The sequence below is a fragment of the Papaver somniferum genome, chromosome 1 (assembly GCF_003573695.1).
Source record: "Papaver somniferum cultivar HN1 chromosome 1, ASM357369v1, whole genome shotgun sequence".
NCBI lineage: Eukaryota > Viridiplantae > Streptophyta > Magnoliopsida > Ranunculales > Papaveraceae > Papaver > Papaver somniferum.
In genome coordinates, this window is record NC_039358.1 from 223,158,371 (window position 1) to 223,230,459 (window position 72,089).

The 72,089-nt window shown below is 38.1% G+C and overlaps 2 protein-coding genes and 2 long non-coding RNA genes across 4 annotated transcripts; 2 read left to right on the forward strand and 2 right to left on the reverse strand.

The window, feature by feature from the left end:
• Window positions 1-6,970: 6,970 nt before the first annotated feature.
• On the reverse strand, window positions 6,971-11,911 carry LOC113361144 (extensin-1-like). Its single transcript, XM_026604488.1, has 2 exons — window positions 11,208-11,911; window positions 6,971-7,067 (listed from the first exon to the last, which is right to left on the reverse strand). The coding sequence occupies exons 1-2, from the start codon at window positions 11,909-11,911 to the stop codon at window positions 6,971-6,973; spliced, it is 801 nt and encodes a 266-aa protein (XP_026460273.1).
• A 3,210-nt stretch (window positions 11,912-15,121) lies between these two features.
• On the forward strand, window positions 15,122-16,182 carry LOC113361155 (tyrosine-protein phosphatase DSP3-like). The gene is made up of 2 exons (XM_026604496.1): window positions 15,122-15,236; window positions 15,809-16,182. The coding sequence occupies exons 1-2, from the start codon at window positions 15,122-15,124 to the stop codon at window positions 16,180-16,182; spliced, it is 489 nt and encodes a 162-aa protein (XP_026460281.1).
• Window positions 16,183-47,922: 31,740 nt separating this feature from the next.
• On the reverse strand, window positions 47,923-50,452 carry LOC113337444. The gene is made up of 7 exons (XR_003354256.1): window positions 50,189-50,452; window positions 50,048-50,075; window positions 49,720-49,815; window positions 48,824-48,901; window positions 48,597-48,733; window positions 48,430-48,506; window positions 47,923-48,238 (listed from the first exon to the last, which is right to left on the reverse strand). It is a non-coding gene; the product is annotated as an uncharacterized LOC113337444 (long non-coding RNA).
• Window positions 50,453-53,626: 3,174 nt separating this feature from the next.
• LOC113337447 lies at window positions 53,627-55,507 on the forward strand. Its single transcript, XR_003354257.1, has 3 exons — window positions 53,627-53,964; window positions 55,165-55,222; window positions 55,424-55,507. It is a non-coding gene; the product is annotated as an uncharacterized LOC113337447 (long non-coding RNA).
• The last annotated feature ends 16,582 nt before the right edge of the window (window positions 55,508-72,089 follow it).

The following is a 72,089-nucleotide window of genomic DNA, read 5'->3' on the forward strand; positions in this document are numbered from 1 at the left end:
AACTGTACCCATGTTCCACCCACACACTCTAGCTGATGCTTTTGCATTAGCTAGACTCCAAGAGCAGAAACTTCAATTAACTAATGCAGCCTCAAGGCCATTTACCAAATCCTTCAATACCCATTACAACTCACAAAAACCTTACACTCCTAATCCCTTACCTCCTAAACCAATTATCACTTCACCCAAATCTATCCCTTTCACCCCAAAATCTTTTTCACACCTACACCGAAGTCCACCTCTAGACCTCATATCATTAAAAGACTCTCTCAAGAGGACATGGACAAGAGAAGAGCTCAAGGGCTTTGTTATAATTGTGATGCAGTATACAAGCCTGGCCACTTTTGTAAGGGTAAACAAAAGTTATACATATTACACATGGACTCTACTGAATCACAGGACACTGAGGAGGAAGAGGAAGTGTTTTTTGAGGCACCTGAATCTCGAGTTCAATCTGAAGTTGAAGTATCTCTTCATGCTCTCACTGGCTCTGCCACTGGTGATACAATCAGGATTCCTGGCCTCATCAACAAGAAGACTGTGTCTATCCTTATTGACACAGGTAGCACCACTAGTTTCATTGACAGTGCATTGGTTACTTCCGTCAAGTACTCTATCACACCAACTTCACCTATGTTGGTCACTGTTGCCAATGGAGAGCAAACAACAAGTTCAGGCATTTGCTCTAAACTCCAATGGAGCATGCAAGGGCACCATTTTATGGAAAACTTGAGAGTATTACCACTTGGGGGGTGTGACATAGTACTTGGAGCAGATTGGTTGAAGAAATTAGGTGATGTGACTTTCAATTTTGCAAAACTTAGCGTTTCCTTTCTATACAAGACCAAACTTATTACATTGCAAGGCATTACTCCAAAACATTCATTCTTGATGATGAGTGGAGAGGCAGTCAAAAAGTTCTTTCTAAAACATTCACACGAGGTAGTGGCTCAACTATTCTCCATCCATACAACTTCAACACCCCCTACCACTCCATCCATTTTACTGCCACTCTTGCAAGAATATACTGATATATTTCAAGAACCTTCCACTCTTCCACCTGAAAGAAGTTTGGACCATAAAATTCCCTTACAACCGAACTCCTCACCTGTCAACCAAAGGGCTTATAAGTGTTCTTATGTGCAGAAAGGAGTAGTTGAACAATTGGTTAAGGAAATGCTTCAAACTGGGATTATTCAGCCTAGCCACAGTCCATTTTTCTCTCCCATTCTTCTTATGAGAAAGAAAGATAATTCATGGAGATTCTGTGTGGATTATAGGAAGCTCAACAACATCACTATTAAAAGATAAGTTTCCTATCCCTATTGTGGATGAATTGCTAGATGAACTACATGGTGCCATCATCTTTTCAAAGATAGATTTGAGGGCAGGATATCATCAAATAAGAGTTCATGATCTTGACATCCACAAGACAACTTTTAGAACTCATCAAGGCCATTATGAGTTTAAGGTCATGCCATTTGGCCTCACCAATGCCCCTGCCACCTTTCAAGCTCTAATGAATGATATTTTTCAGCCATTCTTAAGAATGTTTGTGTTAGTCTTCTTTGGTGACATACTTATTTATAGTAAAAGCATGAGTGAACATTTGGAGCATCTCAGATTGGTCTTTATACTGCTCAGACAACACCAACAATTTGCCAACTTGTCCAAATGTTGCTTTGGCCAACCTTCTTTGGAGTATTTGGGTCATATAGCCACAACAGAGGGTGTGTGTGTTGATCCCAATAAAATTGCTTGTATGCAATCTTGGCCAATCCCAAGGAACATTAAGGAGCTGAGAGGTTTTCTGGGCCTTACAGGTTACTACAGAAAGTTTGTGCAGCATCATGTAGTTATAAGCAAGCCACTAACTAATCTCCTCAAGAAAAACTCATTCCAGTGGAGCTCAGCTGCTACAACTGCCTTTGAGAGACTCAAACAGGCATTGAGCTCTACACGGCTTTACCTGATTTTTCTAAGCCCTTTGTAGTGGAAAGTGATGCTAGTGACATGTGCATTGCAGCTGTCCTATTGAAAGACAAGAAACCAATTGCTTACTTCAGCAAGCCACTAGGACCTAGAGCTGCAGGACTCTCTACTTATGACAAGGAATTTCTGGCTATTGTTATTGCAGTTCAAAGGTGGAAGCATTATCTCCAAGGTACCAAGTTCATCATAAAAACTGATCATCAAAGCCTGAAGTACTTATTGGAACAAAAGGTTACCACTGCATTCCAACAAAAATGGCTCATCAAATTATTGGGGTTTGACTATGAAATTCAGTACAAGAAGGGACTTAGAAGGCTCTTCTAACGAAGGAACTAGGGCATACTTAGAAACTGGTAGTGGTTCGAACTTAGGTTTCCATCTGTTACTAGTGTCTAGCAAAGGGGTTGAATCTAACAAATAATTCACCTCATTAATCACATTATCATCATCGAAATCAATCCCAAAGTGAGCTAGGCATTTCTCTAACGGATCTTCTAACAAAGTGTTTGGTAATGACTCCTCGACTAATGTTCCTATCATGTTTACCTCTTATATATATGCTCGAGTCATCTAGTTCAGAGGGTATCTTACTAATATGAAAGACGTTCAGCTCAATAGTCATATTACCAAAAGAGAAGTTCATAATACCAGTTCGACAATTAATGATCGCATTGGATGTTGCTAAAAATGGGGGACCTAAAATCACTGGTATCTGGTTCTCTGGGTCAGGGACAGGTTGGGTATCTAGGATAACAAAATCCACTGGATAAATAAACTTGTCGACCTCAATAAGAACATCCTCGATCACACCACGAGGAATTTTAACGGACCTATCAGCTAATGAAGTGTCATCTTGGTCGGTTCATATCACCAAGTCCTAGCTTGAGGTACACATGGTATGGAAGTAAATTCACACTTGCTCCTAAGTCAAGCAAAGCTTTCTCAACACGTATTACCTATTGTGCAAGAAATGGTAGGGGACCCTGGGTCTTTATACTTAGGAGTAGTGGTATTCTGAATAATGGAACTCACGTGACTAGCTAGGAAGGCTTTCTTTTGGACACTAAGCTTACGCTTTCGTATACACAAGTCCTTAAGAAACTTAGCATAAGCGGGAATCTGCTTAATCGCATCCAACAATGGTAGGTTGATAGTAACCTGCTTAAAAACCTCCAATATATCATTAAAGTTCGACTCGCTCTTAGTTGGAACTAGCAGCTGGGGAAACGGGGCTCTGGGAACAAAGCCGGCTCAGCAGGACCCTCATTGGTCTCTTTAGAGACTCTATCAGTCTCCTCATTTTCTGGCTCAAAAGGGTGAACTACAACATGTTTACTTTCAGGCATGGCGACCTTGTTGTCAACTTTCTTTCCACTCCTAAGGGTAGTAACAAATTCACATGATTGTACGATTTCTCTCCTTTTGGATTAGGATCAGTATGACTAGGGAACCTTCCATCCTCTCTCTCAGTAAGGTACTTAGCTATTTGGCCGACTTGAAGTTCTAATTTAGCAAGAGACTGGGAATTATTCTTAAAATTTGATTGGTTTCCTCTTGAAAATTAACCTGGCTCCTTATAGCATTTGCTGGCTTTGTGATAGCATATCCTGTCTTTTTTTATACTAAGAGATTCCTCTAAGCTAGTCATTTTATTCTCAGAAGGGTTCTGGAACTGGGCTTGTCCTGAAGAGCTCTTAGCATAACCAAAACCTGGGGGAGCTGAGAATTACTAGACTGACCTTGATTCTGGCCCTTAGACCAAGAAAAATTAGGATGGTTTCTCCAACCAGGATTGTAGGTCTCTGAGTATGGGTCAACTTCTGACGTTCTCAAACCTAGCATTGTTATAGACAGCATGGGCTTGCTCTTCACTAACCTGACCTTCCCAAATGAGTTATCGGGCTCTATTCCACAACTAGAGACTTGAGAGGCTCTATTAGGTTCATCAAGGGATCTATTTTTAGACTGACCCCCATTTCCAGAGCTTCTAACCTTCTAGACAACAACAAACTTAGCATCTGACCCGGAGCTTGTATCTACCATATTGGTGCTACTTCTATTGACCAAGAGTCTTTTAGGGGGTTCAACACAAGACTCCCACTGTGGGATTTTTCAGCGATAACTCCTAAGAAGGTAAAAGCATCATCAGTATTTTTACTAGTGAACTCACCAGCGCACATAGACTCGACCATGACTTTGGTCGAATAGTCTAAACCATTATAAATAATCTCTACAAGTTTCATCTTATCAAATCCATGGTGAGGACACTGGGATAGAAGATCATTGAATCTCTCTAAAAACCTATAAAGAAACTCTCCCTCTTGTTGCACACTAGCACTAATTTTCTGTCTAACAGCTGCAGTTTTATGCTTAGGGTAGAATTTCATATAGAAAGCAGCAACAAGTTCCTACCATGTTTCAATGGATTCAGATAGGTTGTTCAGCCAGGTCTTGGTTTATCTCTCAAGGAAAAGGGAAACATCTTAAGTTTCAAGACTTCATCAGTAAGGTCTTTTATTCTAATTGTCCCACAAATTTCCTCAAAGTCCCTAATATGAAAATAAGGGTTCTCATCATCTTTCCCTAAGAATATAGGGATCATCTGAAGAATATAGGTTTTATCTCGAAATTAGCCGTAGTGGCTGGCAATTTAATGCAAGAGGCTCGGGTAGACCTAGTAGGGAACATGTAATCTTTCAAAGTTACCATCGCTGGCACAACAGAAGTACTAGGGGTACTTTCCTCACGAAGAGACAGATTTCAAAACTAAAGTTTCCAAAAACAGGGCTCTCAAAAGAAGAGTCTTCGAGCTCCCCGCTTTCACAAGAAGAACTTTAGGCTCGTCACTAATCAAACGGCCAAAAGTATTTCTTTTCCAAGCCCTTTCGGGCATACACTAAAAAAAAAAAGTCCTAAAAGGAAGGGAAGTTCTATGCAAACACAAACAAGGCTGACTCCACCACAGCAAACCTACTGATTTCTAGCAAACAAAAAGCATGATGGCTCCACTTAGATTGTTTCTAGACCAACTTCTAATCCTTCGAATGGGAATTCGTTACAATTTGAGCAAACCCCTCTGGAATTATCCGAGTCAAACTAAGTTGAATAGAGGCGAGGGAAGCTGCATAGAGCTTTGATACCCAAGGCCTCACCGCATTCCAAGGCGGCGCAGTCACGCATTCAACTCACAGGAACCATCATGAACTTCGAAGTATGCTCAAAAGAGTAACCAATATTTTTCGAATGACTTTCCTATTAAGCTCGTTACCCTATAGGTATCGTTCTATTCAAAATTTTAGGTTTAGGTTCGCTTTTGGTTTTGTTTCCCTAAGGCGGGTAAGAAGAGAACGGTGATGAAATCCGAACCCTTATCTTGTATGGCCAGTCCTTGCCCTTTACTAGGAAATTAAAGCAGTCGTTTTCAAGTCCTCAGCATATATGCAAACGAAGGAATACAGTAACTCGCTGACAGGGGATTCACGAGTGTTTCGACAAACTTACCTCCCGTTCCAGACGGGGGATGAACCGCTGAAGTCGACTCGGGCCACAACTCCAATGTCGTGTACGAACCGAGGGGCCGAGGTGATATCGTAATCACGTCCTTCTCTGCAAACAGTTTAATATTTAATACTACCCTTCCGTAGGGTTTAAAAATAAAAGAATGTCCAAATGTCCAAGTCCAAAGTCCAAATAAAGTGCAAAAGAAAAGAAATAAAAAAATAATAATTACAAAAAATGGAAGGTCTCTAAAAAAAAATTCTCTCTTTTTTTTAATTTTTTCTTTCACTCTTTTTTTTGCTTTGTCTTTTTCCTTCTCTTTTGACTTTAAGCTTTGATTCCAAGTCTTTAGTATCTAACTTCAAACCTGTAATACAAAGACACACCCAAAGAAACGTAAAAAGAACAAATGAAATAAAAAAATAAAACTAAAATTCTACCTAAGCACAAATCCGCGTAGGGGCGCCAAAAATTTGATGTGTTTTCAAGGTTGTTGTAGATAGTATAAAAGGTTGTTTTAAGACTTGTGAAGGCAATGAATTTTAGATTAATAAAATTTAAAAACAAAGAAAACTTATTACAAAATTGACTTCAAGATATTAGAAAACAACCAAGACACTGATTTCACTATTACACATGAATAAATTATGGTAGACAATCCAAAACTCTAATTATCTTTTAAGACTCTTATTTCTTAATTCACAAATAATCTGGAAAATTCTCAAAAATTAATTGTATCCCTAAGCATAGATTATCTAAACAAAGCATAACCTATCTAATTGAATCACAACTAATGAAGAATTTTTTTGCAAACAATTAAAAACTCTGCAAAAGCAGTGATTGAGTGAATTATAAATTATAAATTAGAGAGAATAAATAATTACCAATTATTCATGCGTAAATAGCTTCCTCGTTGTCTTGGTTGTGAGAGAATTAGCCGCTCATCATGTTGGAAAACCTCTCAAAGAATTTCATTGATGCTCAAAAATGGTTTACAAATGATGAGAATATGAGAAATACAATAAAACCGGGTTTGTAACAGTTATAAGTGTTACAAACCAGAGAACTACGACCCACAGTATGTGTCACTGATACTGTTGCTCTAAGACCCACGTTAAGCGTCGGTGTCACCGTTGGAAAACGACTGTCTTTGGCAGTCCGTTCTTCGTGTTCTTAAGAAATGCAGTAGCAGAAAATGGCAGCTCTGCAACTTTGGTGTTTAAGCTCTGTGGTGCTCTAAAACTCTCCCCAAACTCTCCGTCCCCTTCTACAACATTCCACAGACTATTTATACATACTAACAACAAAATATCTCGTCTTGATTGCAAAATATTCTTCATTATTCTCCATGCAGGGTACAAATTTTCTTTCTCTGATTTTGATTTTCACACGCTCTGCAGCTGTAAATATCCATATTTATCTTATACATACTCCAAATGGTTGCTTAACTCTGTCGTACATGTTTAAAACTCACTACAGCTCATATTGTCTCACTTTGTACACGTACTCTCTGTTTTCTTCTCTCCGATGATGCACCCAAATTCACCGGTTCTGATGGACTTAGCAGACCTGTTAACCTGAAACAGGCCCAATCCAACCAATTGTAGCGTTGTAATCTCCCTAAAAGTCGTCCAAAACCAAAACAACCATTAACGGGTTTATAAAATACGTAACCTGAATTACGTAATCTGAGTTTCCGGCCAATTCTAACCCAAAACATTGATCGTACCATGCTGTTAAGATCAATCAAGTCGAACCATGAAGTTTCAGCCATTGAGTCTACTTCTAGCACGCCCAAAAATCAAGCCCTAATTTGTTCTTCAATTGCAACAGTTTCCTGCCAATTTCAATTTTCAAAAATGAAGAAGAAGGGTTGCCCCCTATCCGGTCCTGGGGTGCGGTTAGCAGATGCCTAGAAATGGGGTTCCCCTTAGTAATAGGTTACCCCTTATCCAAAGTGAGGGTCCGTATAGCAAATGTCCTCGGGGTGCTCCGAGCAACTTTTCGAGCCGAATTTTCCAACAATATTTATTTCCTAAAAATACATAAAAACAATATTAGTACAAAAATCGAATTCCAACAAAACAGACATTGAGGACAATTTAGACACAAAAATGTGTCTATCAGATATGCAAGACACGACTCTTGGTCATTGCCTAAAGAACTATTGCGAAAATACAGTCTTCTTGGAAACCAGTATAAAAAGATTGCCCTTGGCAGGACAAAATCAATATTCCAATACAATTATTTCTCTACAGATTGTTCGGCTTCCATATTAGATCACTAGACTCACTGTAGTTGTTTTCTGATGGCTCATCCAAGTAGATCTAAAGGCTATAAAACTACTAACATTCAAGATTCGAAGATAAACAAGATGTAAAGAACATGAAAAGTAAAGATTGACACAAGCATATAATGTGGTTCGGCCATGAAGACCTACGTCCACGGGAAAAAGATGTTTTCTTTATTGATTATAAGGTCTTACCCTTGAAGGAGATACAAATATTACTTAGATGTCTCACTCTCACCTTATATAGATCTCTCAGGTATTCTCTGTAGAAAGACCATCTATGATTACATAACGTGTCCATTTTCTTCTACATGGACTGGTGTTTATAGGCGATATTAGACTCGTGAGGTCTGGTCTCGCCGAGCTGGTGGAGCTATCGTACATCTTCTCATTACTTCGGACGAATTCTATACTATCCCTCGTGATGGCCTGCTTGATTCCCTTTCTCGTCATGTTCGTCATTGTGCTGCTCTTCTTTGAGGGAACCTTGTGCTGCATCATCCTTGGGTTATAGTGTAGATCGCCCGAGCCTACTGGTACGATGTAGATTCGTCCACACCTATTCTGATCCTTCATTAAATGTAGTCCTTCTTTTTAGACTTGACCGTCTGAGTTGATTAGACCACTCCTTACACGCGTCATTCATGTAACATTGTAGCAGATGTCTCGATTCAGATGAACTCACCTTTATAGAGTATGATTCGATGCTTCATCTCATCATCTTATCATGAAACCATCCCTTGAGATGTTGACGCGTGGACATCGGGTAATTTACCCTCACATTTTGCTCCTTTTCTTTGCAACTTTCCAAGGACATGATGGGCAGAAAACTTCGTAACCGTCCCGTCTTTATCTCCATGTCCAGATTTTTCGCCATGTCTGCACCTTTAGTGCGTTTTTACTTGTTGGACTTGACGCGCCGGTTGGTTGCCTACTGGTTTTTTAAGATAAAGAATGTCTTTCACTTTCTTTTATGGTGGTCTTTCGGGATTCCCGTCATTTTGTTTATTGCGTTTTGACCTTCCTTGGTTTGGAAACGATGGCCAGATTTCCAAGGATTTTATTCCTATAAAAGTCCTCTTAGGGCGGAGAATCAGATTTCATTCTCTTCTTTTCTCTTCTTCCCTTCTGAAGTTCAGAGTTCTTTTAAAAGGTTTTTTTATGCCTGGTGAACATTTTCCTCCCCGTCCTTCGTGGTGGCAAGGCGTTTGTTCATGTATTTTTGAACATGATGGTATGTCCTCTCATTTGCTTGATTCTTCGGTTTTTCTTGATCTAATCTCTAGATCATTGCCGATGTTTTCTCGGAAACACCTATCTGTTCGCATATCGTCTTTACCTCATTGGAGGTTTAAGAGAAATGATTTGTCTGCTAGTGGATTGGTCTTTTTGCTGGAAGATTTCCATTCTCCGTTGCATCTCTTTACACTGTTTAGCTTGGAAACACTTCATATACTGTGGTTCGGTTCTACACGTTGTTTAACTTAGAAAAACTTTCTGCTGCTGTGTGGATTGGCAGTCGACAACATACATGAGCTCTTGTGTTTTAAGCAGGTGGATATTGAATCGATCACACCCAAAAAAATATGTGATGAATAAGGTAGTTGTAGAAGTGATGCGAAACGAGACAAGTTAGAACGCAAGTTATATTATGCAGGAAAATATTTATTACAATGAAGACCCAATAAAAGTACAATCCCGTATGTTAGATTTGTATTACATTATGATGCAAAAACAACAAAACAAAAAGAGAATGGTACTAAACATATTTCTGCAACTTACATAAACTTTAAATTCTAGCTTTGAATTTTGAAATAAACATATATAAAACTCATAATAAAATCAAATAACAGCTTGGTGAATGTGGGGATGCCTGGTACATGCGTTTCAAACGATGTAATCTGAATGAATGTGGTAAGCTAGGAAAATGGTGATTTTAGTGGGGATAGTAGAAACATCTTTGACATATGCACTAAGATTTAGTAATAAGGAGCGACGTAAGCTGGCGATTTAGGAGTGTATTTTGGTGCTTCGTACTTGGGTGTGACGTAAGTTGGGGGTGGTGGAGATGCATATACGTATTTGGGAGTATATTTGGTGCTTCTACTTGGGCGACGTAAGCAGGTGGTGGTGGGATGCGTAGACGTATTTGGGAGTATACTTTGGTGCTTCGTATTTAGGGGCGACGTAAGCTGGTGGTGGTGGGGATGCGTAGACGTACTTGGGAGTGTACTTTGGTGCTTCGTACTTGGGGGCGACGTAAGCTGGTGGTGGTGGGGATCGTAGACGTACTTGGGAGTGTACTTTGGTGCTTCGTACTTGGGGGCGACGTAAGCTGGTGGTGGGGGGATGCGTAGACGTACTTGGGAGTGTACTTTGGTGCTTCGTACTTGGGGGCGACGTAAGGTGGTGGTGGGGATGCGTAGACGTATTTGGGAGTGTATTTGGTGCTTCGTACTTGGGGGCGACGTAGTGGTGGTGGTGGGACGCGTAGACGTACTTGGGAGTGTATTTGTGCTTCGTACTTGGGGGCGACGTAGGCTGGTGGTGGTGGGAGCGTAGACGTACTTGGGAGTGTACTTGGGTGCTTCGTACTTGGGGGCGACGTAGGCTGTGGTGGTGGGGAGGCGTAGACGTACTTAGGAGTGTACTTGGTGCTTCGTACTTGGGGGCGACGTAGGATGGTGGTGGTGGAGACGCGTAGACGTACTTAGGAGTGTACTTTGGAGCTTCGTACTTGGGGGCGACGTAGGGTGGTGGTGGTGGAGACGCGTAGACGTAGGAGTGTACTTTGGTGCTTCGTACTTGGGGGCGACGTAGGCTGGTGGGGTGGAGACGCGTAGACGTACTTAGGAGTGTACTTTGGTGCTTCGTACTTGGGGCGACGTAGGCGGTGGTGGTGGAGATGCGTAGACGTACTTAGGAGTGTACTTTGGTGCTTCGTACTTGGGGGCGACGTAGGCCGGTGGTGGTGGGGAGGCGTAGACGTACTTGGGAGTGTACTTGGGTGCTTCGTACTTGGGGCGACGTAAGCCGGTGGTGGTGGAGATGCGTAGACGTACTTGAGGAGTGTACTTTGGTGCTTCGTACTTGGGGGAGAGGTAAGCCGGTGGTGGTGGAGATGCGTAGACGTATTGGGAGTGTACTTGGTGCTTCGTACTTGGGGGCGACGTAGGCTGGTGGTGGTGGAGATGCGTAGACGTACTTAGGAGTGTACTTTGGTGCTTCATACTTAGGGGCGATGTAAGCTGGTGGTGGTGGAGATGTAGACGTACTTAGGAGTGTACTTTGGTGCTTCGTATTTGGGAGCGACGTAATTAGGAGTGTATTTTGGTGCTTCGTACTTGGGCGCGACGTATTTAGGAGTGTACTTTGGTGCTTCGTACTTGGGAGCGCGTATTTAGGTGTGTATTTTGGTGCTTCGTACTTGGGAGCGACGTAATTAGGAGTGTATTTTGGTGCTTCGTACTTGGGAGCGACGTATTTAGGAGTGTACTTTGGTCCCTCGTATTTGGGTGCGACATATTTAGGAGTGTATTTTGGTGCTTCGTATTTGGGTGCGACGTATTTAGGAGTGTACTTTGGTGCTTCGTACTTGGGAGCGACGTAATTAGGTGTGTACTCTGGTGCTTCGTACTTGGGGGCGACGTAAGCTGATGATGATGGAGATGGGTAAACAACAGGAGCGACGTAAGCAGGAGGTGGTGGTGACGGCGATGGGTACACTACAGGAGCTACATAAGCTGGAGGTGGTGTTGATGGAGATGGATACACTACGGGAGCGACGTAAGCTGGTGGTGGTGGTGATGGAGATGGATACACTACGGGAGCAACGTAAGCTGGTGGTGGTGGTGATGGCGATGGATAAACTACGGGTGCGACGTAGGCTGGTGGTGGTGGTGATGGAGATGGGTAAACTACGGGAGCGACGTAAGCTGGAGGAGGTGGTGATGGAGATGGATAAACAACAGGAGCCACGTAAGCAGGTGGTGGCGGTGATGGGTAAACTTTGGGAAGATTTATGTCGGCATAACCTCCAAACTGGTTTCTTGTAGGGAGTTCTTTGTAGTTGGGTTGTATATGGTTCGTACTCAGTAGCACCACATGATCAGAACGAAAAGGTAAAAGCATGATGAACCAGACAAGCTGAGAGCCTCGCCATATTGAATAGTGGAGCCAACGGAGAAAGAAAGAATATCTGTTAAGTTGTGGTGTTGAAGAAAGAGGCTTCTACACCCATTTATAAGAGCAACGCGTGATTACTTTTTCTTCCTTGCCAAGTACAATATATTGAATAATACACACTTGGTAGGTGATGTTTCGTGGTGAACCACGAACTTCATGAATAATACGAGTTGATGCTTGCACGATCTTTGGGTAATCGATGACTGGAAGGACACGTTCGTCTACGTGTTGGGATGTTAATTTGTCAACTATAACTATAGAACATACAGATTTGCCAACATGGTAAGATGTAAGTTAAAGGGTTTCTGTACTGGGTTGGGTCATTCAATTTGATGGAACTAAAGGGATTTGCAAGTGTCTTAAACTTCTAAGTCGATTGTAACAATTCACACATTAAAAAAGAAAAAAAAAAGAAAATAAAATTGTTTTCTCCTTCTAAGATGGTGGTAGAAGGATTTGTTTTTTTTTTCTTTGAGGGGTCATATTCAAATTCATGCAACAAAGGGATTTGCAAGCGTCGGAGGAAGCTACACAATGTCTTAAACTTTGCAGAGTCCGATGCATCTAAACTTGTAACAATTCATACATAAAAAAAAAAAAAAAAAATTCTGTAAGAGAACTTTTAAACTGGTGGACGGTTATCAAACCACCCCATCACAAGCTCTTGTCGGCGCCACCACTGTGATTAAGCATCAGGGATACCCACACAAAATCGTACAAAGTCTACTTGGACTTATTGTCAATGTAAAATTCTATTGGAAAAGCTCATGTCAAGCTCTCTTTCAGTTAACTGCACCAAGAAATTAGGAACCCCCCAGAATACATAGTCTGAACCATCACACCAAAAATGAATACATGGTCTGCAACACTTGGGTTTCCCAAAGAATTAGCACTGCTGAATGATACAAGTAGTCTCACCCATCCAAGCTGAAAATAGCAGCGACAAACGACCGTACAGAAATTCCAAAGAATAAAAAAGCCAAATTATCATTGAAGTTGCATTCTGAAAGCTTCTGCATCAGGGATCAGATCTACAAATACAGAAAATGCATGGATTATAATGCACCTCTGACGTCTTTCAAATCATTCTTCTTCATGCTTTGTCGTCCATCCCTGATATTTTCTCAATTACGTCCAAAAAAAAAAGCACTTGGGAGGTTAAGCTTTCCAATAAACTTTCTACATTCTTAGTTGGGAAAATTATTGTATCCTCCAATATGCCGGACGTTCTTTAATGGTTTACAGTAGGATGTAATTCTAAAGGCGCACTTGTATACATACCATTTGCGCAATTGCAGTTTTTACATACCATTTAAGCAATTGCAGTTTGGAGAAGCATTTCATAAAAGTTTTACAAACTCAAGCATATCATTAGTTCCCCCGAAACCACAAAGTCTGAAGTTTAACTTCTAAAACCAGTATAAGGACCATCCAAAACCAAAGATCTTCTGGTTGTTGATCTTCTGTAAACCGAAATAAATAATATAAAATACCTCTACAATGACAATCAAATTTGGAGTTAATACGAGAGCAAAGAATATGTTATTTGCTATTTTGCTTATCTATATGAATTGGGATTTCAAGAGTAACAACAACAACTCTTTTTTACTTTGATTACCTAATGTGAAACATAAACGATAAGGAATTCCAAACTAGCAAAATCATAATGCAAATATGCAACGAATGGAAAATGCTCACTCTATCAACCTAATGTCATAGTCACGGAATGCAGTAGCTCCAAGAAAGTATCAAAATGTTCAATCCTTCATTTACAATGAATAACAACATTTCGATGCATTAAGAATACATTCTAAGACAACCAGAAAATTTGATTTACAGTAATACATTCACATAAAATTTCTATGGATCTGAACTATGGAATCTCACGACAACCAGAAACTCAGGCAATTACTTTAGCTGCTCAATCTAAGACCTCATCCGAACCTGTCGACAGTCAATCAATACATTAAACTCCTTCCTTCTAGATTCAATATTCCTGTTTAACACCAACCAGAACCAGTTTCTAATAAACAAGTTGTAGCCCTTAACAAATACCGGAAAAAAAACAAAGGCTCGCCGTAACGGTAACTGTTTGCTTTTCTCTTTCCCCTAGTAACCATTTCAAGATTACTAGAGTTATGACAAGCATAAGACTTGGATCAAAATCCAAGACTCTCATTTTGTTGTATCACTAATTTTAAACTTCAAAAGATATTTTCTCATTCTGAAGCTCTGATAAAGTGAGCTTTCCATTTCAACATCAAGTACCCATTAAGACTATTATACTATCTCATTGGCAGTGTGCAAAAATACTCTGCAGACTATTTCCACTAACCATTACCTAGAAACAAAACAATCCAAGAAATTCATTTCATAACAACCATTGATTAAAGCAGACTATTACACATTCCTGCATCAAATCCATTTAAAGGGCTTACTAGAAAAAATAAAAAGTTCTGAATAGGAGATTAGCCGAAAACCAAATCATCAATGAAAATCATGATTATCATTACAAAAGTGTAAACTGTACATTCCTGAAGTGAAACCAACATTACCTGACTATGAAGATCAACAAGTCAATAATTTCCTTTATTCTATACATTTCACACAAAAGTCACTGAATCTGACATTTAAATCAGCTACCCAAATCTGACATACATCCAAAACAATACAAATACCAAATCCTGGTACTAGAATTCAAAAATCATCTGTCTCGCCCTAGTATCTTACTCAATAGATGATTCAAACTAACAATCAAATTCCTAGCATAAGCAAACTAATAATCAATGATTAAAACAGTCTATTGCACGTTCCTGCATCGAATCCATGTAAAGGGCTTACTGGAACAGATAAAAAGTTCTGAATGGAGACTAGCCGAAAACCAAATCATTTTCTCTCTGCTACACAATTAGATTTACAAGTCAATAATTTTTTTATTCTATACATTACTAACAAAAATCATTCAATCTGACACTTAAATCACCTATGCAAATCTGACTTACATCCAAAACCTACCAGATCTTATTTCAACGGATGAGATTTAATATGATACCAAAACCTAATATAGTACGGCTGAGACTGAATACGATACAAAAACCTAATATAATACGTCAAATTGTCGTACAGAATTGCTCTTAGCTTACGGAAAAAGTAAAGATGGGATTATTACCTAGAGTTACAGAAAGTGAAGATGTTGTTGATGATGATGTGATTACTCCATACAATTTCTCAGTTGTTGAAACTGGGATTTACAGATGTGGTTTTCCGCCAGGTTTTCCAGAACCTCGTTATTTCGCATTCATAAAAACACTAAACCTGCGATATTAAGCTTGAGTGTAAGTTAATCCTTTAGAATAAAAAAGACATGTAAACCCAAAAGTCACTCGACTACTCTTGTAACCGTGCAGAACATAGTGAAACAACAAACCCCGTGGACGTAGGCCTTAGTGCTGAACCACGTAAACCTCGGTCTTGTTTATATTTCAGCACTTTATATTTGCCTAACCCCATGAATCTTTACTTGTATGTTTGGTTTTCTTTGTTTTTACCTATATCCCGTGCGCAAACGCCCCGCACGGAGTTGTTAGATGAGGCTGTGATAAACCCGAAGGTTTTGAGCCAAGGAATCAACACTAAGATATCATCATCACAAATCACTCTAAATTACGATGATTGGTTGTGAGCATTCGGATGCCTTCGTGATTTGAGTGTTCACAGTTGTTGAAACTGGGATTTACAGATGTGGTTTTCCGCCAGGTTTTCCAGAACCTCGTTATTTCGCAATAATAAAAACACTAAACCTGCGATTCATCGTATGTTTTTGTCTTGAATCGTATCCTGAAGAGACTGTAAAGTTTCTACAAGCGCACAATATTAAGCTTTTTCAGTTTGGTATTCAAGGGGGAACTGTGGATCCTTTGGCGCCTCCAGAAGATGCAATCGCGAAAAGTATTAGAAAAAAAAGAAAGAAAGATATGATCACGGAAGGTTTACAAGTGTTGTTTGATGAAAGAAATCATCCGGTTTTGATTCATTGCAGACATGGAAACCATAGGACGGGGATTGTTGCTGGTTTTTATAGAAAGTTGAAGCAGAATTGGTGTTTGCCTTGTGTGCTCGAGGAATACGAGAGATTGTCAGGTGAGACTGCTAGGCAGAGCGATATGAAGTTCATCGAAAACTACGAAGCGCATGACACACTTGATGCCTCCGGTTAAGTAAGAATAGGCTTTGGATTACAAATCTTAATCATTATCCATTTGTCATGTTATAGGTTACAGGATTCATGGGTCCAAGTGATCTTCTTTAGGATGAACTATGTATTTTAACGCATTTGAAAGGATTAATGGATTGAATTGTTTCCATAGATTGGAAATTGTTAACGCAAACATGATCATGCTCATGACCTTCCAACAATATATAGCTTGCACCGTCTCTATAAAAAGATATATCCATGCCTAGACAAGTTCTTGCATCATACAAGTTCTGATCAAAAAGTTCTTGCATCATACACGAAATGTAAATAATTTCATTATCATTTGAAGTTGAAGTTGCTTTCTATACTTTTTTTGGGTTTATGAGTAGCAAGTCTTCGAACAACTGTCCAAACACCCCACTGGTTTAATGTGCTGTATCATTTGATTTTTGGATATTCAGTTTGCTGAGTCTACTGATTATGTGAGGAAAACTTTGAGACGAACAGAGATTTCTTATTTGCGTTATGGATACAAAAGCATCCATGGTGCATCCATAGGTTGTGACCCCTTCCGTGGAGCAGGCATGGATCGTGGTGGTTGGCTCTGATACCAATTGTTAGGGTATCGACCCCAACTCGTCATAAGCCCATGGGTAGAACTCAACTCGAAAACCGGTTGACTAGATGAGGGAACCCATTGACTTATAAACTACCAATTAAGCCCCATCTAACCAATTTGGGACTAGTCCCAACATCCCACCATGCTTCCAGAACCAAAGGCAGACTAAAGAGATAACCCCTTCTATGCACACTGTGACATTACCTTCCCCTGAAAAACATCCTTGTCCTCAAGGATGAACTTTGGATAGTGAGTGCGAATGTTGGAGGAGTGTTCCCATGTTGCACTCTCTGAGGAAGAATTAGTCCATTGAATCAATACCTTCTTGACAAGCTGTGTGCCCTGTAGAATTGTCCTTGTATCCAAAAACATTCAGGTAGCATAATCACTTGGCCTTCATGATCCACTAGTGGCAGAGATAGTGAGGGATTGTACTTCTGGCAATGTGTTTCTTGAGTTGAGAGACATGGAATACAAGATGAATGCGAGAGTGTGATGGTAAGTCTAACCTGTAAGCCACTTTGCCAATGCGCGGAAGAATTTGATAAGGACCATAGAACTTGGAAGATAGCTTAAAAAAATTTCTCAAGGAAAGAGAGGATTTCCTGTATGGTTGGAGTTTGAGGTAGACAAAGTCTCAAGCTTCAAAAGTTTTATCTTGTCTGGACCTGTCAGCGTATAGCTTCATTCTCTCCTGAGCTTTAAGAAGGGACTCTTTGAATATGTCAAGTAAGGAAGCTCTGTCCTTCAAATAAGCCTCAACTGCAGCAACTGTAGTGGTAGTGGCAGAAGGAAAAGCAAGATGAGGGGGAACATACTCATACAATGCCTGAAAAGGAGAAGTCTTTAAACTTATGTGGTAGCTAGTATTATACCACCATTCAGCCAATGATGCACCTTAAATAATTCTCAACACAAGCATTGACCCTTTCAGTTTGGCCATCTGTTTGGGGGTGATAGGAAGTGCTTAGGTTCATGTTGCTGGTGAAGACTTTATCTCTATCAGACACAGTGAAAGAGGGTAATCCATGTAATTTGGCCACCTGAGTTAGAAATGCATGAGCTACAAATGCAACAGTATAAGGATGTTGCAGAGCTAAGATGTGTGCATATTTTGTCAGTGTGTCTACCACCACTAGAATGACACTTTTCTTGCAGCTGAGAGGCAGACCTTCTATAAAATCCATGGTAATATACTGCCAAGCATGTTCAGTTATAGGCAGAGGTTGCAGAATGCCAGCAAAGTTAGTGTGATCAGCTTTGTTTCTTTGGCACACATCACACTGAGAGACAAGTGAGACTATATCTTTATGGATACCTGACCAATAAAAATGACTTCTTGCCCTCACAGAAGTAGCTTGAATTCCAGAATGGCCTCCAATGGAAGAAGTATGTAGGGAGTGTAATAGTTTATCTCTAATCTGAGCACCAGTACCTATATAAAGTTTATTCTTGTATCTCAGAACACCATCAATGAATGAGTAATTAGGTATAGAATCAGGGATGAGTAGTAGTTGAGACATAAGGTGATTGGCCTTGACATCAGTAACATAGCTCTGCTGAACTTCTTGTACCCAAGATGGTGTAGACATTTCCATGGAGTGGCAAGTAGCAAGATATGAGGGTCTTCCAGAAAGTGCATCTGCAACCAAATTATCAAATCCCTTCTTGTACTGAATTTCATAGTCAAACCCCAATAATTTGATGAGCCATTTTTGTTGGAATGCAGTGGTAACCTTTTGTTCCAATAAGTACTTCAGGCTTTGATGATCAGTTTTTATGATGAACTTGGTACCTTGGAGATAATGCTTCCACCTTTGAACTGCAGTAACAATAGCCAGAAATTCCTTCTCATAAGTAGAGAGTCCTGCAGCTCCAGGTCCTAGTGGCTTGCTCAAGTAAGCAATTGGTTTCTTATCTTGCAATAGGACAGCTGCAATGCACATGTCACTAGCATCACTTTCCACTACAAAGGGCTTAGAAAAATCAGGTAAAGCCGTGTAGAGCTCAATGCCTGTTTGAGTCTCTCAAAGGCAGTTGTAGCAGCTGAGCTCCACTGGAATGAATTTTTCTTGAGGAGATTAGTTAGTGGCTTGCTTATAACTACATAATGCTGCACAAACTTTCTGTAGTAACATGTAAGGCCCAAAAACCCTCTCAGCTCCTTAATGTTCCTTGGGATTGGCCAAGATTGCATACAAACAATTTTATTGGGATCAGCACACACACCCTCTGCTGTGACTATATGACCCAGATACTCCAAAGAAGGTTGGCCAAAGCAACATTTGGAAAAGTTGGCAAATTGTTGGTGTTGTCTGAGAAGTATAAAGACCAATCTGAGATGCTCCAAATGTTCACTCATGCTTTTACTATAAATAAGTATGTCATCAAAGAAGACTAACACAAACATTCTTAAGAATGGCTGAAAAATATCATTCATTAGAGCTTGAAAGGTGGCAGGGGCATTGGTGAGGCCAAATGGCATGAACTTAAAATCATAATGGCCTTGATGAGTTCTAAAAGCTATCTTGTGGATGTCAAGATCATGAACTCTTATTTGATGATATCCTGCCCTCAGATCTATCTTTGAAAAGATGATGGCACCATGTAGTTCATCTAGCAATTCATCCACAATAGGGATAGGAAACTTATCTTTAATAGTGATGTTGTTGAGCTTCCTATAATCCACACAGAATCTCCATGAATTATCTTTCTTTATCACAAGAAGAATGAGAGAGGAAAATGGACTGTGGTAGGCTGAATAATCCCAGTTTGAAGCATTTCCTTAACCAATTGTTCAACTACTCCTTTCTGCACATAAGGACACTTATAAGTCCTTTGGTTGACAGGTGAGGAGTTGGGTTGTAAGGGAATTTTATGGTCCAAACTTCTTTCAGGTGGAATAGTGGAAGGTTCTTGAAATATATCAGTATATTCTTGCAAGAGTGGCAGTAAAATGGATGGAGTGGTAGGGGGTGTTGAAGTTGTATGGATGGAGAATAGTTGAGCCACTACCTCGTGTGAATGTTTTAGAAAGAACTTTTTGACTGCCTCTCCACTCATCATCAAGAATTAATGTTTTGGAGTAATGCCTTGCAATGTAATAAGTTTGGTCTTGTATAGAAAGGAAACACTAAGGTTTGCAAAATTGAAAGTCACATCACCTAATTTCTTCAACCAATCTGCTCCAAGTACTATGTCACACCCCCCAAGTGGTAATACTCTCAAGTTTTCCATAAAATGGTGACCTTGCATGCTCCATTGGAGTTTAGAGCAAATGCCTGAACTTGTTGTTTGCTTTCCATTGGCAACAGTGACCAACGTAGGTGAAGTTGGTGTGATAGAGTACTTGAGGGAAGTAACCAATGCACTGTCAATGAAACTAGTGGTGCTACCTGTGTCAATAAGTATAGACACATTCTTCTTGTTGATGAGGCCAGGAATCCTGATTGTATCACCAGTGGCAGAGCCAGTGAGAGCATGAAGAGATATTTCAACTTCAGATTGAACTGGAGATTCAGGTGCCTCAACAAACACTTCCTCTTCCTCCTCTGTGTCCTGTGATTCAGTAGAGTCCATGTGTAACATGTATAATTTTTGTTTACCCTTACAAAAGTGGCCAGGCCTGTATACTGCATCACAATTATAACAGAGCCCTTGAGCTCTTCTCTTGTCCATGTCCTCTTGAGAGAGTCTTTTAATGATAGGAGGTGTAGAGGTGGACTTCGGTGTAGGTGTGAAAAATATTTTGGGGTGAAACGGCTAGATTTGGGTGAAGTGATAATTGGTTTAGGAGGTAAGGGATTAACAGTGTAAGGTTTTTGTGAGTTGTAATGGGTATTGAAGGATTTGGTAAATGGCCTTGAGGCTGCATTAGTTAATTGAAGTTTCTTCTCTTGGAGTCTAGCTAATGCGAAAGCATCAGCTAGAGTGTGTGGGTGGAACATGGGTACAGTTTTGCCAATGTCATCCTTCAATCCACTGAGGAATCTCATAACAAAGTAGGATTCACTCAAGGAAGGGTTCATACGTAGCATCAAAGCTTTGATTGATTCAAATTCATCATAATAATCATCCACAGAAGATGACTGAACTAATTTATTGAAGTTACCAACAAAATTTTCTTCTACAGGATTTTCAAATCTAACACATAAATGGAGAGATAAATCTTGCCAGATAATTCTATTTCGATTAACTTGAAAATTTAGAATCCATTTATCATCCTTACCTTCTAAATAGATTGCAGCTATGTCGACTCTCCTTTATTCTTCAATATCATTGAGTTGGAAGTATCTTTCACTCTTATGGATCCATCCTTTTGGGTTATCTCCATCAAATCATGGGAAGTCTAGTTTTGGAATATGATGATGGTGATTAGGAAAGCTAGAATGATGATGAGAATAATTTGTGTAATCGTCATCCTGCTGATGTGAACCTTCTGGATCTTCAGATCGATTGTGATTTGCAGGTTTATGGAGCAACTGAATAAGACTGCGGTTATTCTCTTGGAAGGTTTCTCTGAAACTAGCTTTCACAGTACCAATTTGTGTAGAAAGATCACTCGAAAGCGTTTTGAGATCCGATTAAAGCTTACTGATAGCAGCTTCATTAGCTGAGGTTTTTGTTTCAAGATCTTTGAGCGTCATTGGAAAAAACATTGGGTGAAAACAAGGCTCTGAATACCAATTGTTGTGATTACACAACAAATTGACAAATAAAGAATGAAAATGAGGGATAAATTGGTGATTAACACCTCTTGGATCGAAGATCCAAGCCAATTATCTGGGCAAATTAGCCGCATCCAAAGATAAATACTTCATTAATTTTCAGATAACAACCAACAGAGTTTTCTTACAGCTTCAAATAACAATTATTGGCCTAACCCTAAGCAATGGATCACAAACACGTGTCCATAATCAAGTGGCTAGTAATCAGCCAGTAATAGTATTATTAAATACACCCAAGACAGCGCTAAAGGAAGACTAAAGAGATAGCCCCTACTATGCATACTGTGACATTGTGACTTTTGAGTACTGACCAACTTAGAATACAAAGTGCTCAGTGAGAAGATATAAAAGCTTCAATTTCACGCCATTGACATTTAAGGGAATGATCAACATGAGATAAGATATCAGCTAGCTTAAAGAAGATCTTATTCATCTATGTCATAGGGATGGAGAGACCAATGAGGTTAGCACATTTTCTCAATCAATGGCAACATGAAACAATTGTTTCCATTGCTCTAGTCCCCCAGTATAACTATGTGAGCCAGGAACCTAATATTCTCCATTGCGTCCATTCAGTGGTTTTGCTTGCTAAGAACACAATTATTGTTATTAGGGACTTCAAAGAATCTCCACAATAGTATTAATGACACAATTAATGCGCATTGAAACTGCATTATAGTAGAAAAATGTAGCCACATGGGGTTTAGCATTAACTTGTCTTGATCGTCGACACCGAAAGATTCGTCAAATTGACAACGCAGGATGACCGAATTGAGTAACATTGATTCCTCCTCTTGATTTTTTTTGCGGTGGTAATATCCTCTCCGACCTCTGAAATCGTTGTCACTGGTGCCTCATTGCTTACTTTTAAATCTTCCTCTGGTGACCCAGCGAATTCAACTAAGCCTTCTTCCTCTGCAGACCCAGCGAATTCAACCAAGTCTTCTCCGACATCATCATTACTTTCTTCTAACTGCGCATCAAGTGAACAAGAAAATTCACCCCAGTCGTCTTCTTCTTCTTGTACATCATTATTACTTCCTCCTAGAACTGGTAGCACGTCGTCAAAATCAATCATGTTCATGAAATATTGATGGCCAACGTCAGTGGGATCTTCAAAATTAGGCATCGAGGGCGATAACATTGGTGTTGATGCTAGTGGTACACATGGTTGTTCATTGACTACGCGTTTTCTTTTCTGTGGTCTTGCGGCATCCACTGCAGGCTGAAATTGTTGTTGTTGTTCAGGTACCATCGGTATCTTGCATCTAATCTCACATAAAACATACTCCGGATCCGTCTGTTTAGAATATAAACCAACACGAAGATCAATCAATCATTTACATAAATCGGAATCCAAAATATGTAATAATATATCTAGCTAGCTAAGTTATGATCTATACAGATGTTAATACATACCTTGATTATCTTGTTATTTGTGTAATATTCGGGGAGCAACGAATACTCATGCATCATCCAGTGTCCCTTTTCACATTTCACTTCAGCCATCTTGTTGGTTAAACTTCAACATAGAAGTCACTAACAAGCTGGTTAGGACAAGATTAGGAAATTGATGTAATACTAAGGGAATTAGAAGTCATCTAGTTCTAAGAAAAGGAAAGACATGTAATAAGGTAATAGGACTAGGAAAAGGAATTCATAGTTCATATATATATGATCACCAAAGTTGTGGTTAATCATATGAGCAAGATTAGAGCTTGTGTTTAGTTTTGAGATATTTTCTAAACATCAATAAAGAGAGTTGTCTTTATATAAGCTAAATTTCATCTTGCAGTTGTCATTAATTGGTATCAGAGCTTGTTTCTGAGCCATGCAAAACGAAACCACCATTGTGGGTGCAAAACAGTTCACGCCACCATCAATACAAGTACCAATCCTCAACGCCACAAACTACACAGTATGGGCCATGAGAATGAAGGTACTGATAAAAATCTACAAAGTTTGGGAAACAATTGATCCTGGTACATTGGCACCATACAAAAACAATGTTGCCATTGGATTACTCTTTCAAGCAATACCAGAATGTCTTGTTCTACAATTTGGTGAACAGGAAACTTTAAAGAAAATTTGGGATGCAATAAAGGCACGTAATCTCGGAGCTGATCGAGTTAAAGAAGCCCGTCTGCAAACCTTAATGTCTGAATTTGAAAGAGTGAAGATGAAAGACATTAATACTATTGATATCTTTGCAGGAAAGCTATCAGAGATAGGCCTCAAAAGCTGCGTCACTTGGACAATCCATTGATGAAGATAAACTGGTAAAGAAGTTTCTCAATAGTTTACCAAGATCCAAGTATATTCATATCATAGCTTCTCTCGAACAAGTCTTAGATTTAAAGAAGACTACCTATGAAGATATAATTGGAAGATTGAAAGCATATGAAGAAAGAATCCTTGATGAAGAAAACAATGGAGAAACTCAAGTAAAACTCTTGTACACAAACTCTTACCAACAAAACTCTGCGACAAGAGGAAGAGGTCGTGGAAGAGGTGGTAGAGGAAACATAGGCCGAGGAAGGGGAGGAAGGTTTAACTCACAAGATAGAACAACAAGTCAGAATGATCAAAACCAAGGGAAAGAAAAGAAGCATAGATCAAACATTATTTGTTACAGATGTGATAAACCAGGACACTTTTCCTCTGTATGCCCTGAAAGAATACAAAATGGAAGAAACAAACAAGAATGAAACAAGGGAAGCAGATACAACTCTTTTCATGCACGAAGTTGTATTCTTAAAGAAGGGAAATTAATACCAAAGAACTACGAATCAAAGGATGGAGAAGAAGGAATCTGGTATTTAGATAATGGAGCCAGCAATCATATGACTGGTAAGAGACACTACTTTTCTGAACTCAATGAGAAAATCAAAGGACAAGTGAAGTTTGGGGATGGGTCTTCTGTAGAAATTGAAGGGAAAGGATCAATTCTATTTCAGAGCAAGACCGGAGAACAGAAGCTTGTCACAAACATCTACTTCATCCCAAACTTACAAAGCAACATTCTAAGTTTAGGACAAGCTACAGAAGTTGGATGTGATGTTAGAATGCGACAAGATTATCTAACAGTTCATGACCCAAGTGGAAGACTTTTAGTTAGAGTCTCACGCTCACAGAATAGACTCTACAAGATAAGTCTCATGATTGGAAGGCCATTGTGTCTGAATATGAGACTGGAAGATCAGACATGAAGTGGCACGCAAGGTTAGGACACATAAATTTCAGAACCTTAAAAACTATGTCTCAGAACAAGATGGTTCGAGGGCTACCACAACAAAACGGAGTGGTGGAGAGGAGAAACAGGACTCTAATGGAGATGACAAGAAGTTCTTTAAAGGCTATGCAGGTACCTAATTATCTATGGGGAGAAGCTGTACGACACTCCACATACCTGATAAACAGGATACCTACGAAACTCTGAAAGACATGACTCCATATGAAAGTTTGCGAAAGAGAAAACCAAACATAGATCATTTAAGATTGTTTGGTTGCAAAGCATACGCAAATTGATTCTGCAACTCTTAAGAAACTGGATGATCGATCTCAGACTCTTGTGCATCTAGGAATTGAGCCTATCCAAAGATTACACATTATTCAATCCAACAACGAAAAGATAATAGTGAGTCGAGATGTGGTATTCGATGAAAAAACAAACTGGAATTGGAAAGAAACTAATGATGGACCAAGTAGGGATCCAGGAATGTTTCACATGAGATGGGGTCAAGTAATTGATGAAGGCGAAGGACTCATAATCATCAATACCAATGGAAACAATGATGTTAATCAAGAAGAAGAAGAGAATAATGAAAACACTGAAATAACGAAGAAAGAAGAAGAAGAAGAAGAAGAAGAAGAGATCGATGAAATAACTCAACCCATTCCACTGCGAAAATCAACAAGACAGAACAAAAGCCACAGTATCTGGAGGATTATGTTCTTCAAGCTGCAGAAGAATGTGAGATTATGCTACTTTCTGTTAATGATGAACCAAGGAATTTTCAGGAAGCAAAGGTCTCGACTAAATGGACACAAGCATGTAGAGAAGAAATTATTTCAATCAACAGAAACAAGACTTGGTTTCTAGTTGATAAGCCAGGTGGGGTAAAAGTGATTGGCCTCAAGTGGATCTTCAAGGTTAGAAGAAATGCTGATGGTACTGTCAACAAATATAAGGCAAGACTTGTAGCTAAGGATACGTTCAAGAATCAGGCATAGACTTTGATGAAGTTTTCGCACCAGTTGCTAGACTAGAGACAATTCGTCTCTTAATAGCATAAACAACATCAAACTCATGGGAAATTCACCACTTAGACGTTAAGACACCATTCTTACATTGTGAATTGCGAAAAGATGTGTATGTTGAACAACCAGAAGGTTTTGAAGTAAAAGGACAAGAGCATAAGGTTTATAAGTTATCAAAACTCTATATGGTCTAAGACAAGCCTAGAGCCTGGAATACAAAGTTAGATCAAATCTTAAGAGAAATCAGATTTGTTAAGTGCTCTAAAGAAACATCAGTATACAGAAGAGAAGAAAAGGGAACGCTTCTTGTGATTGCAGTCTATGTAGATGATCTATTTTTGACTGGCAACTCCCTTAAGGTGATCAATGAGTTCAAGAGAGAAATGTCATCAAAGTTTGAGATGTCAGACCTCAGAAAACTCACTTATTACCTTGTCATAGAAGTCCATCAAGGAGTAGATGGGATTCAGATTAAACAAGAAGCTTATGCAAGGAAAATTCTGAAAGAAGAAGGACTTGAAACTTGTAATCCAACTAAGATACCAATGGAGTTTGGACTTAAAGTTTCAAAGGCACAAGAAGAAGCAGAGATTGATCCAACGAGTTATAGAAGAAATGTTGGATGCCTAAGATACTTATTACACACAACCAGATTTGGCTTTCTCTGTGGGAGTAGCAAGCCGTTATATGCAGAGTCCACGCAAGTCTCATGGTGATGTAATAAAAACAGATATTGAGATATCTAAGAGGAACAATCAGCTGTGGATTGAAGTATGGTCGAGGAGGATCAAAAGGAATTGTTGGGTATAGTGACAGCAGTCATAATATTAACCAAGATGATGGAAAAAGTACAACTGCTCATTAGTTTATCTAGGAGAAGCACCTATTACATGGTGTTCACAGAAGCAAAAACTGTAGCCCTCTCATCCTGTGAAGATGAGTTCATGGCCGCAACAGAAGCAGCTAAACAATCAATATGGCTTCAAGAACTGTTGGGTGAAATCAAAGGAAGAGAACCTGAAAAAGTTCTCATCAAGATTGATAATAAGTCTGCAATTGCACTCACTAAAAATCCAGTGTTTCATGGGAAGACGAAACACATTCACAAAAGGTATCATTTCATACGAGAATGCATCGAGAAGGAGGTCATTAACGTAGAACACATACCTGGAACTGAGCAGAAAGAAGATATATTGACAAAGGCATTAGCTCGGATCAAGTTTGAAATGATTGATTGGAGTACAAGATATGTCACGGGTAAGGTTGAAGCTTAACGGGGAAATGTTGGTTAAACTTCAACATAGAAGTCACTAACAAGCTGGTTAGGACAAGATTAGGAAATTGATGTAATCCTAAGGGAATTAGAAGTCATCTAGTTCTAAGAAAAGGAAAGACATTTAATAAGGTAATAGGACTAGGAAAAGGAATTCATAGTTCTATATATATATGATCACCAAAGTTGTGGTTGATCATATGAGCAAGATTAGAGGTTGTGTTTAGTTTTGAGAGATTTTAAACATCAATAAAGAGAGTTATCTTTACATAAGCTAAGTTTCATCTTGCAGTTGCCATTACATCTTTTCCTTGGTAACATTCCATTCGAAGGTAAACATTCTATTCTTTCCAATATCATTATTCTCATCGTCCTTTATGAGTTTACCCTTATCTTCTAAGTGCCACTTTCCTTCTCCGGCAGTTCTTCTCACATTCTTACCACTTGAAGTGATCTTGGTTGTGGGGGTGAAAAAATATCCATGATTTCTGAATCTCTTGAAAAAGGACCAGGGGATTCTCATACTGGTATATGTGTTTTGTCAAATATGTACCACACAGATTTCATATCTAATTGATTTTTCACCTTTGGGATCAAATAGTTTTCTATCAGTTGTTTGTCCGTCGGCTGAAATTTATAACCTGGAGGTAAGTGGGCTTTATCAAACACCATCTTGATCTCCTGTAAACCGTAGAACATATCATATAATTAACTCAAGAACACAGAAAACAAAATAATTTATAACACAACCTATACTATAATAATTAAGAACATCAAAAGAAAGAATATGTTTCTTTGTTGACAAAAACGAGTAAAAACCCTGGCTATCTATATATATATATATGCCTGGTTCATGAAAAAAGATTTGGATATTAATTTGCGAGATGCTTACGAACTATATTGAAATTACTAGCTAGAGAAGAACTTGCACACATAAATCTTTATTAATAGAAATCGATCGAAAGAAAATTAATAACCTAAGAAAATAAGACAGACCCTAGAGAAGATAACCACTACGTATTGTTTCTGAAATATCAGTAGAAAGAATAAAACCAACATACCTTGAATGTTTTCGGTGATGATCAGGCAACTTGATAACTTCTTAAACCTGCAGCTGTTGTCTCTAGCTTGCGAGCACTTATTTTTTCTCTCTAAGTTTCTCTGTATCACCGATTGAGCTAGCTTAATATATTTATAGTGATTTCTAATCAGTTTTCTATTAGGCTTGTATATGTTTCCCGTTAGCTTTATCCTTCAGTATATAATTAAACAACTTGAGCCTTAAGAAAGGCAAATCTGTTCAAATTAATCTATTAGGTTTCCTAGTCTCCAACATGCATGCATAGTTAAGGAATTAATCTAGAATCCCCAGAATTAATCCACCACCTACATACGGCGGTTCAAACGGTTGATCTCTAGCCTTCAGTCTCATCTTTTCAAATTTCCACCCTTCGGTCTAAGCTTCCTAATTATATGATGACAGATTCTACCAGTGGTAGATGAAAATAAACAAGATTCTCAAAATTACATGAAGATGTTATCCCAAGTAGAAAGCACTGAATTTGAAAAGTTGAAGAGGACACCGTGACCTGCTGGTGCTGCCCAGGCTAAGACAAATGACTTAGCTTCCTGAATCAGGTCGTCATCAGTTTTGTAAAGGTAGCGAGCTTAAAATACTTTGTAGTTCCTTTCTCTCCAAATAGTATTCAGAATTACTGCAGGGGTTAAGCCCCATATATAGTTACCAGAACTGGATAAGTGTTTATGGTGGCGCATATCATCTAGACCTCAAGAAGTTATCCCAAAACAGTGCTGAAATTACTGATTTTCATTTCCACATTTTAAATTGAGCAACATGTACAGGAGCTTCAGTCAAGAAGTTATCCCAAAAGAGTGCTGAAGTTACTGATTTTCATTTCCACATTTTAAATTGAACATTATTTCGTCTCACCGAAGGAAGCAATACGGAACACTAACGTTAACCAGCACATGAGATGAGATCAAAAAGCAGCTAATTGGTTGTGCTAACTGGGTTTGGAGTAAGAGATATGCATCAATACCTCTCTAATCAAATTCAATTTTAATCTTAATCCAGTTTGTCATAGAGGTGTCAAAGTTCATACCACAATATCCAATTACATTCCTAAAGAGTGAGAGATTACCAGTCCGCCAGAAACTACTTTGTATGGGGAGAGGACGAAACAAAGGGTTTTTCTTTCTTCTACTATCCTTTTTGTGATAGAGTTTGTAACCTCGAGGACGGAAGAAGGAAGGAAGACTTATAGTTTTTGTCTTGTTTCAATTTTTGCATGCAAGTTTAGTCCCACATTCTTTGGTATAATTACCAATTTGGCTTAGGTACATATACCGCAACATTAGAGCTTCAGTCACGAGCAACATGTACAGGAGCTCTGGTGTTGCATCGTAATGCCGCTGCGGCGGTTGTTTGGTTTGGGTTCGGTTGGGATTGGTGCTGCCATTCGGTTGTTCCCATGCCCTGCGATTGCCCAAAAAAAAAATTGACTTGCGATTTGTTTTTGCCAACAATCGAATACCATTAGAATCCAGTTCCACAAGTGAATATAACCTATCAAATTAAGGAGCCAGACGTCGAGCATTTTATATGTAAGATCAATACATTTCTAACGATGGCATGTGACAAACTAATGGATTAGAGAGTACATTTCTAACTGTGCTTGTCTAGGTGCTGCTAGTTTCAGTTTAGAGATAACGACTAATTTCTTGGCCTAGATTGCTGTTATTATGATGTTATCACTTATGGCTTGGAATGGGAAGCGTAGCACTTGCACCATCTCTGTAAAAAGATCCATCCATGCCTAAACAAGCCTAAACAAGTTATTGCATCATACACGCAATGTAAAAAATTTCAAACAAGTATCGGTGCGGGCTTAGCTTTCCATCGTCACTTATCCATCTCTCTCAGCCTTAAATGCTATACAATCTTCTCCTCGAGCAATCCTTTTCTTTCTCAACGGTGAGACTCGATTAGGACTAAATTGTTGTTGCACAATCCGGATTATGGAGCATCAGTTCCAGCCTATATGCTTGGTTTTCTGTCAAGAACACAACTAATATAATTAGGGATTTGAATCATCTCCCCAATAGTATTAATGACACAATTAGTGTCCACTGAAACTGCAGTAGTATTACAAAAATGTTGCCAAATGGTGTTCATCACTAGTATATACTGTCAGTAATATTTACAGGATACTAGTTTTCTGCAGGGTTTTCTTCTGTACAACTCACAATTGGTTAACTAGTTTACTTTGAGATTAACTCAGTTCCTCTTTCACACACTTCAAACCAAAGAAATATTGACATAGAAACTGAAGAATTCTCTAAACCAATGTTCAGATAAAACACTTCGAGCCATACACTATTTTTCATGGTACTAGGATTTACGTCAATGTTCTGGTCCAGGCAATGAATATTCATTATACTTCAGCAAGAACACAGAAGGATACTTACAAATGATCCCTATTACTATAATAACAGCACTGACATACTGAAAGCACCTGTTAAATGTTTTTCAGAACTTAGCAATGCCATAGTTTCTAGAGAGACGCGGAGGGCTTCAACAGTCATCGTCTCAAGAACTCCACCATACATCAGAAAGAGTTTTATTGCATGTAGCTATATGCATCGGCAATTTGGCACCCCATTGAAATAGTTGAGTTTGACTGTCCTGGGGTGTAATAGCCAACACTTAGGATCATGTGATGACCAGAAAACACCATCTTCTTCAGGCAGTGGGTGCTCTACAGTAATCAAATCAAAAATTCAGCAAAGAACGAGAAAAATAAAAGAAATAACTAGTGATGCCACATGGGGTATGCAAATGAAAAAAAAATCTCAGTTACTCGCAATGGTGAAGCCGAGTGATTCTAGATATAAAAAAAAACTGACGTTTAACACCAAATCAACAGCTTTAATAAGCAAACACCAAATTTCAGTGAGAGAACTGAATACCAATGCTAAAAAGAAGGCTTTTTAGTATCATAAGATGTAAAGACTGAGTTACTTGCCTGAGAAAAGACAATCGAACCTAGATTAGGCGAAAGAGAAATCTGAAAAATATAATCTCCGTCGAAACAGAGTCTGAACCAAATCTCATGAAATGAAATTCCAGGGTAATTTCCAAATGGATCAAATTGTTAGACGCATGCAAATTTCTTAAGAGGAAACCCAACTGACTTAGAACCTAATAATTAAGAAAACCAGAGTATATCAGTGCATACGAGACAGAAAAAACATAGCACAACAAAGCTAATACTTTGGAAATGCCATCTTAATTGTATTTACAACAGCAAATTCAGCAAGAACATTTGAAGTATTTAGGCATACCAGAAAGAAGTCACCTGACAGTTTAAGAAGCTTTACATTAGAAAGCTTTATAAACAGCTTGAATAGGACAAATGTTCTGAGAGAGAGAGAGAGAGAGAGAGAGAGAGAGATGGTAAGCACATGAGGTTCTTACTCTAAACAGCTGGAGATTGTAAGGTGATTGTATAAGCTTTTCCTCTATCTTGTAGTGTTGCTTTTGATATTTGATATTGACTTTACATTGATAAGTTTTGGATATTCAGATATCAAAAATCTATTCATTTTTAAATATAAGGAATTCCTATGGCAATTGCCAGACTCAAAAATTTAATCAGCCAGGTGCATGGGCAAACTGCAATTTCCACTATGGTAAAAGTTTGAGCGGTTCATCATTACACGCGCAGATGAAGTAAACCCGCTAGCGGATTTCCTACCTCACGGACGACTATAAGCCCGCCGGCGGGTAAAGATCAACCTGCAACGGCTACTTTTGCAAAAGTAAAAATTGTCATATTTTTACCACTATAAATTACCAACATCTTCAAATATTCCCCTCAAACCAAAATTCGCTTCTCTTGAATTTTCTCTACTAATCTATTTGAAATGTCTGAAAAGGCTATAACACACTTTTTTGCGATGTAAAACTTGAAGTTGATGTTTCTAAGATATGTGGAAATTTTAAAAAGGTTGAAAATAGTAAAAGGGAAGTGCAAGTTTTAGAAGTTAATCCAAGAAAATGTTCCGCTATAAGGCAAAGAAAAGCTCTGGTTTTGAAAGTTAACAACAAAAAATTTAAAAACAAAGGGGAAACAGTTCGTGAGCGCGTTGAATGGAAGATACGTCAAATGAAGATAAACAGGAGGCCAAAGATTGTACTTGATTTTTATTGAAGTTGTTAGTCAGTCAAATTTTATATCTTGTAAAAAGAAGTGGCAATAATATTAATTTAATGAAAATATTTAGACCTTAAATAAACTTTGCTTTCGTTTAATATTAAGCGATGCTTGTTACATTTAGACTTACATATATAGTGATTGATTCCATAATGCCAACAATAACATCAAACTACATCAAACCCAGCGACACGAACCTTATAAAGTTCATAGAATTCAAAATGCTTAAACTCTCTTCCGTTTTCTTCAATAAACTTTGCTTGAGCCGTAGTTTTCTGAAAAACGATAAACAACAAATTACGTCATAAATGATTTTGATTAAACTTCTTCATTGGACAATTCAGAATTACTACGGTGCACCATCCATAAAACTTCTGTATAATATTTGACATCATTATTGATGAATGAAAATATTAGTTCGAGGATCTTGTTGTTTCTTATATATTCATTTTGCAACGCTATAAACCTTTGCAACATTCTTTCCCAGCAATCTCCATTGGTTATATTTCTCATCATAATATGTATCCAACATCGAATAAGAGTAACATCTTCTTTCATAGTAAAGATAGGGAGAGCTCTTATGATGTAGTGAAGATGTGATTAAAGTGGACCTTTTTTAAGAATGCCGAAACAAGCTTCGTAAAGAAAAGGTTTGTCGTGAATTTCCTCCCATTTATCAAGAGATGTTTGGATCACTTCAGCTTTAGTTACACCGATAAATTTTTCTCGATCAATTTCCCTTATACTCGATCAAAGAATGACGTGACAACACAATTATGAAAACGAAGGCACAAACCACGAGTAATTGTGAAAATGTTCTGCCAAAAAGACACGTCTGACATGTCTTGATCGCGCATAACATTTCTACCTTAAGGAAAATGTAGGCTTTGCATATAGATAAATCCTCTTCTTGAGTAAATTTAGGACCACCAATTCTAGTAGAAATTTTTTTTTGTAGATTGAGAGATTAAGAGTTTTAGAAAGAATGAAGAAGATGTGAATATGAAGATGGTTAGAGTTGAATTTACAGGGAACAAATTAAAGTCGTTGGAAATGTAGTCATTGGCGGCCAAAGTGAAACGCAGAGCTTTATCTAGATCGCCACGTGTATTATCAACGACTACCAAAAAAAATGGTTTTTTTTTCCTTATAAATACAACACTAATTAATTATTTTAAGTGTATGAACGAAGTGATTCACCATAGTTTTATTTTGTTAAATGTTTTAGTTTGGTGTTATGTTGTGTTAAATGTTTTATTTTGTTATGTTTATCTAACCAATACAAATTTCTTTGTTTTTGCACCCTTAAATATTATACTAATTTAAACCTTTCTTATAATAAAAATATAACATTGGATTGAATCAACTACATCAGATTAAAGCAAATACATTAGATTAAAGTAACTACTACTGCATCGTCAATTAACATCCTCATTTAATAGCCGCCTTCTGGAATTCCTAAGATGCCTAAGGGGTTGAATTTGTTGAGCTGTCTAAGAATGTTGAAACAAGCTTGGAAGGCGAAAGGTTTGGCGTGAGATACTTTCCACTCCGTAAGTGTTCTTGGTTTTATTTCATCTACTGCTTCACCGTTCAGTTTATTTTGGTGATGGTGCACTAGTAGAGATGGAATCCCGATACATCCCGACTAATTACACTAAAACGATACAACAATCCAGCAGCCTCACGGTTAAACTGGTTCCCTGTTTTTGTGACGAATTTTCTAAAAAAAAATTCCCAAAACTTTTTCTTCGACGCGGCTTCATCTCCGATGATATTATCATTTGTTTCAATAACATAGACTCCACAAATACTTAAATCCTCTTCTGGAGTGAATCTAGAACCACGAACTCTGGGAGACATCGTTGAATATGATTCTTGAGTGAGTGAGGTATAGAGATGTAGACTTTGTGATTTTGGAGTTGAAATGAGGAGTATTTATAAGGTTGTATATTTCTAACTGTTCGAATGTAGCCGTTGGCGTTCGATTACAAGTCGTAGGAGGGTTGACAAAAGACGCAAGCGGGTGTTCACAAACCACCCGGATTCATTTCATCCGCCAGCGGGTTTTCTTTGCCAGCGCGGTTCAAGATGAAACTAGCGTCTCATGTTAGGCCGTAGTGAACAATTGGCAATCTGTTTTTCACGTTTGTTGAGTCCATAGTGGGAGCAAAATAGATAAACCTCATTTCATGTGTTCATTCCATAGGAATTGCCCTAATGGATTCAAAATTATCCCAATAAATAAGATGGAGAAATTGTGGGATACCTCCACAAATTGGGGATACTTTTTGTTGCAGTGGGTATTGTATTCCGATATCGACTGCAACCATCAGCATTGAAAAATTATGACGATTGTTGTAATACCCCGATATTCGGTAGTGGTTTATCGAATGGAATGTAATTAATGGTTTGTCCTTTCCTAACATCGAGGCCTGATGGGCTCACTTGACTGAGTTGTGGAAAACACTTCTCAGGATGGATGACCTCTCGGGAAGCTGCTGCTAGATATCCATAGTAGTGCCGCTAAAAATCCCACACTGCTGGATAACCGCAGTGGGTAGGTGGAAACAATATCGGTGTTAGTTGGGATACAACTAGGCACGGGTTGCTTGTTCTCGAGTGAAAGAGTATGCTAGGCCATTGAGCTAGATACTGGTCTCACAAGAGACAAGGAACGTTTACATTATACCGAGGCCTTTTCAGCACAATTGGCTCCAGAGTTGGCAGAAAACTCTGCAGTTATGCGTTCTCGGGCGGGAGTAATTCACGGATGGGTGACCTCCCGTGAATTTTCTACTGGATTACCGTAGCGATGCCCGTTAGAAACCCCACACTGCCGAATAACCGTAGTGGCTAAGTGGAGACAATATCGATGTACGGACGGATCATTACAATTGTAACATAAAATAGCCTCCAATTTGTGGAGGTATCCCCAAATGTGGGTTCATAAATAGTTCTAGGAAAATTGTAAAATGTCCATTCGTTTGTATAATATAAAATTTTATTAATAAAATAAATCATTCTAAACATACCGCCCTTTGGGAAATTTACCAACGGGTCACTCACAAAAAATGGGGTTCCCTCCACGAATTTGCAGGGGACTGGTTAATGGGGCCACTTTTGGTGACTGAGTGGTCTTTAAATCGTTCATTGGAACATTACTCTTAGAATTTTCTATAACATTATTACCATGTAGGGAAACAAATGGCAAGTCTTCCAGTGTACTGAGCATTGAGAAGCAAATGGTGAGAACCATGAGGTGCAAGCAGAAAAAGGAAAAACATATGTTGGTGGTTTGGGAGAAGATGAATAAACCTAAAAAGATGCATGGGTGGATAAGGAGAAAGGAATTTGAGAGCTCCAAATAAAGTCTTATTGGCCAAATGAAACTGGAAATACATGGAGGAAAAAAACCTTTTTATGGAGAAAGGCGATATAGTTCAATACCAAAATATAGGAAGGAGATATATGTCTTTTGGAATGTAAAATTCCTCAAGGAAGAGATATCTTGAAGGGCATGTTAAAAGGAAACAGCCTGATGCACAACAATATTTCTTTCACCATCGAAAATGGGAGGGCACTGAAATCATTGGTCTCTTGGGCTATTCAAGCTTCATTATACAAATAACTCAATATAACATTGTTGATGGTGATTTTTAGCTTAGGATTGAAATTATAAAACCTTGCATCTGATGTGACGTCACTCTGTAAGGAAACAGAGCCATGAGTGTTAACCTCTCCACTGGCATATTTAATGATCAATTTAATGTATTTACATGAAATTTATACAGACTAGCGCATGTACCAACCATCCCAGATGTTCTGTAAATTTCGGCACGTTGCCTATATTCGCTTAATATAAGATTCTTCGAATGATTTTTATGTTATGTTCCCGGCTGAACACTTAATGTTGATATGGCATGACAATTTGTGTTCACTCGCAGCAGAGTAGCACGAATTTCCAAATATCAAGGATAAGGTCTTTGCATAAGGTATTCAATCAGAAAGCATGCTGCTCTCTGGCAATGAACTTAAAAAACTCTGTGTCAACACATAGAATTCAATCAATTACTTTTGCGCCTTGCGCAGTATACCAGACCTTGCTTGTCGAAAGTAAGCCTAGGAAAACTAGGAAATTAATCCGCCATGGATTAGTAGGTGCAAAACCTTGCCCAGAATCAGAAAACAGGGAGCCGCATCATCAAAGGGAGGCGTGGCCATGCCTTAGGCCAGCTGGCGCCACTTGTCATTGGCAGCGCCCCATCCTAAACCGCCCCTATTTTCCCCGACCAATCAGGTCGCTTTAAAGTCGCCACACGCACATAAGTTGTGGCTAGGCCCATACTTGCCGTCCCCATTTCCCATCGACCAATCAGGTCACTCTAAAACCGCCACACTCACACCAGAAGTGTAGCCACGCCCATGCTTGGTAGGCCCCTCTCCTTTCTACCGACCAATCAGGTCACTTTAAAATGTTCCACAAGCACTAGAGATGTGGTCGCGCCTTATGCTTGGCCGGCCCCTTTTCTTGACCAATCAACTCGCTCTAAAATCGCCACCATACATTAGAAGCCAAACGCGCCCTGTCGCGCCACCATACAAACTGGCAAGCCAAACGCGCCCTGCTACAACAACATATTAATCGGCATGCCAACATGCCACTCTGCCGCAGTAACATGCCACGAGCCACTTTAGCCTTGGCCATGCCGCGAAGCCCTAACTTTGGCCACGGCGCCAAATCCTATCCTTAGCCACGCCGCCAAGCCCTAAATTTGGCTATGACGCCAAATCCTAGCCTTGGTCACGCCGCCAAGCCCTAATTTTGGCCACGACGCCAAATCCTAAACCTGGCCACGCCGCCAAGCCCTAACTTTGGCCACGACGCCAAATCCTAGCCTTGGCCACGCCTCCAAGCCCTAATTTTGGCCACGGCGCCAAATCCTAGCCTTGGCCACGCCGCCAAGCCCTAGCCTTGGCCATGGTGCCAAATCCTAGCCTTGGCCACGCCGCCAAGCCCTAACCTTGGCCACGCGCCAAATCCTAGCCTTGGCCACGCCGCCAAGCCCTAACTTTGGCCACGCCGCCAAGCCCTAATTCTGGCCACGGCGCCAAATCCTAGCCTTGGCCGCTGCCAAGCCCTAACTTTGGCCACGCCGCCAAGCCCTAATTTTGGCCACGGCGCCAAACCCTAGCCTTGGCCACGCCGCCAAATCCTATCCTTGGCCACGCCGCCAAGCCCCAAATCCTAGCCTTGGCCACGCCTCCAAGCCCTAATTTTGGCCACGGCGCCAAGTCCTAGCCTTGGCCACGCCGCCAAGCCCTAACTTTGGCCACGGCGCCAAATCCTAGCCTTGGCCACGCCACCAAGCCCTAACTTTGGCCACGGAGCCAAATCCTAGCTTTGGCCATGCCACAACGTCACAGGCGCTATGCCATTATGCCATTAACAGGTGCCAACAGAATGTGGCCATAATCAACGGCGACCCTCTCTCTTGAATTACAATCTCCGCCATCCAAGTTCGCCACCAAACTGATAGACTTGTGGAAAGTTTCAGGCGACCAGCTGCCTAAATCTAGTGTCCAGGGCTACGCCAGACGCCACTTGCACCATCGTGCCACTGGCATGCACGATTCATACCAGCCATGCCACATTTCCACTGGCGTACACCAAAACGCCATCGCGCCATTATTAGGCGCCAACACAATGTAGCCATAATCAACGGCTACCGTCCTTCATGAGATGCGATCTCAGGCATCGAAGTTCGCCACCGAACTGACAAACTTGTGGCAAGTTTTAGGCGACTAGCCAAAACGAGCCTAATAGCATTACATGCTATTTTCCTGCGATAAATCCCTTGACTTTGACTTTCCATATGTAGCAAAGTGCTACATGTTTCCCACGAAAACACTCGGGACATCAAGCGTGTCACAAACTAGGGGATGCTCATCAGGGTATTGGTCTGGCGGTTTACAGCGTGCGGCGTGCAATGCGCCCGTTACAAGAAAGTGTCATGAAGCAGGACAATTAGTGGTGGTAAAAATTAATGGTGTAAATGAATTCACTTCCTTCATCATGGAAGCATAATGAACGACGGTTACACGTTACTCTATTCTTCTACCACTCAATCGTTTCCACTTCCTACGAGACCAGGGTACGTTTCAATATGACTTGTATAAATAGGCTTCACCTATTTTCACCAAAAAATAAGTTTTTGGTCGGCAACAATACAGTATCTAGAAATCACCTGGTAGTTTTCCATTCTGCTAGCCAATTATACTCTCAGATACAAGTTATAAACAACCACACCTTCAGAATCAACTATTCTGGTCTCAACACTCTCTTCGCTTCCCTCCCTAAGACCAACCCTTCTCCTTCACCTTGTGACTGAAGCAAGCATGGAAAGTCCATTTCTTGGTTTAGGCCAGGAGTGTACAGATTGATCTCTCGAATCAAAAGTACTCCCGTGCAGTGCATTGTTTAGGTTTTAGATTCGTTTCTCATCCACACACCTAAAATTACCAAAATCAGCAGAAACGGTTTTCACCCACAAACAAATATTCAAAGAAGTTACATATAAGAAAGAAAAACTGGTTGAATTTGAAAAAGAGGGGGTCTAACAACCACACCCAATATTTCTCTTAGCAATCTGTATGGATTTAACTCCAATATACTTTCAAGAGAATCAACTAGACAGTCAGACTCAATCTTCAGAAAAGTATATCCAAGAGTTATATCTCTATTTCTCAATTCAATCTGCAATCAAACAAATAGGAATTTGCAATCCCGACTGAATATAAGAAATAACTTAGATGGTATAAAATACCAATATATCCATGTGTTAATCAATTTAATCAACAATCAAAGGTTGGATTCACAGTTGATTGAACTTACGCACAACCTGTGATATTTCAGTTATATAGAAAATATAATGCGGAAAATAAATAACACAGACACCAGAAATTTTGTTAACGAGGAAACCGCAAATGCAGAAAAACCCCGAGACTTAGCCCAGATTTGAACACCACACTGTATTAAGCCGCTACAGACACTAGCCTACTCCAAGTTAACTTCGGACTGGAATGTAGTTGATCTCTAACCAATCTCGCATTGATCAAGGTACAATCGCGTTACTAATGCCTCTAGAACCACGCCGGATTCTGCACACTTGATTCCCTTAGCTGATCTCACCCACAACTAAGAGTTGCTACGACCCAAAGTCGAAGACTTGAGAAACCAATTTGTCTCACATAGAAAAGTATATTGAATAGATAAATCTGTCTCCCACATATATACCTATGAGTTTTGTTCCGTCTTCTGATAAATCACAGTTATTAGGAACCAATTGATATACCGGACTTATATTCCCGAAGAACGGCCTAGAAATATCAATCACCTCACAATAATTTTAATCGTATGGTAGTGAAACAAGAATTGTGGAATCACAAACGATGAGACAAAGATGTTTGTGACTACTTTTTATCTTGCTTATCGGAGATTAAATCTAGAGCAAATCTTAGAGAAGATAGTACTCAATCACGATAGAAAATAGCAAGATCAGAACAAGCAACTACAGAGAAACTAGTTGGGTCTGGCTTCACAATCCCAATGAAGTCTTCAAGTCGTTAACCTACTGGATTTTAGAAAAAAAACTAAGGTTAAAGGAGAATCGACTCTAGTCGCAACCAATATCACACAGGAGGTATGGGGATTAGGTTTCCCAGTTGCTAGAGTTCTCCTTTGTATAGTCTTCAAATCAGGGTTTGAAATCAATGTTACCTTGGTTCGCCACCGAACTGACAAACCTGTGGCAAGTTTTAGGCGACCAGCCAAAACGAGCCTAATAGCATTACATGCTATTTTCCTGCGGAAAGTCCCTTGGATTTGACTCGCCACACGTAGCGAAGTGTTACATGTTTTCCACGAAAACACTCGAGACATCAAACATGTCACAAACTGGGGGATGCTCATCAGGGTATTGGTTTGGCGGTTTACAGCGTGCGGCGTGCAATGCTCCCGTTACAAGAAATTGTCATGAAGTGGGACAATTAGTGTTGGTGAAAAGTGACGGTGTAAACGAATTCATTTCCTTCATCATGGAAGCATAATGTCTGACGGTTACAGGAATTCACTTCCTTCATCATGAAAGAATAACGTCTGACGGTTACACGTTACTCTTTTCTTCCACCACTCAATCTTTTCCACTTCCTACGATACCAGGGTACGTTTCAATATGACTTGTATAAATAGGATTCTCCTATTTTTCACCAAACAACAAGTTTTGGTCGGCAACAACACAGTATCTAGAAATCACCTGGTAGCTTTCCATTCTGCTAGCCAGTTTTACTTTCAGATACAAGTCATAAACAACCACGCCTTCAGAATCAACTATTCTGGTCTCAACAGTCTCTTCGCTTCCCTCCCGAAGACCAACCCTTCTCCATCACTTTGTGACCGAAGAAAGCCTGGAACGGCCATTTCTTGGTTTAGGTCAGGATTGTACAGATTGATCTCTCGAATCAAAAGTACTCACGTACAGTGCATTGTTTAGGGTTTAGATTTGTTTCTCATCCACACACCCGAAATTACCAAAATCAGTAGAAACAGTTTTCACCCACAAACAATGCCATAAAAAGAAATTGACTCCGGTTTCATCGGATCAATCAATTCTTCTTAATATAAAGGAGAATGATTTTTCTGACATGGCGGCACCATATCAACCCCTACATTTTGTCCATTTAGTGTATGCCACGTGGAAAACAATAAACGATGTGTCACCATTCAGAAAAGATAAAATTTCACATTTTGGTCCTTAACAAAGAGATACGATTTCTCGCGTATCCTTTAAGTGAACACAATGAATCGTCACTTCAGTTAGAAATTGATGTTTTTTCAAAGTTGTTGTAGATAGTGATAAAAGGGTTGTTTTAAGACTTGTGAAGGCAATGAATTTTAGACTTAATAAAAATTTAAAAACAAAGAAAACTTATTACAAAATTGACTTCAAGATATTAGAAAAAAACCAAGACACTGATTTCACTATTACACATGAATAAATTATGGTAAACAATCCAAAACTCTAATTATCTTTTAAGACTCTTATTTCTTAATTCACAAATAATCTGGAAAATTCTCAAAAATTAATTGTATCCCTAAGCATAACCTATCTAATTCAATCACAACTAATGAAGAATTTTTTTTGCAAACAATTAAAAACTCTGCAAAAGCAGTGATTGAGTGAATTATAAATTATAAATTAGAGAGAATAAATAATTACCAATTATTCATGCGTAAATAGATTCCTCATTGTATTGGTTGTGAGAGAGTTAGCCGCTCATCGTGTTGGAAAACCTCTCAAAGAATTTCATTGATGCTCAAAAATGGTTTACAAACGATGAGAATATGATAAATACAATAAAACCGGGTTTGTAACAGTTATAAGTGTTACAAACCAGAGAACTACGACCCACAGTATGTGTCACTGATACTGTTGCTCTAAGACCCACGTTAAGCGTCGGTGTCACTGTTGGAAAACGACTGTCTTTGGCAGTCCGTTCTTCGTGTTCTTAAGAAATGCAGTAGCAGAAAATGGCAGCTCTGCAACTTTGGTATTTAAGCTCTGTGGTGCTCTAAAACTCTCCCCAAACTCTTTGTCCCCTTCTACAACATTCCAGCAGACTATTTATACATATTAACAACAAAATAGCTCGTCTTGATTGCAAAATATTCTTCATTATTCTCCATGCAGGGTACGGATTTTCTTTCTCTGATTTTGATTTTCACACGCTCTGTAGCTGTAAAATCTCCATATTTATCTTATACATGCTCCAAATGGTTTCTTAACTTTGTCGTACATGTTTAAAACTCACTACAACTCATGATTGTCTCACTTTGTACACGTACTCTCTGTTTTCTTCTCTCCGATGATGCAACCCAAATTAACCGGTTCTGATGGACTTAGCAAACCTGTTAACATGAAACAGGCCCAATCCAACCAATTGTAGCGTTGTAATCTCCCTAAAAGTCCTCCAAAACCAAAACAACCATTAACGGGTTTATAAAATACGTAACTCCCTGAATTACGTAATCTGAGTTTCCAGCCAATTCTAACCCAAAAAATTTATCGTACCATGCCTGTTAAGATCAATCAAGTCGAACCATGAAGTTTCAGCCACTGAGTCTACTTCTAGCACGCCCAAAAATCAAGCCCTAATTTGTTCTTCAATTGAAACAGTTTCCCGCCAATTTCAATTTTCAAAAGATGAAGAAGAAGGGTTTCCCCTATCCGGTCCTGGGGTGCGGTTAGCAGCTGCCTAGAAATGGGGTGCCCCTTAGTAATTAGGTTACCCCTTATCCAAAGTGAGGGTCCGTATAGAAAATGTCCTACGGGGGTGCTCCGAGCAACTTTTCGAGCCGAATTTTCCAACAATATTTATTTCCTAAAAATACATAAAAACACAATATTAGTACAAAAATCGAGTTCCAACAAAACAGACATTGAGGACAATTTAGACACAAAAATGTGTCTATCAAACACCCCCAAACTTATTATTTGCTAGTCCTCGAGCAAAACTAATCTAGAAAGTAAAATCCTAACTTACTAGGTGGCCCTAGTGACCGAGTTAATCTCGGGAGGGTTTACCAGAGGTGTACCCACAAAACCATTACTTCTAATTGGTCACAAGTATCCAAAGAGCTATGAGGACATACATATTCTCAACCTATCTCCAAGTAACTAGAATGCCATAGAAATTAAAGGTGTCAGCTCTAAAGCTGACTGAAGAAAAGGGGAGACACATCTGCAACACTGCTAGATAAAGAGATATCCGCTACACAGCTAGATAAACATTGTAAGATGTGTCCGCTGCTTTACAGCTGGATAAGATTAGGAGAGAGATAAAGATGATAGGGACATCTGCTACACAGCTGGACTAATTACGTGTGATGAGTTAAACCAGTGCTAGAAAGATCTTGTGCCATATTGAAAGCGGACTAACAAAGCAACCAAATGTATCTTTCTTCGACTCTCTCATAGTGCTCAGTAGAAACAACGTCTTCTTCGGGCTTCAACTGTTGATGATAAACTATCGAACCTCATAGAACCTTGACAATTAACTCTTTTGTTCGATTTCTTCCTTGACTTATAAATTTCTACTTCCCTTTGGCAAAACGTAACGATGATTTTTTTTCATTTTTCATTTTTTTTCATTTGTTTTTTTTTTTTGTTGGAAAAAAAATTACAAAAAAACAATTTACATGGCCATGAGAGAAGGACTTTCAAAACTTGGATCTTCGCAACTTGTGATGTCTTTGTATCATGGATTCTAACAACTTATATCATTTGCTCTTATAACTTCAACTTTGATTTTTGAATTATTCTTTTCTATTGTTGCTTCTAAACCTAAAACGTCTTCATCTTTCTTCATAGATTTTGATGTCGCTCCGCTTGTTGATGATGATAAGTTTCTACTGAGAGAGAGTCTCAATCCAGTAACTAAGACTACATTGTGAGGTTGCTTTGTCTTTCTGGCATTTCCTGACCTACTTGCCTTTCCATCATGTATGGTTAGGTCCATCACGGTTACCCTCTAAAAGGAACAAGTTCTCTCCTGAATTTCAAGGATCTCAATGTCTTTTTCTCTAATGTCTCAAAAGGTTTTTATCCCTAGCATTCCAATTTATATCTTTTCGGTGAAAAAAAAGTATGTAAACTTAGCTAACCGGATACCATGTGACGCTAGAAGTTTCAAAAGTGCAACTAAAAAGTTCTTCCCCACCCCCAAACTTAAATCTAACATCGTCCTCAATGTTTCTAATGAAAGAGTAATACCAAAAGTAAAATAACACGAGGAGAAGTTGGAAAGATAGTACCTGGGTGAAGAAAATCAAAAACTAATATACAACATACAACTTCCTCGATGGTCAATCAAGGGTAAACAGGGTCCTCCAGAGGGACCTCCTCAACATCACCTGTAGGAAAGGGCTCTAAAAAGGGTTTCAATCTCTGACCGTTAACCTTCGAAGAACTACTACCATCCGGTGTCTCAATTTCAACAGCTCCATGAGGAAAGACAATGCGAACAATAAAAGGACCCGTCCACCGAGAACGTAGCTTCCCAGGGAAAAGATGTAAACGGGCATCATACAAAAGAACTTTATGACCTGGAGAAAATGACTTCCGTAAAATATTTCTATCATGCACAAGTTTCATTTTGTTCTTATACTCCTTCACACTATCGTAAGCATCTATATGAATCTCGTCCAACTCATTCAGCTGGAGTTTCATATGGGATCCTGCCTTGTCAAGTGAAAAATTTAGTTGCTTAACATCCCAATAAGCTTTATGTTCTAACTCAACAGGTAAATGGCATGCCTTGCCATACACAAGACAATAAGGCGACATTCAAATGGGGGTCTTAAACGCAGTACGGTAAGCCCATAAGGCATCAGTAAGCCTAGACGACCAGTCTTTCCGATTAGGATTAACTGTTTTCTCTAATATACGTTTTATCTCCCTATTGGAAACCTCTACCTGACCACAAGTCTGCGGATGATACGGGGTAGCTACCTTATGTGTAATACCATATTTCTTTATCAGATGCCTAAAAGGTCCATTACAAAAGTGCGACCCTCCATCACTAATTATAGCTCGCGGTGTACCAAAACGTGTAAGTATATTATTTTTCAAGAACTCAATCACAACCCTATGGTCATTGGTTTTACACGCAACCGCCTCAATCCACTTAGAGACATAGTCTAAGGCGACAAGGATGATAGGTTACCAAAAGAATTAGGAAACGGACCCATATAGTCAATACCCCACACATCAAAGACCTCAACAACTAAAATAGGGTTCAAGGGCATCATGTTCCTACGGGAAATGGTTCCTAATTTCTGGCAATGCTCACAAGTAACACAGTAACTATGGGAGTCTTTAAAAAACGAAGCCCAATAGAATCCACACTGCAATATCTTAGCAGCAGTCTTCTTAGCAGTAAAGTGACCTCCACAAGCATGATCATGACAAAAGGAAATAATACTGGACTGGTCACTCTCAGGTATACATCTCCTAATAATCTGGTCTGGACAATACTTAAACAAATAAGGATCATCCCAAAAGAAGTGCTTAACCTCGGCTAAAAACTTAGAACGATCTTGTTTACCCCAATGTTGGGGCATTCGACCAGTAACAAGATAATTCACCATATTCGCATACCAAGGTGCTTGGGTAACAAAGAAAAGTTGTTCATCAGGAAAAGTATCCCTTATAGGAAGGGAATCAACAACTAGCCTAGATAAGTGGTCTGCTACTACATTTTCGGCACCCTTTTTGTCTCTAATGTCTGGAGAAAACTCTTGCGACAAAAGTATCCACCTAATCAATCTAGGTTTCATATCCTTCTTAGACAAAAGATATTTCAAAGCAGCATGATCAGTATATATGACGATCTTAGAACCTAAGAGATAGGGTCTAAACTTGTCTAAGGCAAACACAATGGCTAACAGTTCCTTCTCGGTAGTGGTATAGTTCAACTGGGCATCATTCAGAGTTTTGCTAGCATAGTAAATCACATGAAGTAATTTGTTTTGTCGCTGACCTAGAACAACACCAATAGCATAATCTGAAGCATCACATATGATCTCAAAGGGAAAGTTCCAGTTGGGTGCCTGGACTATGGGGAAGGTAGTGAGTAAAGTCTTAAGCTTCTCAAAAGCCTCTAAACAAGCATCATCAAAGACAAACTTAACATCTTTTGCAAGTAAATTGCAAAGAGGTCTAGAAATCAAGCTAAAATCCTTAATGAATCGACGATAAAAACCTGCATGCCCTAAGAATGACCTAATATCTCTTACGGTTTTTGGGACCTGTAAAGTCTTGATAAGGTCAACTTTGGCTTTATCTACCTTTATACCCTTAGAAGATACGATATGCCCTAAGACAATTCTTGATCGAACCATGAAATGATATTTCTCCCAATTAAGCACTAGATTCTTTCCTTTACACTTAGTCAACACTAATGACAAATGATGCAAGCACTCATCGAAAGACGAACCAAACACTGAAAAATCATCCATAAAGACCTCTAAAATCTTTTCTACCATATCGGAAAATATGCTCATCATGCAACGCTGAAAAGTTGCAGGGGCGTTACATAGCCCGAAAGGCATGCGTCTATACACTAGTACAAACCTTCACATAGGCCACGTTTTTTGGTTTACAGCCTAGCCACGTTTTGGGTTATTTGCGTGGCTACTGGTCATCAACATAACTATAGCCACGTTTTGTGTTACCTTGTAGCCATAGTGCACCATTTGGTCATGGGTTTAATCATAAACCCATCAACTGTAGCCATAGGGAATTGTTTGGTCATAGTTTTGAGTCTAATCCCATCACATGCAGTCGCAGATGAGAATATGGCCACATTTAGGAATTATATATGTGTCAAATGTGTAGGATGGCAATAGACACAATTATCAACCTGTGACGAAAAGATATTTATTTAGCCACTTTTTGTTTATATGTCCATAGTACATGGTTTTTTAAACATTTACATGTTAGAAACAAACACATTTAAAAAAAAAAATATGACAAAAGATTAACATATTGCTACACCATTTCTTTTTCAGGGAGGATTATTATATGGCCACAATGATTTTGTTTATGTGACCATTGCCTTCAGTTCATTTGGCAACTTGAAAGACACAACAGAATGTTTACCACCTTGTTGGGGAGAACCTCAATTACTATAACCTATTGTTGATGTGTGCATGACCTCTGCGTTCACTAAAATACGTAATTAACAAGATTAAATTTTATGAAAAATTGAAAAAGAAGAAGACAAGCTTATTACAACACAATGAACCACTCCGACACATATAAAATTAAACTTATAAAAAATCTCATAACACAGCATTTCATTATTCCAGATGCAGATTTATACAACTGCAGTACCTGCCATAGGGTATCACTTTGCCAACCCCTAAAAATGTCTAATTTCATGAATCTGATCAATGGGAACTTTGTCTTTAACATTGATTCATATACCTGATATATAATAGGCGTTGCTCTCTAATGGTGAACAATTTAGAAGTGCTAGCCAGCTCCCCATGAATGTAAGTAGGATCCGTCCCTTGCTTTAGCAGGAGACAAAATACTCTGTCCCAGGAGGCAGGAATTCGCACAACAAAATTCTTACAATAAACAGTAGGACAACTAAATATTTCAGGATTTTGAAGTTTCTCATTTACCATATCTATGAACTTCGTAATGCATCACTGTGTTATCAAAATAATATAAACATGCTAGCAAACTAAAGCGGAGAATGTAAAATCCATGGGAAACAATATATTAACCTTAGCCAACGAACCTAATCTTTATTTATCATTGGAATGATTTCAGTCTAACTAAAGTGATGACAGGATAGATCTTGAATCTGCAACATAAAAAAAAATTGAACTAGGAAAAATACAAGTTGATTACCTGAGTAGCATGTATCCGCTGGAAGCGGCTTTCTCCGACTTCAGATGGAATTAATAAATAAATGGAATCAACAAAACAATGACAAATGAAAATACATAAGAAAATCGAGAAAGAATGTTACTGAAAACCATTACTTCCAAGTTACACAAATTAGACATGGAATGATGCAAAGATCCAAACTTTATGTTTCTTGTTCTATAAGAAGCTAAATCTAAGCAAATCAACCACTGAATCAAACTCTTTTGACCAAGCCTAATCCAACTTTCCATCAAACTAACCAAATCTCAGTAACATCATCACTTATGCAATCGACAGATCCCTTCTCCAGTTCTAAAGAGTATTTGCACAACTTACAATACCCAAGTAAAGTATATAATATTGATTAACAACGTCAAATAGATGTATTCTGAAACAGTTCACCATCCCTTTTGAGTAGTCAGAAGCATTTCTCTGGTCTAAGTCATCGATAATGTTTGCAAGCTATGACTCCAACGAAAAAAAAAAATTGTTAGAAAGAAAGCCATAATAAGGAAACATAAATATCTATATTGTGAAAGCATAAAGTTTGTTAACAACAAGAATAACTAAACTTATCACTTTAGCCTACCATAAATAAGATATCAACAAGTTCAAAGTGCCTTTCAAAATATAAAGAGAGATCATAGCGGTACCTGTAAACACATTTAAGGCACACTAAATACTACTCATATTCGGCTTAATGTCCAATTATACGAAGACATTCGGGCAACTGCATACAAAACCATAGAAATGGGAAAGATTACATCTTGTGTAAAAATCTCTATGAAACGAAAAAAGGATAAGTGGGGGAATTTTTTACTGCTTGTGTAATTGTGTTTCTTATGATAACAAAATAGTACTGGGATAGTAGACCGAAGTTTTTGGAGAAGCTGAGAAAGAAGAGATTGGGTTGTATGCGCAACTTCCGCTGCTAGTGCCTGAATCACAACAGGTAGCCTTGGCCAAGTAAAAAATAAAGGTTTCAATTTCATGGAGCAAAGACTCTAGACTTTTATCTTAAGAATGAGAGCAATTACTGATACTTACTTTAGATGCATTTTAGACAATTTGCAAATAAAGGCTTCTAAATCCAAGGCCTGGTCGTAATTTCCATTCCTAACACATCTACAACAAAAAGAAGCTTTGAGTCCTTGAAAATTGGTCAAATACAGTCTCCGCTAATTACTTAATAACGCGAATTTCAGTTTAAATAAATAAAATGGAAAAAAAAATTATGTGTCCATAAGCTGAGGGATTTCAAGTAAGTCGAGTAATGTACTGTGGTTTGCTATTAACATGCGGAGGAAAACAAATCTGATCTTCTTGTACTTGTACTTGTATGTGTTATTTTAGGATTAAATATCTCCAATCATAGACAAAAAAAATACCATAATTCAATCTTAATTTGCCAGGAGAACTTCAAATCTATCTCTACAAAACTAAGCAAAATTTTAGAGAACCCACAACCCCTAAACTCCTGATTTCGCCAAAACTATATCTTTGTTGAAATACTTCAACAATTTCCCTTGGCGTAATGAATCTATCTTTGTAATCACACATCAATTAAAGACAATACATAAACTTAAAGAAAAGCCACCTGAATGGGCTACTTGTGTATTCTAGTGGAATAAAAGCTCAACTGCTCAATCAAGTTTTTCAGCAAACTAAAGTTTTTTAATCTATGTGACAAAGAATGATATATCTTTAAGTTCAGTTGTACCATATGAAATACAAGTACCCAGACTGATGATTTGTCCACAAATCTCCCAGAGATGAAATAAGTGAAAGGCTAATCACTTCTCAACATAATTCAGATCACAAATTCTCATTTAGTCCTCATTGATGCTTCCATATGTTTAGAGATCTGGCAATTTAAAGGGTTTTGACCTATAATATACAACAAAAAAACAAAAGAAAAAATAGTCAGTGCAAGAACTTCTCACAATATTGACATCCATTTGTTTTGGTATGTCCTTCACTGCAACAAACTTCTCTTCTCAGCTGGATTTAGCCTTTGATTAGCTCATCACTTGCTTATCCTAGATAAGAAAACAAAGGGAAATCCATGTATTAGATGAGATGATCGAAGAATATTGGTGCTCCTTTAAAAAAAATACTAAAACCAATTGAGTTGGATATGTCAAATCAAAATAATAATTTCGACTCGTTTCTATATAATCACCAAAGAAGGCCTGAGCATAAAATTCACAACACAAATAATGAATAATCAGTAAATAAAATTTTGATATAATATATATAAGGAATTTATACCTCATAAAATTCTTCATCCAACCTCCATCTGAAACACAAACGGAATTCATCAGACATCAACTTAACCAAATCTAAGAGAAAATTCTCAGAGTAATTTTATCAAACAGGTTATAAGTGAATATAAGTAGATCAGAAACTTACCTTGAGTTCGAACTTAATTATCAGTAGAGAAATCAAATTCTATGGTAACTTCTACATCAGAGTTTCTCAATGTTTCGTTTCTTCTCCATCAAGTGGAAACCCAACATCTTTTCGCACCATAACATCAACTGCCTGCAACTTTCTCAAGGTTATTCGACAGGAAAAGAGATTTGAAAGAAGTAGTTTGTATAGTAAAGTAAAAGTTTTGGGTAGAAAGAGTAGGCGAGAATATATTAGAAAGAGTGCGTCTAGAACTTTCAGATTTTAATTTTGGATTCCCACTCAAAATACATAGAAACTACAATACATTTGTTTGTGCCACAAATTCATTGGGCGGGACATTCAAATTAGGGCGCCAAAGTTGTCGCCATCTTTCTTTGATTGTCAATCGAAATTGTGGCGGCAAATTTACAGTGGACGGATCAGATCGCAATCCGGAAAATTTACATTGGACGGATAAGATAGCAATTCGTGTGACATATATTCTCTTTGTCTCTATTGGCCAAAATGATATCATGCGGATCTTCCTTGATATGTTAATCTTGGGTTGGACCGTATGGTTTCCGCATATTGGCTTTCTCGACTTTAGGTGAGGTTGGAAAAGACACCGTGGTTTTCTTGAAGAGGGTAAAGATTTCTTTATCTAGACATGATGTTATTGTTAAAGTAGGCAGTTTTTATTTTCACATAATTGGGCTTGTTATCTAAAAGGGCGTAGGAGCTCAGCTTGTTGAAACTCCCAACCGACACCATGTAAACCTTTCCATATGGAGTCATATATATTTTTCCATATGTAAGTAATGAACTATAAGATCGTAAATTAAGTAAGGTCGATGGTTATTAGTTAAAAATATAGAAAATTATTGCAAAGTTTGGCTTATGCATATTAACTTGCCTAGTCAGTAAAATTTGGTTGCTTGAAGGAAAAAAAAAGTAAGTCGGCTTGTTATCCTACTGGATAAAATTGATGGAATAAAGTAAAGTTGGTGGATATTAGGTGAAATTGATGGATAGCAGGAAAAGTCGAAGGAATCCGAGTGTAATTGCGCAAACTCGAGCGACAATGGGTGAGATTGATGAATAGCCAGAGAAATTGACGAAATCCAAGTTAATTCGGGTGAAATTGAGTAAGATTGATGGACATTCGTCAAAATTGATGGATAATCAACAAAATGGATGGGATCTTGAAGAAAACGAGTAAGGTCAAGCAATGTTATGTAATCTTGATTGATAACGTGTAAAATGAGTGTGGCTGATGGACATCGGTGAAATTAGCGAATAACCGGAGAAACCAATGAAATGCGAGTGTAATTCAGTGAAGCGTTTTTAGAATTCGTCGAAATATTCACCTGATTTAAGGATTAGTTCGATCTCATTGGACATGTTTAGAGATTTACATAAGACGATTCCAAAACAAGATTATATGACTATAATTAGATTTTATTGAATATAAATAATTAGAGGTTTTGAAAAAGCGTGGGTACAACAACCACACCCAATATTTCGTTTCGGCAATCTATGCGAACTAACTCCAATATACTTTCAAGAGAATCAACTAGACAGTCAGACTCAATCTTTAGTAAAGTATATCAAGGAGTTATATCTCTGTTTCTTAATGTAATCAGCAAATCGAACAGATAGGAATCCTTGAGCCTGATTAATATAAGAAACAACTTGGACGGTATCAAAAACCAATATCTAAGTGTCAATCAATTCAATCAACAACCCAAAGGCCGGATTCAGGAACTGATTTAACTTATGTTCAACCAGTGATATTTCAATTGTATAAAATATATGAAGTTCCACAAGCTCTCCTTAGTATTTATACGTCTTCAATTGATGAACGTCGTGAAGTCTAAAGATCAACTACAATATTGATCACTAAACTTGACAAACAAGCTTGAGATAGCAACGCTTGTGAGTTTGACCGAGCAATTGTCTAACAGGTTTACTCAAGATGATTAAGTAACATACAAAATTCCATATATCCGTAGTTTATTTGCTCTAATCGGATATGCATAGAAAATTACATATACGCTCAGAGATCAACAATTTTCGATTATAAAAAATCAATGGATAATTGGAAAATCCGAAGGAAACCGAGTGTGATTGAGCAAAGTCGAGCAAAGTGCAACACATATATATCCCCTCGATAAATATTTACCTGACTCCATTATTTGTCGAAATATACACCTGACTCCGGATTTCGTACGATCTCATAGGATGTACTTATAGATTTAGATATTGCGTAAAACTAAATGAGGTCAAGATATAAATAGGTGGATGTAGCTAACAGCTAGTTGAAATTGAATAATGTTAAAAGATATTGGATGCACGTTATGAAGATCGATAATTCTGGATCCCCATACTGAATTTCGATAAGAATTCAGTCATCTTGTTACTCAGACACTCAATTCATTTATCAGATTCCTTTTCACCGAATTCGTTTTAATTCTCATTTTTTTTTTCTTTCTAAAATATAATAAAAATACATTTACTACAATAATAATAAGGCAAGTTTAAAAAGGTCAATAACAATTTTCGAGTTCTTCATTTATTTTGATTCCTTTTCACCGAATTCGTTTCAATTCTCATATATTATTTAGAATTTCGACGATTCAAAGGTCAATAAAAATTTTCAAGTTCATTATTTTTCCCAAGTTTCATTCTCAATTATCCAATCAAGGTTACAATTGAGATTTCCAGTATTTATACATGGATGATTTTTTACCAGTATCATCACCCAATAATTTTATCGGTAATCCATGACATTTAAAGTTGCACGTTCTAAATAAAGTTGATAGAATAAAAAAATAGAAGAAAAAATTCGTAAACTTTTTTATATAAAAACTCCTTATCTAATTCCACATTTTAAATTAAATAAAGTTTTTTTTGATGGTTTGGAAGAGTGGTCTTGGACTCCTTATAAGGAGTTATTTCTGACAATTACGGGGTTCGAACCGCTACCTCGGCGTTGGGAGGGAGCATACCAACCATCGAATTAAATAAAGTTGATAGAAGAAAAAAAAATCCTTGATTAAAAACTTCATATATAAGTTTACCATGTCCGCTAGAGTATAAGGCATGTGTTGTGAAACACGTCCAAGTGAGAAAGGTACACCAAAGATCGTTTGATGTATTTACACATGGTTGTAAAATAACCATTGAATTTTCCTCGACCAATCAAGTAGGTGTCGGAGCTGTACATTTATCCAACGTGCTACACCGTATGACCCCCTTAGAGATATAATCACCCAATAACCCTAATTTCTTCACTATCCCATTTTTGCGCCGCTTTCTCACCTCTCTGCATCTTCTCTTCTCTTATTCTTTCTGATACTCCTTTCTTTTAGATTCGTTGAGGATTAAGGGTTTCTGTTGAAGTGAAAGGTGAAATTCATCGAGGGTTTAAGGGAAAACCAAGGAGATTTAAGGGTTCTGTTGTTTTAGGGATTTAGGGATTGTTCTTAAGAACTGAAATTGTTTGATTGATTACGTTTTATTTTCAACCCTAAAAATCCCCAAATTTTGAAGGAGTTTAAGGATGTACAAGTTGGAACACCTCCACTAAAGCTAAGTCTCATTTATTGGTTATCATTTGATTGATTTTGATGGTTTAAGTCTCATTTACTGGTTGTCGTTCGATTGATTTTAATTGATTAAATAGTGTCACTAACTTATTTTGGTTGGAATTTATTGATTTTGTAGATAACATAATGAAGTCTGAGGTAGCGCTCTGAACCAATTGGTAAAGTTGTGGATTCCTTGTTTGCATCGTATGTTTAGGATCCTTATTTTTGCATGAGTTAGGGTTATGAAGATTTACTTTAATTACATTTATGTGAATTTTAACATTTTTATATGTACTTTGTATGATCTCATAGCTATTTTTTTGGGTTTCTACTAGATTTCTTTAAAATTTGTTTGTAGATTCCAAATTTTGTTGGTTTACTTTCTTTTGTTTGGCTGTTTGTTGCGTCTAGATTTCCTTCCTTTAGTTTTGGCGAAACTGGCTTGTTGGCCTGTTTATTCTATTATTGTTGGCAAGATGTTATAATTGGTTAGTAATGTTTACTGGATCTTATATTAAAGAAATAAAATTTCAACAAGTTTGGCAAGTGCCTGGAAATTTCCTCCATTAGCTCAAAAGCTCAAAATTATGATATTATCCTTGTAAATGAAATTGAATCTTGTCTATTCACACCCATGCAGAGCTAGTTAGTTATTGAATCTTTAGTTTAAAAATCGTTAGGTTGTGCATGTTGATTTTCTTAGGTATATCATTTAAGTGTTGATTATTATTCACGTGTAGAAACCAATATTGTCCCTCCCTGTAATACACTATCCCTGTATTGTCTTAGTTCATGTTATTATTGATTGTTATTATTTGTGTGTATCATCTAGTTTTTTTTGAAATTTTTCCAAGTTTTGCTTTAAACTAGTGTTGTTTTCCCGAAAATTGTACCTTATTTTAGTAATAAGCCTTTTAAACTCATCTCCTTATTTGTACACCATATTAGCCTCAAATGGTTCTCACATGATTTTAGTAACCTTAATTGTTGTTTTCGGAGTTGAATGGAAGTTTAATGAGAAATGTACAAGTTTAGTTGTCTGTTGTGTCTTCAACAATGCAACCAGAGTGTTTTCAAGGTGATGGCATTCAATTTCACTTGTTGGTTTTTTACTAAAATATAGCTAAACTATTCTTTTTCTTGTACCTTATCCTGTGTTACTGTATCTTGTTGCATAGGGAACTTGTTTTCATGTAAATTCGAATGTGCAATTCAATGTATTTAAGAATTGGCTTGTTGTCCTTCCGATTGTGTACTTATAAAACTAGTAGTTCTTTGTCGATTGCTACAAAAGGTCAATCATGTTGTTTTAACTAGACAAGAATCTTTGACCTAGAATATGTTGTAAACCGATGTTATATTATATGAACCCTCTAATTTTTCTGTGTTTTTGTGCAATTGTAGGCAACTGGAGCTTTTCTGGTGAACCAGTTTGAAGATTCTCAACCGCGTGTGACAATTAGTAAGTTGGAACTCTGATATAAAGAATTTCTTTTACTGATAGCTATCGGTAATGACATATCAGTGAGAACTATTATTATTTGTGAATGTTGTATGTTGTTCATTTTACATTTTGCCCCATTCTTGTCACTAGTACAAACCTCCACATATAACTGTTAACATGGTTTTTTCCCTTAATTACACATCCACTGGCTTGCTGCAGGGCCATCCACTTTCAGACCCTGATGAACATGATTCTGACCCAAACACTAAGAAGACAAAGAAGAAGAAACCTTCAGATATGAAGAGCGGGAAACTGAAGTCTCGGAGATCCAGCAAGAGACTCAAGACTGCAACCTAATTATTAAGAGAAATAGTAGGATTTGGATGTTTAAACTTTTAAGTCTCCCTCTAAAATTTTGTTATCTTGAGGTTACTGCACAATTATTAGAAATCGAGACGTTTATCATATTGTGAATAAAAATTATTTTGGTTCAATTCTAATTGTAGTCTTGATTAATTTTTTATGGATGGTTATTTAGGTGAGTTTTGCTACGAATGATAAAATAGGGGGCCAATAGGTCCCTGAAGATAAATTGAGCGACAAAAATTGCAATTTTTTCGAGTGACTAAAAGCTAATATTTGCCACGTTGAATACGTTTTGTGTCATTTTATAAAGATTATCGCCATGGTTTGTGGTATCCTCTATGTCTGAAAGGTGCATTGAAAACACTTGATGTGTCTTTGGAAAAAATTTAGCCACGATGCTACAAATTCTTAGTAGCAGTAACTTATTAATTGGCCATGTAAAATGTTTATCACGTGTCCAAAAATATGGATAGCCATGGTACCGTGTGTCCAAATGATAGAGATGGCCACTCGAAATGATAGAGATTAAATGTGACTACAAATCATGTATTGGCCATGTTAAATTATTTCCCGTGTGTCCAAATGATAGAGATGGCCATGGTTGAGAAAAATTAGTGTGACTGCAACTCATGAATTGTCCATGAAAAAATGAATTTTGCGTGTCCAATTGATGACAAAGGCCACGGCTATAATAAAATTCACGTGACTTTAAGGTAAACTTTAGCCACATATAATCAAATTATGTGTCTATAAGGATCCTATGGCCATGGTGATAGTGAAAATGCCTAACAAAAAAAAAATAATGACTACCATATAGACACGGTTATAGAGGTATAGCCATGGTTTATCAAATTTTATAGTCACTCAAATTTTATGTAGCCATAAAGGTACCTCTTTTCACGGCACCTGATGCCACATTTTTGGAGTGAAAAAAATCCATGACCAAAATCCTATGGACACGGTGATTAAGAGTGACCTATGTGAAGATTTGTACTAGTGATACGCAAAGGTACCAAAGGGACAGGTAAAAGTAGTTTTTTCTTGGTCTTCTGGGGCAATAACGATTTGATTGTAGCCTGAGTAGCCATCTAGAAAACAGTAATGACTATGTCCAGCTAATCTTTCTAGCATTTGGTCGATAAAGGGAAAGGGAAAGTGGTCCTTCCTAGTGACCTTGTTCAATTTCCTATAGTCAATACAAACACGCCAGCCCGTGGTCACTCGGGTCGGGATTAACTCATTGTTATCATTCTGGACTACAGTAATACCGGATTTCTTGGGAACAACCTGAACGGGGCTGACCCACTTACTGTCTGAAATGGGGTAGATAATGCCTGCATCTAACAGCTTAAGAACCTCAGTTCGAACTACTTCTTTCATATTAGGGTTTAGTCTTCGTTGCATCTCCCTAGAAGGTTTGGTATCTTCCTATAAATATATCTGATGCATACAAACAGTAGGACTTATACCCTTAATGTCTGCTATGGTCCACCCCAAATCTTCCTTGTTGTTTTGAAGGACGGTCATTATCCTACTTTCCTGATCACTATCCAAGTCAGAAGCAACAATCACAGATAAAGTTTCAAACGGGCCTAAAAGCACATACTTCAGGGTATCTGGCAATGGTTTTAGGTCCAACTTAGGAGGCTCTTCTAACGAATGAACTAGGGTAGACTTAGAAACTAGTAGTGGTTCGAACTTAGGTTTCCATCTGTTACTAGTGTCTAGAAAAGGGGTTGAATCTAACAAAGCATTCACCTCATTAATCACATTATCATCATCGAAATCAATCCCAAAGTGAGCTAGGCATTTCTCTAACGGATCTTCTAACAAAGTGTTTGGTAATGACTCCTCGACTAATGTTCCTATCATGTTTACCTCTTATATGCTCGAGTCATCTAGTTCAGAGGGTAGCTTACTAATATGAAAGACGTTCAGCTCAATAGTCATATTACCAAAAGACAATTTCATAATACCAGTTCCACAATTAATGATCGCATTGGATGTTGCTAAAAATGGGCGACCTAAAATCACTGGTATCTGGTTCTCTGTGTCAGGGACAGGCTGGGTATCTAGGATAACAAAATCCACTGGATAAATAAACTTGTCGACCCCAATAAGAACATCCTCGATCACACCACGAGGAATTTTAACGGACCTATCAGCTAACTGAAGTGTCATCTTGGTCGGTTTCATATCACCAAGTCCTAGCTTGAGGTACACATGGTATGGAAGTAAATTCACACTTGCTCCTAAGTCAAGCAAAGCTTTCTCAACACGGTATTTACCTATTGTGCAAGAAATGGTAGGGGAACCTGGGTCTTTATACTTAGGAGTACTGGTATTCTGAATAATGGAACTCACGTGACTAGCTAGGAGGGCTTTCTTTTGGACACTAAGCTTATGCTTTCGTATACACAAGTCCTTAAGAAACTTAGCATAAGCGGGAATCTGCTTAATCGCATCCAACAATGGTAGGTTGATAGTAACCTGCTTAAAAACCTCCAATATATCATTAAAGTTCGACTCGCTCTTAGTTGGAACTAGCAGCTGGGGAAACGAGGCTCTGGGAACAAAGCCGGGCTTAGCAGGACCCTCATTGGTCTCTTTAGAGACTCTATCAGTCTCCTCATTTTCTGGCTCAAAAGGGTGAACTACAACATGTTTACTTTCAGGCATGGCGACCTTGTTCTCAACTTTCTTTCCACTCCTAAGGGTAGTAACAGAATTCACATGATTGTACGATTTCTCTCCTTTTGGATTAGGATCAGTATGACTATGGAACCTTCCATCCTCTCTCTCTCAGTAAGGTACTTAGCTATTTGGCCGACTTGAAGTTCTAATTTAGCAAGAGATTGGGAATTATTCTTAAAATTTTGATTGGTTTCCTCTTGAAAATTAACATGGCTCCTTAATAGCATTTGCTGGCTTTGTGATAGCATATCCTGTCTCTTTTTTAATATACTAAGAGATTCCTCTAAGCTAGTCATTCTATTTTCGGAAGGGTTCTGTAACTGGGCTTGTCCTGAAGAGCTCTTAGCGTAACCAAAACCTGTGGGAGACTGAGAATTACTAGACTGACCTTGATTCTGGCCCTTAGACCAAGAAAAATTAGGATGGTTTCTCCAACCAAGATTGTAGGTCTCTGAGTATGGGTCACACTTCTGACAGTTCTCAAACCTAGCATTGTTATAGACAGCATGGGCTTGCTCTTCACTAACCTGACCTTCCCAAGATGAGTTATCGGGCTCTATTCCACAACTAGAGACTTGAGAGGCTCTATTAGGTTCATCAAGGGATCTATTTTTAGACTGACCCATTTCCAGAGCTTCTAACCTTCTAGACATAACAACAAACTTAGCATCTGACCCGGAGCTTGTATCTACCATATTGGTGCTACTTCTATTGACCAAGAATCTTTTAGGGGGTTCAACACAAGACTCCCACTGATGGGATTTTTCAGCGACAACTCCTAAGAAGGTAAAAACATCATCAGTATTTTTAATAGTGAACTCACCAGCACACATAGACTCGACCATGACTTTGGTCGAATAGTCTAAACCATTATAAATAATCTCTACAAGTTTCATCTTATCAAATCCATGGTGAGGACACTGGGATAGAAGATCATTGAATCTCTCTAAAAACCTATAAAGAAACTCTCCCTCTTGTTGCACACTAGCACTAATTTTCTGTCTAACAGCTGCAGTTTTATGCTTAGGGTAGAATTTCATATAGAAAGCAGCAACAAGTTCCTACCATGTTTCAATGGATTCAGATGGTAGGTTGTTCAGCCAGGTCTTGGCTTTATCTCTCAAGGAAAAGGGAAACATCTTAAGTTTCAAGACTTCATCAGTAAGGTCTTTTATTCTAATTGTCCCACAAATTTCCTCAAAGTCCCTAATATGAAAATAAGGGTTCTCATCATCTTTCCCTAAGAATATAGGGATCATCTGAAGAATATTAGGTTTTATCTCGAAATTAGCCGTAGTGGCTGGCAATTTAATGCAAGAGGCTCGGGTAGACCTAGTAGGGAACATGTAATCTTTCAAAGTTACCATCGCTGGCACAACAGAAGTACTAGGGGTACTTTCCTCACGAAGAGACAGATTTTCAAAACTAAAGTTTCCAAAAACAGGGCTCTCAAAAGAAGAGTCTTCGAGCTCCCCGCTTTCACAAGAAGAACTTTTAGGCTCGTCACTAATCAAATGGCCAAAAGTATTTCTTTTCCAAGCCCTTTCAGGCATACACTAAAAAAAAAGTCCTAAAAGGAAGGGAAGTTCTATGCAAACACAAACAAGGCTGACTCACCACAGCAAACCTACTGATTTCTAGAAAACAAAAAGCATGATGGCTCCACTTAGATTGTTTCTAGACCAGCTTCTAATCCTTCGAATGGGAATTCGTTACAATTTGAGAAAACCCCTCTGGAATTATCCGAGTCAAACTAAGTTGAATAGAGGCGAGGGAAGCTGCGTAGAGCTTTGATACCTAAGGCCTCACCGCATTCCAAGGCGGCGCAGTCACGCATTCAACTCACAGAAACCATCATGAACTTCGAAGTATGCTCAAAAGAGTAACCAATATTTTTCGAACGACTTTCCTATTAAGCTCGTTACCCTATAGGTCTCGTTCTATTCCAAATTTTAGGTTTAGGTTCGCGTTTGGTTTTGTTTTCCTAAGGCGTGAAAGAAGAGAACGGTGATGAAATCCGAACCCTTATCTTGTATGGCCAGTCCTTGCCCTTCACTAGGAAATTAAAGCAGTCATTTTCAAGTCCTCAGCATATATGCAAACGAAGGAATATAGTAACTCGCTGACAGGGGATTCACGAGTGTTTCGACAAACTTACCTCCCGTTCCAGACGGGGGATGAACCGCTGAAGTCGACTCGGGCCACAACTCCAATGTCGTGTACGAACCCGAGGGGCCGAGGTGATATCGTAATCATCGTCCTTCTCTGCAAACAGTTTAATATTTAATACTACCCTTCTGTAGGGTTTAAAAATAAAAGAATGTCCAAATGTCCAAGTCCAAAGTCCAAATAAAGTGCAAAAGAAAAGAAATAAAAAATAATAATAATTACAAAAAATGGAAGGTCTCTAAGAAAAAAAAAATTCTCTCTTTTTTTTAATTTTTTCTTTCACTCTTTTTTTTTTGCTTTGTCTTTTTCCTTCTCTTTTGACTTTAAGCTTTGATTCCAAGTCTTTAGTATCTAACTTCAAACCTGTAATACAAAGACACACCCAAAGAAACGTAAAAAGAACAAATGAAATAAAATAAAATAAAAACTAAAAATTCTACCTAAGCACAAATCCGCGTAGGGGGCGCCAAAAATTTGATGTGTTTTCAAGGTTGTTGTAGATAGTAATAAAATGGTTGTTTTAAGACTTGTGAAGGCAATGAATTTTAGAATTAATACAAATTTAAAAACAAAGAAAACTTATTACAAAATTGACTTCAAGATATTAGAAAACAACCAAGACACTGATTTCACTATTACACATGAATAAATTATGGTAGACAATCCAAAACTCTAATTATCTTTTAAGACTCTTATTTCTTAATTCACAAATAATCTGGAAAATTCTCAAAAATTAATTGTATCCCTAAGTATAGATTATCTAAACAAAGCATAACCTATCTAATTGAATCACAACTAATGAAGAAATTTTTTTGCAAACAATTAAAAACTCTGCAAAAGCAGTGATTAAGTGAATTATAAATTATAAATTAGAGAGAATAAATAATTACCAATTATTCATGCGTAAATAGCTTCCTCGTTGTCTTGGTTGTGAGAGAATTAGCCGCTCATCATGTTGGAAAACCTCTCAAAGAATTTCATTGTTGCTCAAAAATGGTTTACAAATGATGAGAATATGAGAAATACAATAAAACCGGGTTTGTAACAGTTATAAGTGTTACAAACCAGAGAACTACGACCCACAGTATGTGTCACTGATACTGTTGCTCTAAGACCCACGTTAAGCGTCGGTGTCACCGTTGGAAAACGACTGTCTTTGGCAGTCCGTTCTTCGTGTTCTTAAGAAATGCAGTAGCAGAAAATGGCAGCTCTGCAACTTTGGTGTTTGAGCTCTGTGGTGCTCTAAAACTCTCCCCAAACTCTCCGTCCCCTTCTACAACATTCCAACAGACTATTTATACATATTAACAACAAAATATCTCGTCTTGATTGCAAAATATTCTTCATTATTCTCCATGCAGGGTACAAATTTTCTTTCTCTGATTTTGATTTTCACACGCTCTGCAGCTGTAGAATCTCCATATTTATCTTATACATGCTCTAAATGGTTGCTTAACTCTGTCGTACATGTTTAAAACTCACTACAGCTCATGATTGTCTCACTTTGTACACGTACTCTCTGTTTTCTTCTCTCCGATGATGCAACCCAAATTCACCGGTTCTGATGGACTTAGCAGACCTGTTAACGTGAAACAGGCCCAATCCAACCAATTGTAGCGTTGTAATCTCCCTAAAAGTCGTCCAAAACCAAAACAACCATTAACGGGTTTATAAAATACGTAACTCCTGAATTACGTAATCTGAGTTTCCGGCCAATTCTAACCCAAAACATTGATCGTACCATGCCTGTTAAGATCAATCAAGTCGAACCATGAAGTTTCAGCCATTGAGTCTACTTCTAGCACGCCCAAAAATCAAGCCCTAATTTGTTCTTCAATTGCAACAGTTTCCTGCCAATTTCAATTTTCAAAATATGAAGAAGAAGGGTTGCCCCCTATCCGGTCCTGGGGTGCGGTTAGCAGCTGTTTAGAAATGGGGTTCCCCTTAGTAATTAGGTTACCCCTTATCCAAAGTGAGGGTCTGTATAGCAAATTCCTCCGGGGGTGCTCCGAGCAACTTTTCGAGCCGAATTTTCCAACAATATTTATTTCCTAAAAATACATAAAAACACAATATTAGTACAAAAATCGAGTTCCAACAAAACAGACATTGAGGACAATTTAGACACAAAAATGTGTCTATCAGATATGCAAGAATACACGACTCTTGGTCATTGCCTAAAGAACTATTGCGAAAATATAGTCTTCTTGGAAACCAGTATAAAAAGATTGCCCTTGGCAGGACAAAATCAATATTTCAATACAATTATTTTTCTCTACAGATTGTTCGGCTTCCATATTAGGATCACTAGACTCACTGTAGTTGCATCCAAGTAGATCTAAAGGCTATAAAACTACTAACATTCAAGATTCGAAGATAAACAAGATGTAAAGAACATGAAAAGTAAAGATTGACACAAGCATATAATGTGGTTCGGCCATGAAGACCTACGTCCACGGGAAAGAAGATGTTTTCTTTATTGATTATAAGGTCTTACCCTTGAAGGAGCTACAAATATTACTTAGATGTCTCACTCTCACCTTATATAGATCCCTCTCAGGTATTCTCTGTAGAAAGACCATCTATGATTACATAACGTGTCCATTTTCTTCTACATGGACTGGTATTTATAGGCGATATTAGACTCGTGAAGGTCTGGTCTCGCCGAGCTGGTGGAGCTATCGTACATCTTCTCATTACTTCGGACGGATTCTATACTATCCCTCGTGATGGCCTTCTTGATTCCCTTTCCGAGTCATCTCGTCATGTTCGTCATTGTGCTGCTCTTCCTTGAGGGAACCTCGTGCTGCATCATCCTTGAGTTATAGTATAGATCGCTCAAGCCTACTGGTACGATGTAGATTCGTCCACACCTCTTCTGATCCTTCATTAAATGTAGTCCTTCGTTTTAGACTTGACCGTCTGAGTTGATTAGACCACTCCTTACACGCTTCATTCATGTAACATTGTAGCAGATGTCTCGATTCAGATGAACTCACCTTTATAGAGTATGATTCGATGCTTCCATCTCATCATCTAATCATGAAACCATCCCTTGAGATGTTGACGCATGGACATCGGGTAATTTACCCTCACATTTTGCTCCTTTTCTTTGCAACTTTCCAAGGACATGATGGGCAGAAAACTTCGTAACCGTCCCGTCTTTATCTCCATGTCCGAGATTTTTCGCCATGTCTGCACCTTTAGTGCGTTTTTACTTGTTGGACTTGACGCGCCGGTTGGTTTCCTACTAGTTTTTTTAAGATAAAGAATGTCTTTCACTTTCTTTTATGGTGGTCTTTCGGGATTCCCTTCATTTTGTTTATTGCGTTTTGACCTTCCTTGGTTTGGAAACGATGGCTAGATTTCCAAGGATTTTATTCCTATAAAAGTCCTCTTAGGGTGGAGAATCAGATTTCATTCTCTTCTTTTCTCTTCTTCCCTTCTGAAGTTCAGAGTCTCCTTTTAAAAGGTTCTTTTATGCCTGGTGAACATTTTCCTCCCCGTCCTTCGTGGTGGCAAGGCGTTTGTTCATGTATTTTTGAACATGATGGTATGTCCTCTCATTTGCTTGATTCTTCGGTTTTTCTTGATCTAATCTCTAGATCATTGCCGATGTTTTCTCGGAAATACCTATCTGTTCGCATATCGTCTTTAGCCTCATTGGAGGTTTAAGAGAAATGATTTGTATGCTAGTGGATTGGTCTTTTTGCTATTTTTGGGCCATCGTACATTCGGAACTTTACAAAAAACCTATCCTCCGAATATCACAAGTTCAAAATAAACCACGCCATGGCTCCAGGTGGTTCCAAGGGCCAATATTGAAGGTTAGACAGCCCATATTCGGAAGTTTTGGTAACTAATTTAACTTCCGATTTCAAAGACAAAATTTGAAAAGTATAAGTTGTTCCAAATTCTGATTTTTGGGCCATCGTACATTCAGAACTTTATAAAAAAATTATCCTCCAAATATTACAAGTTCAAAATAAACCACGCCATGGTTCCAGGTGGTTCCAAGGGATAATATTGAAGGTTAGACAGCCCATATTCGGAAGTTTTGGTAACTAATTTAACTTCCGATTATAACAAAGACAAAATTAAAAAAGTATAAGTTTTTCCAAATTCTGATTTTTGGGCTATCGTACATTCGGAACTTTACAAAAAATCTATCCTCCAAATATCACAAGTTCAAAACAAACCACGCCATGGCTCCAGGTGGTTCCAAGGGCCAATATTGAAGGTTAGACAGCCCATATTCGGAAGTTTTGGTAACTAATTTAACTTCCGATTATTTCAAAGACAAAATTTGAAAAGTATAAGTTTTTCCAAATTCTGATTTTTGGGCCATCGTACATTCAGAACTTTACAAAAAACCTATCCTCCGAATATCACAAGTTCAAAAAAAACCACGCCATGGCTCCAGGTGGTTCCAAGGGCCAATATTGAAGGTTAGACAGCCCATATTTGGAAGTTTTGGTAACTAATTTAACTTCCGATTATTTCAAAGACAAAATTTGAAAAGTATAAGTTTTTCCAAATTCTGATTTTTGGGCCATCGTACATTCGGAACTTTACAAAAAACCTATCCTCCGAATATCACAAGTTCAAAACAAACCACGCCATGGCTCCAGGTGGTTCCAAGGGCCAATATTGAAGGTTAGACAACCCATATTCGGAAGTTTTGGTAACTAATTTAACTTCCGATTATTTCAAAGACAAAATTTGAAAAGTATAAGTTTTTCCAAATTATGATTTTTGGGCCATCGTACATTCGGAACTTTACAAAAAAACCTATCCTCCGAATATTACAAGTTTAAAACAAACCACGCCATGGCTCCAGGTGGTTCCAAGGGCCAATATTGAAGGTTAGACAGCCCATATTCGGAAGTTTTGGTAACTAATTTAACTTCCGATTATTTCAAAGACAAAATTTGAAAAGTATAAGTTTTTCCAAATTCTGATTTTTGGGCCATCGTACATTCGGAACTTTACAAAAAAACCTATCCTCCGAATATTACAAGTTCAAAACAAACCACGCCATTGCTCCAGGTGGTTCCAAGGGCCAATATTGAAGGTTAGACAGCCCATATTCGGAAGTTTTGGTAACTAATTTAACTTCCGATTATTTCAAAGACAAAATTTGAAAAGTATAAGTTTTTCCAAATTCTGATTTTTGGGTCATCGTACATTCGGAACTTTACAAAAAACCTATCCTCCGAATATCTCAAGTTCAAAACAAACCACGCCATGGCTCCAGGTGGTTCCAAGGACCAATATTGAAGGTTAGACAGCCCATATTCGGAAGTTTTGGTAACTAATTTAACTTCCGATTATTTCAAAGACAAAATTTGAAAAGTATAAGTTTTTCCAAATTCTGATTTTTGGGCCATCGTACATTCGGAACTTTACAAAAAAACCTATCCTCCGAATATTACAAGTTCAAAACAAACCACTCCATGGCTCCAGGTGGTTCCAAGGGCCAATATTGAAGGTTAGACAGCCCATATTCGGAAGTTTTGGTAACTAATTTAACTTCCGATTATTTCAAAGACAAAATTTGAAAAGTATAAGTTTTTCCAAATTCTGATTTTTGGGTCATCGTACATTCGGAACTTTACAAAAAACCTATCCTCCGAATATCACAAGTTCAAAATAAACCACGCCATGGCTCCAGGTGGTTCCAAGGGCCAATATTGAAGGTTAGACAGCCCATATTCGGAAGTTTTGGTAACTAATTTAACTTCCGATTTCAAAGACAAAATTTGAAAAGTATAAGTTTTTCCAAATTATGATTTTTGGGCCATCGTACATTCGGAACTTTACAAAAAAACCTATCCTCCGAATATTACAAGTTCAAAACAAACCACTCCATGGCTCCAGGTGGTTCCAAGGGCCAATATTGAAGGTTAGACAGCCCATATTCGGAAGTTTTGGTAACTAATTTAACTTCCGATTATTTCAAAGACAAAATTTGAAAAGTATAAGTTTTTCCAAATTCTGATTTTTGGGCCATCGTACATTCGGAACTTTATAAAAAACCTATCCTCTGAATATCACAAGTTCAAAACAAACCACGCCATGGCTCCAGGTGGTTCCAAGGGCCAATATTGAAGGTTAGACATCCCATATTCGGATGTTTTGGTAACTAATTTAACTTCCGATTATTTCAAAGACAAAATTTGAAAAGTATAAGTTTTTCCAAATTCTGATTTTTGGGCCATCGTACATTCGGAACTTTACAAAAAACCTATCCTCCGAATATCACAAGTTCAAAACAAACCACGTCATGGCTCCAGGTGGTTCCAAGGGCCAATATTGAAGGTTAGACAACCCATATTCGGAAGTTTTGGTAACTAATTTAACTTCCGATTATTTCAAAGACAAAATTTGAAAAGTATAAGTTTTTCCAAATTCTGATTTTTGGGCCATCGTACATTCGGAACTTTACAAAAAACCTATCCTCCGAATATCACAAGTTCAAAACAAACCACGCCATGGCTCCAGGTGGTTTCAAGGGCCAATATTGAAGGTTAGACAGCCCATATTCGGAAGTTTTGGTAACTAATTTAACTTCCGATTATTTCAAAGACAAAATTTGAAAAGTATAAGTTTTTCCAAATTCTGATTTTTGGGCCATCGTACATTCAGAACTTTACAAAAAAATTATCCTCCGAATATTACAAGTTCAAAATAAACCACGCCATGGCTCCAGGTGGTTCCAAGGGCCAATATTGAAGGTTAGACAGCCCATATTCGGAAGTTTTGGTAACTAATTTAACTTCCGATTATTTCAAAGACAAAATTTGAAAAGTATAAGTTTTTCCAAATTCTGATTTTTGGGCCATCGTACATTCGGAACTTTACAAAAACATTATCCTCCGAGTATTGCAAGTTCAAAACAAACCCCGCCATGGCTCCAGGTGGTTCCAAGGGCCAATATTGAAGGTTAGACAACCCATATTCGGAAGTTTTGGTAACTAATTTAACTTCCGATTAATTCAAAGACAAAATTTGAAAAGTATAAGTTTTTCCCAAATTCTGATTTTTGGGCCATCATACATTCGGAACTTCCAACTTAATCGGTAGATAAGAATTTCAGTTTGCCACCGAATGTCTTATTCGGGGGTAATACGTGTATCGTTAACAACCGATTGTAGTGCACCAATGATACGAAACCTCAACGGCCATATTTTCAGAAACCTCAACGGCCATATTTTCAAAAATTAGATCCGTTGGAACTCTAATCTATATAAGGAGGGTAACCCCTCTCAGTTATTATTGAGTAAAAAATCGGAATGAAAAACCTTTTCAATGGCAAGTCCATCATCAATCGACAACATACTTCGAAGATGCAAGCGAACAACTACATCAATTGCAACAATGGAAGAAGAAATACAAAAAAGGAACAAACAACCCAAAAAATTAAACCATCGTTAGTGGCAACGGAGGAGGAGGAAGAGGAAATCAAGGCTAAGAAGCGAGGTCAAGAACAATTCCATCATAGAGAAAGATTAGAACAAGTTGAGGAAGAGACCGAATGGATAAAAAATTATTACATTGTGAAAGATCTACCCAAAGAACAGCAGGACGATCGTATATTTTGGATTAACGTTTCATTGGGTCCTTTTGTTGGTAAGTACAAGAAGCCACGCCACAATTATGAACCATCGCATGTTTCTTCAAGGGTGCACCATGTTATAAAATTGTGCACCGAGTACAACCGTATTCTTGCTAGGCACAGAGACGACAGGTTTGCGGCACAAGATGCTTATTCCAAGTGGAGAGGAGAGTCGTTTCTACATTTCGAAGCCGCGTTGATTGTTGCATCTCGGACTGGAAAAAAAGAATAACATGTGATGTTTGAGTGCTGTAAATTCAAATTTTTAATATTAATCGGCGGTTTGATAAAATATGGAATTTCCGAATATGATTAATCGTATTGAAGTGTTATAATACTGTTGTTCCGATTACATAGTTTCAAAAAAAGTTATAGTAACTCAGCCGATTCCTCGAAAAAAAACGATCAAACATCGTCGTCATCCGAGGGGATCAATTCGAGTAACTCAGCGGGAAAGTTGTTGTCCATAACACGATCCCAATCAACCATGTTGGACTCATATTGTTTCACCCAATCCTTGCAATGGTTCATCGGGAAGTAATCGTGCCACTTACTCAACGGAGGTAATGGACAATCTTTCTTTACTCTTAAACCGATAAAATGCATTTCATTCACAAATTCCATTACGATTCTTCTACCTTTAACCGACTCGTCGCAAGACGTTCTTGTGGGTGCAAACGTCATGCTAAGTCCATACATAGGAGGAACAAAGAAATGTACCACTCAATTCAAAACGTCCGTTAGGAGATATCCAAATTTAGGCATTGTCATCCAATACTTGGATCCGATTGTCTTCAATCCCTTTCGACACTTCACACGCGCAACTAAGTCTTTGAACTCTTGTTCTTTGTCGTATCTATCTCCTCGCCTCATCATCTCCATATAAAAACCCTTGTCCTTCACTAGTTGTACCACCATCTTATTTCTTAAATATTGGCATTAGGTGACATCTTCGATATCCGCCTCTCTAAAGTAACCCATTTGTTCCGTAGCAACGTGAAACCCACAATTTCCATCCCCATCAACCTCGTCGGTCGACAAAGAAAATGGAATGATAAGTGGAGGAAGTTGTTCCAAATACTCTTTGTATATTGTATATGTGGATCGATTTGGTCTTCCATTAAGATCTCTAAGGCAACGAAGAGTACCTTTGTCCTCTTTTATAGTAAGAATTTCCATTGGTTGGGTTTGTTGCGAGGCATTCATTTGATCAACAACTTCTTCAACAACATTGGGTTGACTTACTTGTTGGGTGGTTGGTCCACTTTGATCATTTCTTGGACGACCTCTTTTCTTAGGTTCCGGCTCATCTTCAAATTTGTCTTCCGAACGCTCGTGCCTAGACAATATTCTTTTATTAGACAAATACTCCTTCAACTCTTTTCTTTGGATGGTCCTCGACACTTCGGTGTTCGGCCTACCGGTGTTCTTTTGCTTAATAGGTTCATCAACCTCTCTTAAACAAGGGTGAATGGCTTCCTCCAAATTATGCATCAATATTTGCTTTTTGGTGCCGTTTGATGTAGCGTAACGCTCGGCTATTCGTGCACACAATTCCGACTCGAAGAAAGACGGACCATCAACTACCGGGGTGTTCGGAGTGAAATTTAATTGCTTCCAAAATGGGTGAATATCATCGATGTCAATCTTAAATGGGCATCCTATCTTCTTGGTATTGCTTCGGTATTTCCTATTCGTCTTCCGTATGTACTTACTATTCTTTCCCTCGTGACTCTTTCGTGTCCCACCTCGATCACAAATCATTTCAAATCGAGTGTCACTAACATGATTATTTTGAACTACCACGCACATGTTATCTTTTGCCTTGTTCATAAGCCATTCCTTTGCCTCCTTCTTACTTCCAAATGTCTAAACGTGCATAAAACAAAACAAATCTAATAAGCATAACCATTTAACATATAAATTTTGAAAAAAATAAAAAAGTAGTAATGAGTATACCAAATCGTTTGCATAGTATAGGGAAGTGTCGGGCCTCAAATAGAAGTCATCAACAAACTCTTCAACGGCCTTCATATGAAAGCAACTAATTATTATACAATAATCGGAGGTTATTAAATAAGTCAAACTTCCGAATACTCTATATTCGGAATCCTATCGGTTACCCAAAACACCCGATTTATGCAAAGGAATGTACACAGTTTACTGAGTGCAAAAAATGATATAATCGGAAGCTAAAATATATAGTAAACCAGCCGAGTATAAATAACCGGAAGATAACTTTAATCGATAAACATCCGATTTTCAAGTTTTCGGAAATTTTATTTCGAGGCCACTGTTATATTCGGCAGTCAAAGAATGTTAAACTATTACCGATTGTAAAGGATAAGAATACTGAGTTTTGAAATTTTCTGAGGAATTCGTTTTTGGGGCCATTCGGGGGTAAATACCTCTACATAACTACCGAATGTAGATATTTTTGGAAAACCAGTTTGGGGTTTTTTCTCATCTTCGGCAGTAAACTAGTATCTTGGAACTACCGAATATACATATTTGGTACTCAGTGTGTTATATTCGTAGGTTTATTCTACAAATTATCTACCGAACATGGGTAGTTCATGGCATTCAATGCATGCAATAATCAGTTTTTCTTGTTTACAAAAGCACACAAACGCATGCAAATCGAGTATTTGAGTTTCTTAACACAATACCTGTGTTTTACATGCATCGTTAGCTTCAATATCAGGCGATTCTCCATTTTCTTCCATGAAAGGGTCGTCTATGTTTTCCTCTCCACAAAAGTTTGGATCATTCAACATATACCCCAAATCGTCTTCTCTAAACGGTCGTGAACCCTCAACATTTTGTTCTTCGTCATGATTCTCACCTTCTTCTTCATATCCATCCATTTTTGTAGCGATAAAATGGGTTTTCTCTTTTTTTCCTTCACCTTCTTCTCTATAACTCTAACAACTCAAAAATGAAAAAGAAATGGAAAAAATGAAACACAAATCATTCTAATACTGCACCGACTACAATCGGAAGTCTGGGAAATATTTTGGCTTCCGATTGCAATCGGAGGATAACAATGTTATCATATCCTCCGAATATATAATGGTAATTTCGCCATTACGAATTACGCGAGATAAGGGTTGGCTACATTTTCCCTTTGGGTGACCTTTTTTGTTTTATTGTTGGCCCCTAAATCCTTTCGAGTGGCCCCTAAAAATGCGAGGATAATTTGGGGGTTTTCCATTTTTTGTGGATAATTCAATTTATGGGATATTTCATTTTCTTTTTATTTATGAATTCCATGTATTTTGGTATGATTACTGTAAAACCATGGCATGGCTAATTTTGTGCATTCTGTGAATTCTCTAATTACAACTGTGGTGATTACTGTAAAACAATGGCTCAACCCTTTTACTTCCTTAGAATGAATGATATACACAAGAAGTGAGGGTATTTTATTATTTCTTTGGCCTGTATCTTATTTAACTTAGTGGAAATTCATAGGCATTGGATACAAAATTGCTTCCATGATTGATGAATTAATGGGTGTATATGAACTTTGTATATGAATTTGTATCTGTTTAGCTATGCTTCTATTTGTTTAGTTATACTTCTATCTATGCTTGGTGTTGTCTGAGGCATATTTGAATACTTTTTAGTGATGATAGTGCTTACCAATTGCTAAACTCTTCCATATTTGAATTCTGCACTAGAACTGTTTTTATTTGATGATGATAATGGGAATGCATATGATAAGTGTGAAACAGAGGAGAGTTTTATTTCATTTTGGAATAAAGGGAAACCAGGTAAAGACAATTTGGTAAGACTGTGGTTCACTGTAGTTATTCCTACAATTACACAGTGGGGTTTTGTTTGTAATACTGCTAGTGTTAGTGGGTAAGTGGTGTGACTGATTTTATGAGTCCAGTGAAGAAGAAAACTGTTAGTAAAAGGGTTGAGGTAAGGAGGAGTCCAAGACTTAATAAGACTGCTAGTGTTAGTGGGGTAAGTGATATGAGACCAACAAGACTTGATTTTGTGCATGAAGACCCAGTTTTTTCTACACAA

Coding starts and splice junctions, on each gene's coding strand:
- LOC113361144 (XM_026604488.1), bottom strand. CDS start 11,911: ATGCTTTTACCTTTTCGTTCTGATCATGTGGTGCTACTGAGTACGAAC. Junction 7,068..11,207: donor CCTAATTACGTCGCTCCCAA/GTACGAAGCACC, acceptor GGCCTGTTTCAG/GTTAACAGGTCTGCTAAGTC.
- LOC113361155 (XM_026604496.1), top strand. CDS start 15,122: ATGGGATTATTACCTAGAGTTACAGAAAGTGAAGATGTTGTTGATGAT. Junction 15,237..15,808: donor CAGATGTGGTTTTCCGCCAG/GTTTTCCAGAAC, acceptor CGTATCCTGAAG/AGACTGTAAAGTTTCTACAA.